The 55,899-nt window shown below is 44.4% G+C and overlaps 2 protein-coding genes across 2 annotated transcripts; one reads left to right on the top strand and one right to left on the bottom strand.

Annotated features, from left to right (window-relative positions):
* Window positions 1–1,961: 1,961 nt before the first annotated feature.
* LOC115787340 (proteinase-activated receptor 4) lies at window positions 1,962–8,781 on the bottom strand. The gene is made up of 2 exons (XM_030740011.1): window positions 8,521–8,781; window positions 1,962–3,478 (listed from the first exon to the last, which is right to left on the bottom strand). Exons 1-2 carry the CDS (start codon window positions 8,630–8,632, stop codon window positions 2,388–2,390), a joined length of 1,203 nt encoding a protein of 400 aa, XP_030595871.1. The 5' UTR covers window positions 8,633–8,781; the 3' UTR covers window positions 1,962–2,387.
* Window positions 8,782–10,860: 2,079 nt separating this feature from the next.
* Window positions 10,861–54,810, top strand: rnf130 (ring finger protein 130). The gene is made up of 9 exons (XM_030738568.1): window positions 10,861–11,445; window positions 11,592–11,876; window positions 42,580–42,771; window positions 48,314–48,564; window positions 49,594–49,665; window positions 51,091–51,167; window positions 51,340–51,436; window positions 52,783–52,969; window positions 53,262–54,810. The coding sequence occupies exons 2-9, from the start codon at window positions 11,621–11,623 to the stop codon at window positions 53,372–53,374; spliced, it is 1,245 nt and encodes a 414-aa protein (XP_030594428.1). The 5' UTR covers window positions 10,861–11,445; window positions 11,592–11,620; the 3' UTR covers window positions 53,375–54,810.
* Window positions 54,811–55,899: the final 1,089 nt, after the last annotated feature.

Raw genomic sequence — 55,899 nt, 5'->3', positions numbered from 1 at the left:
GTGGGTGAGGGTGGGGACGCATAAAGCGACTCTCTTTACGGTGCAGCCCCGATTCAACTGTCGGTCTCCCGAGATACTTAAACTCCTCCACCCGGGGCAGCAAGTCTTCCCTGACAGAATTACAAGTGTTTGGCTATATTGTTAGGTAATATCGTGGTTTTTACACAGGTAAATACCTTTTATTTAATACAAAAAGATCTGTAAAAATACACGTGATTCCATCTAAATTTAAAGCTAAAACAATCTTACTGTCCTGCGAAAATACAGAAATTTTCCATATTTTAATTATGGAAAATTTCTGTATTTTTCCAGCACCCCAGCTGCTGGAAAATTAGTTTTAGAATTAATATTAGTGTGCAGTTACATTCACATAAATGTACTAATTTGGTATTACTCGTCTTAAACCACGCCCACCTGCTGATGGTGTTGGACTAATATGGACTCACCAGACTGTACGCGTCAGCCTTTATGAGCCATGCATGCATACAGCACAGCTGTATTTAATATTTAGTAATGGTTAAACTCTCTGTCTTCCCCCTGACCTCTGTACCTTACAAACCGAGGCAGTGAAATAACAACACTGGCAGTCAGGGAGCGTCTGAGAGCGAGAGTTAGAGCATGTACAGTAATCAGGGGGGTGGTGATCAACCTCCCGGTGATCAGAATTTATTTTTTTTAAACCCACAGCAGCTCTCGCGGTGCGGACAGTGATGGTCGGTCGGAGCTGGCTCTTCACTGAGAGCCGTTTTTCATCAGGAGGGGCTACAAACACAAGAGCCCCGCCAGCGCACCATGAGAGCTGAAGGGCGAGACACCCGTACCTGTCAAGGCTCCCGTTTTGGCCGGGAAACTCCCGTATTGTACCCCTCTGTCCCGCCGTCTTCCCGTATTATTTTCCCGAGAATGGTCAGATGATTTTCAAATACTTTAATATAATAATTTTTTTAAAAAGTGTTCCTGTGCAGTAGCCTGGGTGGCAGTTCTTGCGAGGTTAGTGCTGCCGGCCGGAACAAACCCGGAATAACAACTGGACCTCGGCTGGGCTCAGTGTTGCCAACGAGTTTTTCCATAGTGAAATCCTCCGCTGTCGCCGTGTGTTCAGCTGTCTTCCTGCGTCCCTTCGTGCACTCTCGCCCAAACCTCACTTCACCTCCAACCCCCGAACCACTTAAACACCGAGTCTGCCCACCCGCTCCCTCCGCTCCCATCCTCGGTCCTCGCTTCGTCCTTTATCAGCCTTTGAGAGCCGACAGCGAGTTTTCTTACACAAGTTGGCAACAGTGGCCCAGATAAAGGAGGAGGGTTGAATATAGCTAACAGTCTCACTGTTTTCATTCAATTTATATTCTAACATTAAACAATACGGGAAAAAACTGATCTATGAAATGTGGGTCTAGGCAAAGCATTAAAGTTATTAAAGTTCATTTGTAGTTCTAAACATGTTTAGAGTTTCCCGTATTTTTAAATACAAAACTTGACCGGTATGGAGGGGGGGGTCGTATAAAAGGCCTGTCCAAAGCAAGCTGAATTTCAACCCCAGCCCGCCCCTGCTTTATACAACACGTTTGCATTCACACACATTCACACTCGGAGGATGCAGAGCAAAGTCCTTAATCACAACGAGAACAACGAGAGTCAAAGACGGCTTTACAGGTAAGTGCACACAGGTGAGCCACTTTACTGCTAAAGCTGATGGGACAATCTGCCGGAGAACCACAGCCGGGCCTAAATACACAGCTCCATCCCAAAGGTGGAGAGGAGCTCAGCCAGCCTATCGGACAGTTATGAAGGAGACTGCTGTTGTGAGTCGAAAGAAACTTTATTTTGTGATTATATTCTGAAAATGTAAAAATGAAGACAAAGAGAAGCAAGAACAGGAAACAGGTGTTATGAGTTTCTGAAACAATTCATTTTTTTACTCATTTTCATGTCATTTATTTTGTCAGGACATGACACCACAAACCTTTTCATTCAGGTTTCACACCAAAGCCCCTCCCTCTGGAAAATATCCCCACCTTTAAACGCAATAACTGATTTATATTTATTTATAAAATAATGAGGAATACACTCTAAAATACCCCAAAATTACTATTTGAAAGTACTTATAATTTAATTTGTGCCTCCTTTCCTGTTGCCATCATTAGGAACAGGTGAGTGTGTTTATGCAGGTAGAGGGACGAGTCAGAAGAATGACATCATGAGTACCAACGAATGACTGAAGCGTCTGCATGAGGGGGGGTCACACTGAAGCGTCACATTTTCTTTATGTTGGTTCAAATCTAAAGAAACTTGTGACATCAGCAACAGGACATCTGAGATCAATACAGCCTTCATATCAGCAGCTCTCTGTTTAAAGGAGCACTCCAACATTTTTGCTGGGCCAGCCGTCAGGTGACCGTTACTTTGTCCTTTTGAGAGCTGCACGGCATCTCAGATGTCCCCTGCTGGATGGACATGGACAGCAGGGTGACCTTTGACCTTGGGCCCGATGATGAAGCTGGCACGATGTTTCCCACAGAGTATGTTTTATCCCCAGAGCCACTGTGGCAGCACACTGCGCTCTTGGCCTTGTGCCTGAACTCTGTGGACACGTAGTAGAAGATGAAGGGGTCGATGCAGCTGTTGAAGGTGCTCACCGCCAAGCTCACCATGTAGGGCACATAGAGGTCCTCGCTGTCGCCGTCCAGCGAGCCGTCAGCGTAGGTGAGGAGGAGGAGGATGTTGCTAGGCAGCAGACACACTATGAAGACCAGCAGCACCAGCACCGTCACCCGGATAGCGTGAATGTAGCGTTTCCTCTCAGCCAGCAGCGTGCGCAGCACGGCGCTGTGGCAGTACAGGACGATGGCGAAGGGCAGCAGGAAGCAAATGGCAAACAGGGTGGCAAAATATGGCAGGAAGTAGTTCTCCTGCTCTTTCTCTGGGAGCGCGTCATGGCAGGTGGTGATCTGCAGTGTGCTCACATTGTAGGTCTGCTGTGACACAAGCAGCGGCAGCATGGCGGCTAGTACCACCGTCCACACCACCGCTGACATGCCCAGAGATACCCACTGGCTGCGCAGAGTTCTGGCACTAAACGGGTGGACCAAAGCAATGTATCGGTCCAGAGCCACAAAGGCCAGACACCACATAGAGCCGTACATGTTGCCATAAAAGATCGCCATAACGAGGCGGCAGAAGGGCTCGCCGAGCTCCCAGTGGTTCCCCTTGAAGTGGTAGACGATCCGAAATGGCAGCGCCATCAGCAGCAGGCAGTCGACCACCGTCAGATTGATGAGCAGCGCGATGGACGGCAGGGGTTTGGTCCGGAACACCAGAACCCAGAGAGCCAGCAGATTGGAGGGCAGACCGACCACAAAGGCGAGAAGGTAGAGGATGGGCAGGTACAGGTTGGTGGTTGGAGCCTGGATCTCCTTCAGTTGCTTCTCCTTCAGAGTCGTCCCATTACAGGTAGGCCGGAGCCGGAAGGTCCTCAGACCTGCAGGGACCACAGCACACATCAGCCTATAGCACCCAGACTACATTTCACCAGACATTAAAATTAGGGGTGGGACTTTAACGCGTTAATTTCGATTAATTAATTATGGGGAAATTAACGCGTTAAAAATTTTAACGCATTTTAATCGCACTTTGCACCGTGGAACGTTTCTCAGTGCGCGAGTTCCCGGCATACAGATTATATCGACGAACAATGTCCAAATTAGGGGCCGAACACCACAAAGGCCGGAAGTTCCATTTTATTTTATGTGGAAAACTTAAATCCAGCCTTCTCTGATGCTATAAATATAATTGTTCTTTTAGCCAAATACCACATTCATTGTAATAAATGGAAAGGTAATAAGCCCTCCTTTTCCTGTTTCATGAACGAATTTAAATTATATTATTCATCGATATGTAAGATCAAAAAATGGAAAACTGCTAGAATCATCTCACAACAGATAGCTGAAAATTTTCTGTTCTAAGTCTATATTTGTTTGGTTCTCTTCCTCAGTTTTATTATTCAATTCATTACTATTGCATACCCCCTAGCTTGTTATCCTCTATGAGAGTTTGTATTCTGAAGTTGTTTTATACTGTTATTGTATTGTTCTTGAACGCTGTTTAATAATAAAAAAAAACAAAAACAAAGGCCGGAAGTGAGCAGCTAGCCTTCATATCAGCTGCCGTCACCTCTGCGTAGCTCATGTCGCCTAGCAACCGTGAGTGCGAAGCACAGCTGTGTAAAAGCAGCTGTTAAACAGAGAACGAACTTTTTCTCCTTTTTGTGGTTTAATTTTAAGTCTTTAATTCAAAATAAGCTGTTAAAACAAGCATAACAACATCAAGGAATACAGCTGAGAGAATGATTAATTTCCAACTATAACAAGTGAGACATTAATGTTGAATAAAACTATCCAGTTATGATGCTTAACTTTAATTTCAGGAGTTTGCTTATCACAGGAGCACTTCCACCCTTCATTGGTCTGTGTAGTAGACTGGTGGGAAAATAAACAACATTTTGAAGTTTAAGCTTATGTATATTGATTCATTCATCAACTAAACTTAAATTAATATTTCTCATGTCAAATATTGAAATGCGATTATAATGCGATTAATTTCGATTAATTAATTACAAAGATTGTAATTAATTATATTAATTTTTTTAATCGAGTCCCACCCCTAATATATATATATATATATATATATATATATATATATATATATATATATATATATATATATATATATATATATATATATATTAGGGGTGGGACTCGATTAATTTTTTAATCGAGTCCCACCCCTAATTAAAATATATCTAAAGAAGAAAATTACATTTTCAAAAAGCAGATGTTTACAAGAGTAAAGATGAACACTAATTTCCACCACTGGCAATGAAATGCAGTTTGGTGCTGAACTCTTCCAGATTCATAAGGTAAAAGAGGGTAAAGCTAACAGTGGCTGTGGTTACTTCCTTCCTGCTGTGCCCTCTGAAACGTGACCTAATTGAACCGGAACGTGGGCTGAGCTCACGTGTGAATGCGTTCAGGCAGCTGCAGTATCTGACCTGCTGCACACGCGCCCGTCTTCTTAGGAGTGTGTCAGCTTTTTATGTGATGGTTGCAAAGTTAAATTCCCAAATCAGACATGAGAGTAGTTCGTCCATCGCCGGCTGTGCTCTGACAGACTCGGGGACACTTCCTGTGTGCGGGCGCTGAGCGTCTGCAGCACTCAGTAACTGCACACCACTGCAGCTACATTCATATAGCTGTACTAATGTGGTGTTACTCTGAGGATTTCACCTTTCATCTCTGAGGACATTTCAGTGTTTTTTAACTTGGACCATCATGAAGGTCGCTGCTTTGACCCTGACTCATTTCTGCTGCTGTAAATACAGTTTTATTTGTGTGAGAAGGAAACCAGCCGTCACTGAAGCTGACTGTATGACAGTAAACGTTATTCAGATTTTCTATCAGTGTTTCTGTTTTCATGTAAAGTTTCCTCCTGATTAGCAGAGACAAAGGAGCTCGTTTCACTTTGTCTGACCTTCTGATGGTGATGGCCCACTCCTCCATCAGACAGTACTCGTCAGCCTTTATGTTTGATAAATGCCAATAAAGTGTCAAACTGACAAACGTCTCCAACAAAGAACGCGCTTTTGTACTGCTGTGAACGTCACATCAAACAACCACAACTGACCAAACACATTTCTGATACTCAGCTTGAAAATGGGTCAGAGGTTACCATGGCTTCCTGTGTTGGGTTCCTCGTTATCTATGTTTGACTTCCTGAGGTGTTTTTATTGCTTATATCTGAAAACTTACCAATCAGGCTCGCCTCTGTTTGTACTCAGACACCAAAGATTTGGGTGATGTTTCAGCTAATGCACACTGAAAAGGCTCATCCCTCCTCTCATCAGAGAGAGTCCCGATCAAACATCTGTGGGAAAATTCAGTCAAAATGCCCCAAAGTGACAAACTGTCACGTTTCACTGTAGAGGTGGAGGACAGTTTGAGCTCCTCGTTATCGTAGTGAACATGGAGGGAAGTATACTCATGCATGTGACTTAGCATGGTTAATGGTGGGCAGAGCGAGAGATGCTGATGGTGCTGGCACTCTGGATGAAGCCGTTAAAGAAGCTGTGATGAACTTTGGTGAACCTGTGAATCCTTCCTATCAGAGCTGACTGCTCAGTCACTCCATGGCTGCTGAGTGACACGACCTGCTTCTCAAAGGATTGCGTTGGAGCGCATCACCTCCTCTACACTTCCTGTTTCAGGTAAAACTCAGCAGCTAACTGAGTTCCTGTTCAGCTGGAATTTCCTTCTCTCAGCAGCAGCTTGACTTCTTGCATGGTGAGCTCTGAGATTTTGTTAGTACTGTGTACAACTACACAGTTTACTGTGTTGGTAGTTTGCATGCACAAAGGGAGCCTGGTCTGTTTGCACAGTGATGGTGGGGATTATGAAAGCATGACACAAAGAGGGGTTAGTGGTTAGAAACTCGTTATTCTGCTGGTTTCAGTGCTGACTGCGATTTTAAACACCTGAAAGCTTCTCACAGCCTGATGAAGGAGACGCAGAGATCAGAGTGAGATTATTGTGACTGATTGAACAGGTGTGAGCAGGTGTGTGTCTGTGAGACTCAGCAGCGCGTCAGAACCAAGCGGAACGACATGTAGACGTTTCCTGCATCCCCACATGAATCCGTTCAGTCTGAGCTGCTGCAGCTTCACGGCTTCATTCAGAGGTTCAGCGACGAGCTGCTCGGTCCCAGCAGAGTCGGCATCACTCTGAGAACACGCTGGAAATAAGAGAATCCATGAAAACGCGGTGCTTCCAGCTGAACGTAACCTGCTCCCAACCAGGTGAGGTGTTCAGCATCAGTTACCATGGTGATTTGGCAGGTAAGAAGACAGGTTTTGGTGACACAGAAGACTGGACACAGCTCGCTGAGCCGTTTATCTGGCTTCATGGTACGGCCCTCAGGATCCCAGCAGCTGCTGCTCTGGTGTTTCAGTTCCACACGTTTCCACTGACCCTGGGTGTGAAGTCCAGGTTATAACGGCAGACTGTAAATTATCAATAAAGGGTTGGATGGATAATTCGGGCTTTCATACATCTCATCAGCAGGAAGGTCTCATGCTGTGCAGTGGACACTGGTCAAAGGTCTCAGCTGCTGAACTGAAATATTCTCTCCGTCCACTTATGAGAAATATTACTGTTGCAAACACTTCTTCATATTGTATAAAGATATAATCTCTCGGTTTAGACAGGCGTGTTGTTCCAGCAGGCAGACCCCTGCAGGAAGCAGCCTGCGGTGGAACATCTCATTTCATCCAAAGAACAGTTGTAGATCAGTGGTCAGGTTTTTACTGCAGAGATAAATAACTGAGTGCTTTAGTGATGATGTCATTCATCAGGCACACACTTCTGTTTACTCTGCACTGTAAATAAATCCGCTGCAGTTTATGCTTCCTGATGGCTGCGCGTGAGGGGCTTCGTCTGCATGTCCGAGTCATTTTTTCTGTATCAGGTTGTTATGATGCACTGTCACAATGTTTTTGTGGACCTGGAGCAGGGATGAACTAGACTGGCTTCAGCTGGACTGGCTCATCTGTTAGAAGGAGCTGGCTGATGCTAACAGGTGAGTTATACAGTTTTCATGTGAGGTCCAAATGTTGGAAAGGCCGGTCAAAAGTGGCTCATCTGAAAATACGGTGACAGAGTGGAGGTGTGAAACACAGAGGTCCCTGGATGGCTTTACAAAGTGCACTGTGTTCATTAATAATTCAGTTTTAAAGCAAATGCACAGCAGAAAGTGTTTCTTGGTGTCTTCATGCTGTTTGAAGCACAGAGTGAGATGATGAGTGTTACTGAGGTGCAGAAACGTGCTCTGTGTTCATGTAAGAAGACTTTATTTAAATCTCAGGGATTTGCTTCACATATTAAAGAATGTGTTAGTTCTCATCTCTTCAAATCAGAGGCCTGATTGCCCTCATGTGGAGGCTATTCTGTGCAGACGTGAGAGTACTGAGTGCACCCGAAGCTGTCTGAATGCTCGGAGTGCATGTCAGAGGAAGATAAAGACTAGTAAACCAGATGACTTGTCTGCCTCCGGCTGGTTAAAGTAAGCCTTCATGTTTTACTGCGTCTTGTCTGGTTTGAGGTATTTTGCAGCCACTCAGCAGCAGCAGCAGCATCAAAGTATCTTTGGTGAGACTCTGATGCATCAGAGTGAGTACGTGTGTGAATATTAGACAAGAACAATGTCATAGGATGAATGTGAGTGTAGTAGGAAGTGCAGAGCAGAGAGCCTCTGAGTGCTCTGTGTTAGAGTTGGTCTGAGACAGACTGAATACACTCCTGATTCATCAACACACCATCTGATCATTACTGACTGCCTCCCTGAAGTCTCTGTATGAACACAGGACATCCTGCCTCTGAACGTTCTCACATTCAGAAACCAGACAAAAACACCGTGATGAGGAAGGTGTCTCAGCCTGCCTATGTCTCACAGGAAGAAGAGAAGAAGACTTACGAATGGACATGATGGGACATTCATCTGTAGGTTGAGGAGGAGGAGGCGAGACGCTGCAGACGGGTGGCAGCAGGCAGCCGAAGAGTAGAAGAGTCCCAGCGAGCCACTTCATTCTTCTTCTTCTTCTCTCACTCCACAGCAGCAGCAGATGTTTGTGTTGGCTCCAACTCTTCAGCTTCCACTGCAGGATTATTACTGACAGTACTGCAGTATCAGCAGTGCTAGTACTAATATCAGTAGTAGTAGTCCTCTCTGTGGTCTGAAGCCTTCTGTCTGATCTCAGAGCTGCCGTGCAGACTCCCCTCCCATTCTGATGCAATCCAGATGTGTGTGTGTGTGTGTGTGTGTGTGTGTGTAGTATGTGTGTGTAGTATGTGTGCCTTTGTGAGGACCCTGTGGGTGCGATTGATTTCCTGTCCTATCTGCTGAGTTCAGGTTTGGTGTTTTTGTGTCTGGAACTTTGACACTTTATTAAATAGGAAGTGTGTTTTATTACTCGCCCTCACCTGAGCTGAGCCTGGGGACCAATCACAGTAAAACATAATAAATAACTGACCCGTGATGCGGTTACCTGCTCTGGTCTCACACAGACTTTGTAGAGCTGCGAGTTAACGACACTCAGGCTGCAGCGCTGCTGCTGTCCAGGAAAGTTCATAAGTGCAAAACTTCTTTCAGCTTCCTGTGCGGTCTGCAGCTGATGAGCAGGCTTCCTGTTGCGTCTGATGCAGAGTATATGAAAAGCTCTCAGATGCTACTTTCCCACCGCCGAGGTTCCGGAGCCGGAGCAAGTTCCCGTGCTGTTCTCAATGAACCGGCGAAACGCTTAAGAACGGGCCCGCGTTCCCACCGCGTTTCTGTGAACCGCTCCTTTACGTATGAGTGTGGGCGGGTCCTCGTCTGGACACGAAGCTGAAGCGCACAAACGTGGGAGAACACGCTCCCCTTTCTGTGCTGCAAATACGTTTTGGGGTCCAAACCAAACTACTGCAGCATCTGTGTGCAGCACAGAGGGAAACACAGACAGATTAGAGCAAGACGACAAGTACGCACTTTGTGTCCTTTTATCTGTGATATGAACTGATACAAAGCAGCAAGTTCAGCCTTAGAGCCCAACCTAATTCACAGCCGTGAAAATCGCTTCTCTTTTCTCCTGTAATACACATGTAATATGGTAGAAAACTGGATGTTGAGACGGCAGAGTCACGGCCTTCTGCCGCTTTCGGCACGGGTTCCTGGTTTCAGACCAGCTAGTTTGCGGGGCCGGAATTGAACCCGTTTTTCGGCCGAGCACCGAGTGTTTCGGCGGTGGAAAACCCGCCTAACGGTTCAATTCACGGCTCCGGCTCCGGAACCCTGTTGGTGGGAAAGAGGCTAGAGATGTCCTGCAGGTCCTCGGCTGCTCAGGCTCAGCCGACCTGCAGGATGCCCTGATGGCAGCAAACACACCTGGAATTAATCAGAAAACAGGAGTTCAAAGGATGTCATAATAAAAAATACTGAGTAAGAAAAAGATGATAAAACTGATTAAACTTAAAAGGTTCAAAAGTTACTTGCAGAAAAGTAAACTGGAATTTTAAAAAAGTGCCTTTAGCTGCAGGGAATCAGTGATTTCAGGCGTGCAGGTGGTGCTTTCCACAGGTGAGCTGAAGCTCGGTCACTCCGAGTCTTCATGGCGGGACAGACGCAGGAAGTGAGGAGACCATAAGACCAACCTCAGCTTAATTTACTGTATTTACCTGCACAGTTAAGAGTCTGTTTTGAAGGCAGATATTAATAATTTCAGATTAACTAACATCCCCCACAAACACTTTAGCAGTTACCATCAAACCATATTTGATACGGTCACATTGTTTGTAAGTAGGATTCTCCGTCCACCGTGAAGCCTCTCGTCACACTCAGTGTTTCAGCGTCGTTTCCTCTTCCGCACAGAGCTGTGATGGTCCTTAACCAACAGAGGAGCTCCGCTCTGTGCGGCTCTCCTCTCGGTGGGAACGGCTCCACCTGTGAGCAGCGGTCTCCTGATTCTGAGCAGTATTACCTGTTAGACTGAGACCACCTGTTTCAAAGTCTGAGCTCCACCCGTATTTACTGTCGGTGTCCGCCAGGGGTCGGTGCTGCCCGTGCAGCGCCTCCTCCTGCTCCTCACAGCTGCGCGTTCATGTTTCGCTCTTACTGCCGCGCTCCTAAACTATCGCTGATCGGTATTTTTATTGCTGAACTCTGAGGCGCTCAGACAGGTGCCCGGCCTCTCTGCAGGTATCGCGACAGCGGATCCAAATCTCAGCTACCTAAACATGAAGCCCCCGGGCCCTCAGTATGCGCCTGCGCAGTTCCCACTGATGTGAGAGACGGAGACGGGGCTCGAGCCTCCGCACCGTGCAGATTTCACCGGCAGCAAACCGGAAAAAAACACCGAGCGCAGACAGGATCCGGCTCACGACAGCCCAGCAAACATCCCGGGAGACCAGCGAGAGAGCAGGCGGAGGGAGCGCGCAGGTGGGCGGGTGGTCACCGGGAGCCCCGCCGGTCTGTCTGCCTGCACACATCAACATAAAGCGGGATGAAGCAGCGGCCAGTGCCGCGCTCTCTCCGCATCTAAACACCGAGTCACGGAACCGGAGGCGGCTGCACTCCGCTTCAGACGAGCCGTTATCGAACGGACCTGTGATTTATAATCCGGGCTTCACCCACCGCGCAGCTCCGGGGCTCAGCACCAGCTGTTGGCCTGGTGGTGATGCTCCATGCTCCTCACGCTGTCCGAGCTGCACCTGCCAGGCTGAACCCAGGGATTAACGGACCAGAGCTCACATCTGGAGACAAAGGATCATCTGGAGGACAAAACACCTGGAAGAATAGCATCTGGAGGATTCATGTAAACAAAGAGAGACAACATCTGGAGGATAAACCGAAGACTTCCAGTGACAGGTGAGCAACGTGGTCACTTTCACGGTCAGAAACATGAAAGAAGGTGATAAATTCAGTGTGTGGAGAACAGCTTCTGAAAGCTGAGCAAGCACAGAGGAGTTTTAGAGGACGACTCTGCTGCTGGTCTCACACTTTCTTTCTCTCAGTTTGGATGTGACCAGGCAACGACGTGAGGATGTGGACCCATCTCCCTGTCCCGCCGGTCCTGGTCCTGGTCCTGGTCCTGGTGCAGGCCCGCTCTGTGTCGGCAGCGCGCTCTGACAGGAACATGGTGGTCGAAGAGTCGGTGAGTGCCACGGTGAATGCCACGGTGCTGGATGGACGTGGAAACGCCGTCCACATGATGAGCAGTGATGATGGGAAGTATGGACAGGACTCCCCCAAAGTGGACACCAGGGGTATCGTCATCACACCTGCACCGCATCATGGAGGTACTGGCCTCACAACTCACACCTGAGCACACACACCTGAGGACACGTCTGTCACCTGGACATGTCCACATATTTCTGAGTTATACTGTCCAAAAGTCTTGAGCCGACCCTCGTTTTTTTATATTATTTTCAGGAAAATGGGAAATAAGTGCAGTGATTTATTAAAATGTGCAAACAAAAAAATACAGCATACAAGACATAAACAGTGTTAAAAGTTGGTTTATTTGGTGTGACCTCCTTTATCCTGAACCCTCTGAGGCAGCTCCCTCTAAGTTCTTTGAGCAGTCTTCAGGAACAGTTCTCCAGGCTCCTTGAAGGACATTCAAAGCTCTTCTTTGAATGCCAGGATGATCCCACCCTGCTTCAGTAATGCTGAGGTCTGGGCTCTAGGGAGGCCGATCCATGGCTGATGGTGTTTTTACTGCACTGCAGTGTGTTTGGGATCATTGTCATGCTGACCTGCTCTGTACCAAAACCTTCAAATGTGGATCCATCCCTCCATCAGACCTGTTCCACTGATGTTCAGTCCAGTTCTGGTGTAATGTGGCAGACCTCAGCCTGACCTCCCTTTTTCCCTTCCTTAAGAAAGGCTTCCTGACAGCCGCCCTTCCACTCAGACCATCTCTGATGAGGCTTCAGTGAACAGCAGATGGATCAGCTGAAGGTCCAGATGCAGCTCTCAGGTCCCGTGTCAGGTCTTTGCTGGATTTCTTCCTGTTTCTTAAGGACGTGACTTTCAGATCCTGATCACCTGCTGTAGAGAGTTTTTTAGGCTTCTTCTTCTGTCCTCCTCGTGTCCAGTTTCCTCAGATTTTCTAAGGACTCACAGCACAACATGCTGAGATATACTAAGTTTGCAGCTAACAGCTCTTTTCTGCTGACAGAGTTATCTTTGGCATTTTTCATACATTCAGAAATGGGAACAAATGATGTGTTTCTGTGACAGGCTGCTAATAACAAAGAGCCTAAAGATACAGTTTAAACTGGTTCTTTGCTAAGTTGTCTTTTATGTGTAGACACAACACTGGTTCATCCCTGAGTTAGGAGCGTTTTTATGCTTGAATGATTCACAGGTCAGAGGTCAGAGGCTAACAAACAAAAACGTTCCTCTGAAAATGGTCGGCTACAAGGATTCAACTGAAAATGAGAGGAAAAGCAGCTGATGTCCAAAGAAGAACTTTGAAAGATCTTCACAGAGCTGGAGAACTGTTGCTCGACCTTTTGAGGCAAAATATACAGAAGCGAGGAGTGGCTCAGGAGTTTGGTTCAATATTGTATTCTCTTTTACTCAGAAAAATCAGATATGATGAAATAATTAGATGGTATTCTGAAGGGGCAATGATAAAATAAGAATTTATTATGAAGTATCCTCAATGTATTGATCTTGCCTGGGTTCTGTTTGGGTCGGTTCTCCACCGCCTGACCTATTATTCTGCTGTCCTCATGGCTAAACACAGCGCTAAGCTAAAACTGATGCTAAACTAAAGACACTGTAAAGGTCAGGCTAAGGGCTGAGGATAGGTTTAACCGATAGGTAGTCTGCAGGCTCTGAGCCCAGGACAGCAGGAGGTGAACCCAGCGTATTGAGCCCTACTGGGAGATTTCGCTCATGTGGGCAATGACAGTGAGACCTGGACTGGTGTGACTGGGAGGAATGACCTGCATGATCTCAAGTAGTGTTTTAAGGGTACTCCCTTATCCTGCGGTTTGGGAGGAGCTATACTATATTGCCAAAAGTATTAGCTCGTCTGCCTCCACGCGCATATGAACTTGACATCTTATTCTTAATCCAGAAGGTTTAATATGATGTGGGCCCACCCTTTTATGGGAATTTCTGACCATTCTTCCAGAAGCACATCTGTGAGGTCAGACACTGATGTTGGAGAGAAGGCCTGGCTCACAGTCTCCACTCTAATTCATCCAAAGGTGTTCTATCAGGCTGAGGTCAGGACTCTGTGCAGGCCAGTCAAGTTCTTCCACACCACTCTTTGCGTGTGGATGCACATAAGGCCAGAGCTCACCACCGTGGGCTGCCTGAAGCACATTTCCACAGGTAGCCCCAGGTCCATCCATGCTCCTTGAATGTCTTCTTGGTTGGTAGGAACCGTGAGAGTGGCAGCCTGGCAGCTCCCATAGTTTCTTGTGTTTTTTCTTTTTTAGGGGGGGGTTTGTTATTTTTGTAGTTGTGGAGATGCTAAGCTGAGCAGTAAGAAGAAAGGTGGAGGGATTGCAGTGTTTGTGAAAGAAAAGTGGTGCAATCCAGGACTTGTTACTCTCCTAACATTGAACTTTTAGCTGTGAGTATGCGCCCATATTATTTACCACGGGAATTTTCCTCCTCTATATTGATCCGTCTTTACATACCACCATCAGCTGACGGGGCAGCAGCATGTGACAGCATACACGCCACTGTCGCGGACCCCCCCGGTGAGGAGACAGCCGGAGTGTCTCCACCAAGGCCCTGCAGGCCCTGATCGCATCAGTTCTGTGCTGCCCAGCTGTCTGTAATACTGCAGTATCTCTTCAGCCTGAGTCTGCTGCAGGAAAAGGTACCACTACTATGGATGACATCATGTTTTGTCCGGTCCCAAAGAAAGTCGCCCCTTCTGGCCTTAAGGATTTCAGACCAGTTGCCTTGACATCACATGTCATGAAGGTGCTGGAGAGACTGGTTCTGGCCCGGCTTAGCTTGCAGGTGAAACATGCTCTCGACCCTCTTCAGTTTGCTTACCAGCCTCGTGTGGGGGTGGATGATGCAGTTACTTACCTGTTGACTTTTCTACTGCCTTTAATACCATCAACGACCTCTGCTCAGTGAGAAGCTGCTCAGGCTGGTGTCACCACTTCTGCTCTCTCCTGGATTGCTATCTGTCAGAGAGGCCTCAGTTTGTATGGCTGGGGGGAACCCTGTCAGATGTGGTGGTTAGCAATACTGGGGCACCACAGGGAACAGTTCTGTCCCAGGGTTTCTGCGGGGTAGGTGTTAAATTTTACTGTTACTGACGCTCTTACTCAAAAATGTGTTACAATACTGACACCTACTGTTGTTTTTCTTTACTGCTTCTGGTGTGCACATGTGACGTCGTTACGTCATGACTTAGAGGAATGATGGCGCTCTGAGTGAGATTTGTTTCATACAGACTGTGTTTGGATTTTTGTAAATAAATTTGCTGGAAAGAGGCTGAAGAGACCCAGTGACTTATTTATCGCCATCTCTGCAACGCAAAGACCTCTGTGCAACGATGCATTCAACAGGTTATGGGCCCAGGAGACCGAGCAGAGGACTGTTTTTGAAGAAGAAAGCCACACGGATTGAGCGGGACTTCTGCAAGCTAAGTTACACCAGCTAGCTTAGAGATAAGTGAGTACATCCATGGAGTTGAATGCGATGTATTACGCGGGAGCTACTGAAGCTATAAGATTCATGAGATGGCAAACAGAGCTACAGGGCTAATGGTGTCACCACAACTTTTCTTCGATGGATCGGAAGACAAGTATGACTTGTGGGAAACAAGCTTCCTTGGCCATTTTCAAGTTAAAAGAGACTTTCTTGAAAGAGCCTACAAGTGATGTGGTGCGAGCACAAGATGATCAGAAAAATCGTCCCTTTAGAATTATAATCTGACATTTTTGACAAAATTGACTTATTGTCATATTATTATTCGTTGACCACTAAATCAACAATATGTATGAGATTTTTGTCAATTATAACCAACTTTTGTCATTTTATTTTATTCACAAAGCTAAAAGGTTCTATCTGCAAAATCAAGCTTTAACTTGGTATTATAAGGTTCTATTTTTTAATATCTCAAAACTGGTCAGAATGCAGATAGAACATTATAATTCTAAGGGGATGAAATGCCGATTGTTATGCTGAGCTAATAAGGCTAATAGGCAATAAAAGCCTGTCTTTAATAAGACATGAAGCAGCAGATAATGGCAGAAAAGCTTTGAAGACACTCAAAGAACACTATTCCAGCAGGAGCAAGCCAAGAATAATAAACTTGTATACATCTTTGACCAATCTAAGAATGTCTGACAATGAGACTGTCACTGACTATGTGATAAGGGCAGAGAACATCATTACAGCCCTGAAGGATGCTGGTGAAACCTTAAGTGATGGGCTGATTATAGCCATGATACTAAACGGCCTATCAGACTCATTCAAACTGCTGGCTGTACATGTGACTCAAAATGAAGATCAAGTTGCATTCACAGACATTAAAAGAAGATTAAGGGTTTATGAAGAAACTGAAAAAATGAGCAAAGCAGAGTGTAGAGATAATGTGATGAAAACTCATGTAAAACCAAACAAAAGTTCCAGCAAAGCCCCCGCCACCAGCAGAAAAGATGATTTTCCAACATGAAGTGCTAGAAATGTGGTCTAAAAGGACACAAGGCCAGAATGTGTTCCCAGAAGGTATGGTGCAACTACTGCAGAAGTAATACACTCAATGAATCTGTATGTAAGAAAAAGGAGGGATTGGAAAGTACCAGTATACAAAAGGCCCCTATAGTTTACATGTTGCTATATTTAGTTTGGCTGCTAGTTTGTGGAGAGTTGTGATTTCCCACAGTCCTGTGTTCCGTGAAGTAGTCTCGCATTTTGCACCGGGCGAAAGTCAGATCAGACAGATGTGAGACGGGGATGTTCTGTGCCACTCAGCGAGTTTCTGTTTATAAGAGATGTGTGTGTTTATGATGAAAAACCACACACACACACACACCTATGCACATAAATGAGCATCTTATGTCCCAGTGTACTCAGAGCTAGGTCTGCTCTTCTGTAACAACCAGGGCTAACTAATAAAGCCCATGTGTGCAGCTGCACTCCTGTCTCCTCTCTTGCTGTCTCCCACGGGTGGAATCAATAATATCAGCCACGCTCATCATCCTGGCCTTGAAGAGGTGTTCTGGCCGACACTCCAGGTTGAAGGTGGGATCAAACACGCCCAGCACCTTACAGTCCACTAAGCGTCCCCTTCAACCAGAAAAGTCTCAGAACAACAAGGGGAAGAAAACAACAGACTCTTCAAGGCCAAGCACACAAAAGAGCGCAAGCCACCAGACAATGTATAGAAGAAAGGCATTATGGTAGATGCAGGTGCAACATCTCACATAATCAACGACATCCAGAAGTTTATAAGCTTCGACAGCACATTTCAGCCTGAGAGCCACTCTGTGGAACTAGCAGATGGGACGAGGTGCACCGGGATGGCACAGCAAAGAGGGACAGCGATGATCTACCTTCTAGACAACCAGGGACGACAGCACAGAGCACAGCTGCACTCTACATGCCATCGTACCCACAAGAGATATTCTCAGTTGCCAGAGCAGCAAATGGAGGAGTGACTATCACCAACCAGGGGATCTGTCACGTGATGGACAAAGATGGACTCGGGTTTGACATATACGAGAGTGGTAACCTGTATTATTTACCCATAGTTGAGGCTGTGACAGATGAATGTAAAGTATGCCATGACTTGCAGACCTGGCATGAGATTTTGGGCCACTGCAATTATGAGGATGTGCAAAAGCTTCAAAGGGTAGTTAAAGGTATGGAGATAAAAGGAAGCACAACCAAACGAGAACAGTTATGTGAAGTGTGTACAAAAGAGAAATTCACACAGACCAGAAACAGAGAACCAGACAAAAAGGCTGACAGACCTTTACAACTAGTCCACACTGATCTAACAGGTCCTATGCCAACACCCAGCATAGAAGGGTATAGATATGCACAATCATTTACAGATGATTATTCTGGCATCATCATGGTCTATTTTCTGAAGTCTAAGACTGATACACTTCAAGCCACTGAGAAATATTTGGCAGACATAGCACCTTATGGGGAGGAAAATGTATCCGTTCAGATAATGGTACTGAAAGAATACAGAGCTATGTTAACCAAAAATAAGGTAAGACACGAGACCTCAGCACCTTATTCACCACACCAAAATGGAACAGCAGAGAGAGGATGGAGAACACTCCATGAAATGAGCAGATGTCTGCTACTAGAAAGCAAGTTACCAGGTAAATTTTGGAACAGGCTGCAGCCTGTGTGAGAAACAGGTGCTACAACAGACGCACAGTAAGACTGTTTACAGGGAAACAACCAAATGTGTCCAAGCTGCAGAAATTTGGGTCACAGTGTTTTGCTTATAAGCAGGAAAAGGACAAGCTTGACTTTAGATGTGAACCAGGAGTTTTTATTGGTTATGATAAAAACAGCCCAGCATATCTAATGTACTATCCAAACACTGAAAAGATACAGAAACATAGACCAGTGAAATTCACAACTAAGGCAACAAAAGAGAGAGAGAGACACAGACTGACCCAAACATAGAGTATGTTCAAGAGGAACTGTATACCAGAACCTCTGACACAGATGAAAAAGAGGATGAAAATGTTAAAAACATACCTGATGAAAGTGATGTTTCTGAGGTTGTACCTGAACAGACTGTAACCAGAAGGAACCCACCAAGAAACAGAAAGAAACCAGCACATCTACAGGACTAGGAGACGGAGGATGCCGGAGACATGAGTATAGACTCTTGTTACAAAGCAGTGTGTGGTATTCCTCAGACCAATAAGGAAGCCATTGCATCACCTAATTCAAGGCAGTGGAGAGAGGCCATGAGTGAGGAGATGCAGTCTCTGAGAGAAAACAAGACTTTCATGCTCACCCAGCTGCCACAAGGTAAAAAGACAGTGGGGGGGTGAATGGGTTTTTGCACTTAAAAATGAGGTTCATGGATCTGATAAATACAAGGCAATGGTTACAATCAAAAACAAGGCATTGACTATGAAGAGACATTTTCACCAACAGCTGACATGACGAGTGTAAGAGTGGTCGTGCAAAAGGCAGCACAAGAAAATTTAATCCTGCACCAGATGGATGTTAAAACTGCATATTTGCATGCACCTATTGATCATGTAATTTACATAAAACAGAAAGAAGGTTTTGAGGAGAAGTCTAAAACAGGAGAAAAACTAGTTTGCAGCTGCAGAAGTCCTTGTACGGTCTAAAACATTCTGACAGAAACTGGAACGCTTTACTGCATGCATACTTCTGTGAGAATGGTTACAAAATGAAAGATCTAGGAAAACTGAGGCATTTTCTAGGAATAGTTTTTGACCAAACAGGAAAAGAAATTAAACCCAGGGAAACTCCATGTGAACCAAAGCTAGAATACTCAAAGGATGCAGATAAAATGGAAGATCCAAGGAAGTACAGAGAGGCAGTGGGAAGTTTAATATACTTGTACACGGCCTGATATAAGCTTTGTGGTCAGCAAACTTTCCCAGCACTTTACTGAACCATCAATAGAACACTGGAGTACAGTGAAGCATGTTTTGCGATATCTTAAAGGCACAGCAGAAAAAGAGTTGAGTTTTAAAGGAAACGACTCACAAAATCTGGGACTAAAAGTTTTCTGTGATGCTGATTGGGCATCAGATGCAACAGATAGAAGGAGCACAACAGGGTATTGTTTATATGTTTAAATGATGAAAGCTCATTGATCTATTGGAAGACAAGGAAACAAACAGTGGCACTGTCTACCTGCGAGGCAGAGTACATATCATTAGCTTCAGCTATTCAAGAATGTCTCTACTTGGAGCAACTTCTAAGAGGTATAGACAGTTACCAGTATGCACAAACAGAAGTGTATGAAGATAATCAAGGCATTATTGGCAAAAATGCAAACTTATTGATATTAAGTATCATTTTATAAGAGAAATTGTGAACAATGGAGAAATAGTGCTGGAATATTGTCCTACTGATCAAATGTTTGCAGACTTGATGACAAAACCTGCTACTAAGTTGAAACTGAAAAAATTTGCTCAGGACATGTTTGGCACATAAACGTGCAGAGATATTTTCATTTCTGATGAGGTAGGAAGGCAAACCTTATGTTCTGTATATTTTCAAGATAACCCAGTGAGTTACGAGCGAGTGGGGGTGTTAAATTTTACTGTTACTGACGCTCTTACTCAAAAATGTGTTACAATACTGACACCTACTGTTGTTTTTCTTTGCTGCTTCTGGTGTGCACATGTGACGTCGTTACGTCATGACTTGCGTGGTATAGAGCAGAGGTCCCCAACCCCCGGGCCGTGGACCAGTACCGGGCCGTGGGACATTTGGTACCGGGCCGCACATAAAGAATAAATAACTTAAATTATTTCCGTTTTACTTGTTATCTGCGCCTAAACTATATTTTATTTTGAAAAATGGGCGGATTCGCTCCGTTACTTCCCTCCATGACTTCCTCTTGACGTGTCAAGACATTTCTGCTCACATGATACGTCACCGCTAAAATTAAACCCAGAAGCTTCAGGCCTGTCTAACGAAATCGGTTGGTTGACCTACATAACGCTTCTTTTTTGAGTGCTCAACAAGAGTAGAAAAGCGCTATGTAAGAACTAGTCCATTTACCATTTTTATTTATCAACACCGGGGATAGCAGTGAGGTAGACCCAGCCATCAAACTGACTCTCCAGCGCTTGACACCGCGGCTCTGCAGCCACGCTCCATGTGAAATCGGCCGAACCCAGTCAAACCAGAAGCCAGCAAAAATGAGTATCAGAGCAACAAGCTCAGGGGGCTTACACTGATTCAGTGTTATGGTGAGTTGTATTTTTCATGCGCTTTATACAGTAAAAATCACCTAAGTCGAAGTCGCACAAATCGGGTTTTCGCTCTAGTTGGATGGCATCTGCAGGTCCTGATTTTTCCTAACATTAATTCCAATAAAATCATCACATAAATCCGTCGGATATTCACCTACCTCGGATGAAAAATCTGGTCCCATTGTAATAAATTTCCAGTTAAATGTGATCGCATAAACTGGATGAGTTTAGCGCTAAAACCCTCCTCAGCTCCTGTCCGCCCACTTCCATGCATCGGCTCGTTCGTGCACAACTACACACACACTAACAACACCTGGAAATTGTTTTAGTGTTTATATCAGTTCATTTCACCGGGGACAATCGTGGCAAGTGTAAGCTACAAACTTGCACTTACGAGTAAAATTTCAGATTATAAAATTTGCAGAAGCAAATTCATAGATGAAGCAGAAGCCATTGCAGCGAAATTCGATAATAGACCCCAAACTGGGCCATTTGAATCCGACTGAGGTGATTTCTACTGTATTTGTTTTTGCGGTGTATCTTATTTTGAAGGCATGTTTTACCATGGCTCTAACAGCTGACCAGGGAGCGCTGTGGGCAGAGAGCCTGTTATTCATGTTGAGGTGGGATGTTACGAGAACGCTGCTGATAGAGTTGCATACGAATACAAAGTGGATTCACGTTTTTTATTATTATACGTAGAAAATATCACACTTGGTTATGGTCGTGTCATTTATTTTGACGTATTTATTCGCCACACCTTAAAAGCCGGTCCGTGGAAATATTTTCTAACACTAAACCGGTCCGCGGCTCAAAAAAGGTTGGGGACCACTGGTATAGAGGAATGATGGCTATGGAGCTAAATTGGGGCCATAAAGTTTGTTCGAAAAAAATTTTTGAAACTAAAAAATTATTTTGAACCCGAAAAAAAATTTAAACAGGAAAAAAAAAGTTTTGAAACAGAAAAAAAAGTTTGAAAATGAAAAAAAGTTTTGCAACTGAAAAAAAAAAAAGATGTGAAACTAAAAAAAAAAAACAAATTCAAAACTACTTTTCAGATTCAAGGGTTTTTTGGGGTTTTTTTGCACTTTCAGATTTTTTTTCGCAGTTTCAATTTTTTTTTTTTTTTTTGAGTTCAAACTTTTGGCCCTGTTTTGGCGTGGGGGGGGCGGAACCTCAGACGACGGGGGTGTGGAATCATGACTGACAGCTCAGCACAGTGGCTGAACAACATAGTCCCAGCTGTTGCATTCAGGGACCGTGGGAACTGGAAATGTCTCTAATGCATCATCGATATTCTGTATGTGATTGGTTTTGAAAGATAACATGCTTCACCGATACAAGCAGCTTATATGAATACATGACTTGAATCTCACAGGAAAAAATTTTGACAGATTTGCACAGCGTTTTAAGTCCATGTTGGAGATTTCCCATGCTCTCAATACAGCGGTCCTGGACCCAGGACCACTGTATGTATGTGTTTGTGTGTGTGTGTGTGTGTGTGTGTGTGTGTGTGTGTGTGTGTGTGTGTGTGTGTGTGTGCGTGTATGTGTGTGTCTATGGATGAGAGTGAGAGTGTGATGTTTATTGTAATGGTGTGTATGGGTGTGATATTTGTTGTCTTTTGTATGCCTGTGGGGTGTGTGTTTGCAGTGTGGGTGGTGGGTGCCTGGGGGTGTGGCCACTCAGGCCCTGGACCTGCCTTCCCTGCACTGCGGTTGGGTGTAGGGAACTGGGGTGTCTAGTGAGCCAGCAGTTAGCTGGCTCTCTTACTCCAGGGGGTAGTCCTCTACCTCCCGGTCATATTTATCCTGACCCTTCCCCTCCTCCCACTCAGTTAAACATCACATTACACACACGTAGGTTTTTGGGGGAGGGGGGCTCGTGCTCCAGTGAGTATGGCCACCTCCTCGGCTCTGCTCACTGTGTTGCTTGATGTCCTACTCCTCCTTTTTAATTGCGTCAGTTAGTTTACAACACATCACAGTACATATAGGGCCTTGGGGGGCAGGTGTGTCACACATGGTTAGTGGGTGGCGCTGCTGAGGTGGCGCCACTTGTCTGCTCACTGCTGCCTGCTCCTCAATTTTATTTACATTTTAGACATTGAGGGCCTTGGGGGGGGCAGTGTGGATGGGCACTGTTATTCAGTGCTCATATTACATCTGTCCCTCCAATTATAATAGCACCATAGCTTTCACACAGTCATAAACATTCTTCTCATGACATACACTCACATCACCCCCCCACATGTTGGGTGGGAGGAGGGGGTGGGCGGGTCTACTCACAACCCAGTTTCTTGCACCCTGCCTGGGGTGGGGACTGGCTAGTTGTTCAGGGCTGGGTTGGCTGCTTCCCTGGGTTGTCTGAGTGCTGCCGGTTGTCAGGCGGTTCTCAGCGCTTGGGGGCCCCGGGGCCCACATGCTCGGCTCGTGCTGGGGGTGCCGGCCTGCGGGGGGGTGGGCTGCTCATTGCTTCTGGCTCTCTGGACTCTTGCCCCTTGGCCATGGGGGCTCCGTCTAGGGTCTCCCTCCTTCCTCCTCTGGGGTGTGCACTCGATTGCCATCAGGATGTGTGGCTTCAGGTCTTCTGAGCTCCTAGTGGGCTGTGGATGGCCTGGGTCCCCTGGGTCCTTCCCTATTTGCCTCTGGATTACGCGGGGCATGGTTGCAGTTTCTTATCCTCATTGAGTACATTCCATGACAGAGGCGCATACACACATTACTCAAACAGCAAGATTGTGTGTATGCGTGTATATGTATATGCATTTGTATAGACATGTGAATGTGTGTATGTACGTATATCTTTGAGTATTTTTCTTTCCTTTCTCCCCTTTGTCCCCCCCCCCCTCATTTTTTTGTTTGTTTGCTTTGTTTTTTTTGTTTGCTTCTTTTTTTTCCCCCTCTTCTCTATCCCTTTCCTTATTGCCTGTCAGGCCTGGCATAAATAACTAAATAAAAAATAAAATTACAAACATTAACAAGAATAGCCTTCTTTAGGTCCAAAGATAATAACTTCAGTTTTGTTTTTGTTCAGCTGAAGAAAGTTTTGGCACATCCACATATTGATTTGTTCTAAGCATCTGTTCAGTGCTTGGATAGGTTCAGAGTCACCTGGTGATGACGTGATATAGAGCTGTTTATCATCTGCATAGTTATGATAACGAATCCTATTACTTGTTATAATCTGAGCTAGTGGGAGCATGTAGATATTAAATAGAATAGAAGGGGTCCCAGGATTGAACCTTGGGGTACTCCACATGTGACTCCTGTCCGCTCTGAGAAGAAGTTGCCTATTGACACAAAGAAGTTCCTGTTCTTTAGGTAGGATTTGAACCAGTTAAGTGCTGTGTCTGAGAGTCCGACCCACTTCTCCAGTCGCTTTCTCTCAGACGTGAGTGCAGACGCGCTGAGAGAAGGTGGAAGAAGGATAAGCTCCATGTCTCCTTAGAGATCCTGCGTAACTGTTTATTGAAATACCAGAAAGCAGTAAAATATGCAAAGTCTGCTTATTTCTCTAACATTGTTTCAAGTAACAGTCACAGGCCTCATTTTCTTTTTAGTGTTTTTAATTCACTCACTGATCCTCGCTGTAATGTAAACCAAGCGAAGGTCTGTCCTGCACTGTGCGAAAACTTTAAGAAATTTTTTGTGGAAAAAATTTCTGCCCTCAGGCCTTCATCACCTCAGGCTGAAACAGACTCATCTGCACCTCCTCCCAGCAGAGCTGTCTTTGAGCAGTTTGAGCCTGTCACACTCTCCACACTAAAGGAGGTGATTCACAATATGAGACCTGTAAACTCTCCCACAGACTGTGTTCCGTCTCGCCTTTTTAAAGAGGCTTTTGATTCAGTGGGACCAACTATCCTCGCTCTGATTAACAGTGCGCTTGCATCTGGTTGTGTTCCAGCTGCCTTTAAACATGCAGTTGTACAGCCTCTAATCAAGAAGAAGAACCTTGACCCTGATGTTCTTTCAAATTACAGACCAATTTCTAAATTACCATTTTTATCCAAGGTTCTTGAAAAAGTTGTTTTTAAGCAACTTCAAGCATTTTTAAGTGAACATGGAATGTGGGAAAAGTTTCAGTCAGGTTTTAGAATGCGTCACAGCACAGAGACGGCTCTTTTAAGAGTTTTTAACGATCTGCTTTTAACTGTGGACTCTGGTAGTCCTGCAGTTTTAGTACTTCTAGACCTGTCAGCTGCCTTTGACACTGTGGACCACGAGATCCTTCTATCCCGCCTAGAACATGAAATTGGCATTAAAGGCACGGTTCTGACTTGGTTCAGATCTTATCTTACTGATAGAAGTTTCTCTGTCCATCTAGGAAACTGTTTTTCTACCACAGCAAAGCTTTCTTGTGGAGTGCCTCAGGGGTCCATTCTGGGCCCAATTCTTTTCTCATTGTATATGTTGCCTCTAGGGTCGATTTTTAGGAAACATAATATTTGTTTCCACTGTTTTGCTGACGACATCCAGGTGTATATGCCCATCAAACTGAACAGCAGAGATCCATGGGAACCCCTGCTGAACTGTCTAAGTGACATCAAGTCCTGGATGAGAAACAATTTCTTAAATCTTAATGAAAGCAAAACCGAGGTCATATGCTTTGGTAAATTTGACCCCTCAAGCTACTCCTCTGGCACTCCGAGTCATTTGGCTCCTCACTGTCGTGATGCTGTGAAAAATCTGGGTGTCATTTTAGATAGTAGTTTTAAAATGGAGAAGCAAGTAAGTGCTGTTACCAAAATCAGTTTTTACCAACTCAGAGTCATTGCCAAGGTAAAACCTTATCTCCCACAGCAGGACCTGGAAAAAGTTATTCATGCTTTTATTACTTCCCGCCTGGACTACTGTAATTCTCTGTACTTTGGCATAGATCAATCATCTGTGCGCCGCCTGCAGGTAGTCCAGAATGCGGCAGCTCGTCTTTTAACCGGTTTAAAAAAGCATGAACACATTACCCCAGTCCTGTCATCCCTTCACTGGCTCCCTGTCCGTTTTAGAATCGATTTTAAGATTTTATTGCTTACTTTTAAAGCCTTAAACGGACTGGCACCTTTGTATCTGTCTGAGCTGCTTCACTGTCACACCCCTGTAAGAGCTCTGAGGTCATCGAACCAGCTGCTCTTACAGAGGCCTAAAACTAGACTAAAACAGAGAGGTGATCGAGCTTTTGCAGCAGCAGCACCAAAGCTATGGAACGATCTACCTCTCCATATCCGCACAGCTCAGACGATACACACATTTAAATCTCTATTAAAAACACATTTCTTTTCCTTGGCATTTGGCTGCAGTACTACCTCCTTTTAGATGATTGTTTTATGGTATTTTATGGTACTTGTTTTAAACGTTTTAATTTTTAATTTTCTTATGTTATTTATTGTTCTTAATGTTTTTATTTATTTACTTTTATTTTATTATTTTATTTATTTATTTATATATTTTTATTTTTATTTAGTATAGTCCTTGGGGTTACAGATCTTGTACAGCACTTTGGTCAACGTCGTTGTTTTAAATGTGCTTTATAAATAAACTTGACTTGACTTGACTTGACTTTAGTAATATATCATGGTCAACAGTATCAAATGCTGTGCTAAGGTCCAGTAGAACCAGCACTTTGGTTCTTCCGCAGTCTGTGTTTGTGTGGATATCGTTGAACACTTTGACGAGGGCAGTCTGAGTGCTGTGGTGAGCACGGAAACTGGACTGAAAAACATCAAAGCGGTTTGTCATTGTTAAGAAGCTATTTAACTGTTGAAATACAGCTTTTTCAATTATTTTGCTGATGAATGGTTAGAGATTGGTCTGTAATTTTGCAATAGTGATTTATCCAGATTGTTCTTTTTTAACAGTGGCATCTCTCGTGAGGTTAGTGTAGACAGCAGGAACAAACCCAGAAAAACAACTGGACCTCGGTTGGGCTCAGTGTTGCCAACTTAGCGGATTTTCAAACCCCCATAGTGACCTTTTTTTTTTTCTCCAAAATGCAACTAGCAACAGTGAAATCCTCCGCTGTCACAGTGTTCTGTGTACATAAAGCCTTCTAACTGTGTCCCTTCGTACACTTTGGCATCGCCCAGACCTCGCTTCGACTCCACCCTCCAACCCCCGAACCTGACTTAAACACCGAGCCTGCCCACCCGCTCCCTCCGCTCCCATCCCCGGACCTCACTTTGGCCTTTATCAACCTTTGAGACAGCCGACAGCGAGTTTTCTTATGCAAGTTGTCAACCGTGGCCCAGATAAAGGAGAAGGGTTGAACATAGCTAGCAGTCTCACCCCACATAAGTGTTTTTGTTAAATTTGATATTCTAACATTGAACAATACGGGCCAGAATTGATCTATGTAAAGTGGGTCTAGGCAAAGCATTAAAGTTATTAAGTTATTTCATAAACTTTTATTTGTAGTTCTAAACATATTTATGGTGTTTTTTTCCACACTATTTGTCTCTCCAAAGATGTTTTTCCTCTCTCTTACAGCCTCGATTGCAACTACATGCAAATGACCAATTTTGCAAATTAGGCAATGACATCATATAGTAACTTCTATTTTCAGCAGTGGAGAATTTCACATATTTTTAAATACAAAACTTGACAGGTATGAAAATGTGGTAGTAAACACATGGAAGATGGATACGTCATTCAAAAATTTTTAATCAGGTTTGCTGCTGACGTAACTTTTAACGGTCCATTTTTCCAACCATAAAAAAATATATAGTACTTTTTCTTCCCTGTAAAACAAAGTTGGCACAGTTTCACCAGTAGCCACATGACTAAACATGCCCGCCGGAGATAGACAGGAAGACGTCTCACTCTGTTTAAAAAAAAAAATGTCTTTTAAGCATGCTGTTGTACAGCCCCTCTTAAAAAGGAAGAATTTAGATCCATCTGTCCTTGGTAATTTTCGGCCCATTTCTAAGCTCCCTTTTTTATCAAAGGTCTTGGAGAGAGTTGTTTTTAACCAACTACAAGCCTTTTTAGCAGAATTTGACATTTATGAAAAATTTCAGTCTGGTTTTAAGTCCCACCATAGTACTGAAACTGCCCTTTTAAGAGTTCTTAATGATCTTCTCATAGCTGTCGATTCAGGAAGCCCTGCTATATTAATCCTTTTAGATCTAACAGCAGCTTTTGATACTGTCAACCATTCGATTCTTCTGTCTCGCCTTGAACAGTGTGTGGGTATTAGAGGCTCAGCACTTGATTGGTTTAAATCCTATTTGACTAACAGAAGTTTTTCTGTGAGTATGGGGGAATATTCTTCTTCTGTAGCCTGTCTTTCCTGTGGTGTGCCTCAAGGATCTATCTTGGGCCCATTACTGTTTTCTTTATATATCCTACCCCTAGGGTTAATTTTTAGGAAATATAACTTGTCTTTTCATTGTTTTGCTGATGATATTCAGATCTATTTTCCAATGAAATCTAATGCTCCAAATTCATTGCAGATTTTGTTAAACTGTCTTTCTGACCTGAAAAATTGGCTAAACATGAATTTTCTGTATCTTAATGAAAGCAAAACTGAGATTCTTTTGTTCGATTGTGCTGACCAGTTGAGGACCTCTGTTGCCTCTCTTGGACACTTAGGGTCATACATCCATCAATCTGTCAAAAATCTTGGTGTGATCATTGATGGCTCCTTTAACTTTGACAAACAAATTAGTTCTGTGGTGAAGACTAGTTTTTTCCAACTGAGATTGTTGGCCTAAGTAAAGCCCTATCTTTCTTATAAGGATTTTGAAAGAGTCATACACATTTTTATCATGTCTAGACTGGACTACTGTAATTCTTTATATGTAGGTTTATCTCAGTCATCTCTTCGTCGGCTCCAAATGGTCCAGAATGCTGCTGCTCGACTTTTAACAGGGACCAGAAAGCGTGGGCATATTACTCCAGTTTTAGCCTCACTTCATTGGCTTCCTGTTAATTTTAGAATTAATTTTAAGATTTTATTGATTGTTTTTAAGATTTTATCTGGGCAGGCACCTCTGTACTTGTCTGATCTTATTCATGTTCATACTCCTGTCAGAACATTAAGGTCTGCCAATCAGATGATCCTAAAAATTCCAAGGTCTAGACTTAAAAACAGAGGTGATCGAGCTTTTTCAGTTGTGGCGCCGAGTCTCTGGAATGCCTTGCCATCTCATATTAGATCAGCTCAGACTGTTGCTACATTTAAATCTTTGCTAAAGACGCATTTTTATGGTCTGGCTTTTAATTCGAGCAAATCTTGACATTTTGTATTTATTTAGTTATTATATTTTTGTCTGGATTTTTGTTTGTGTGTTGATGTTTTGTATTTCATGTATTGCCTGTGAAGCACTTTGGTCCATTCTGGTTTTTAAATGTGCTATATAAATAAATTTGACATTGACATTGACATTTGACATTGACAAATTGTCTCGAACCTTGGATCATCTAGCATACCATGTTCTTTCACCATTAGCTGCCATGACATGCTGCCAAACATGCCACTGAATGCTACTGCGCATGTGTGAAGCTCACCAGAAATAGACGGACAGGAAGACATCTCACTCCTTTAAAAAAAAAAATCAGTAATAAAAAACGACTATTATTGACAATTAAATTCGTCATCAACTATTTTTATTGTCGATTATTGTCGACAATGTCGACTAATCGTTGCAGCCCTAATAGCGAGTGCCATCTACTATGTTGTTGTTGTTTGCTATGGGGCAGCATCAGTGCCAGAGATGCCAGCAGGATCAACAAACTGATTCGTAAGGCTGGAACCATCATAGGGCAGAAATTGGAGGCATTAGAGTCAGTAAGGGACAGGAGCTCAGTGAACAAACTGGTCTCCATCATGGACAACCCACCTCACCCACTCCACTCCACACTGCTGAGGCAGCAGAGCTCCTTCTCCTTCAGACTGATTCAACCATAAAGAACGCTTCAGGAAATCATTCCTACCATTCTCTATGAAACTGTATAATAACTCTTTTCTCTGTGACAGGTGAACACACCTGTCAGGACATAAGATCCCACACACAAATTTCAGTATTATATTTTCCTGTAGCTGTCTTTCAGATATTGTTTATTAATGCACAATGTCAGTCTTACTATTACTCTTCTTTACCTACATTTATATATCTTATTTATTTTGTTTTTAATCACTTTTGTATACAGTCATGACCGAAAATGTTGGCACTCCTGAAATTTTTACAGGAAATGAAGTATTTCTCTCAGAAAATTATTGCAATCACACATCTTTTGTTATGCACATGTTTATTTCCTTTGTGAGTATTGGAACAACACAAAAACAGACAAAAAAAGCCAAAATTCATATAATTCTACGCAAAACTCCAAAAATGGGCTGGACAAAATTACTGGCACCCTCAACTTAATATTTGGTTGCACACCCTTTGGAAAAAATAACTGAAATCAGCCGCTTCCTGTACCCATCAACAAGCTTCTTCCACCTCTCAACTGGAATTTTGGTCAACTCTTCTTCTGCAAACCGCTCCAGGTCTCTTATATTTGAAGGGTGCCTTCTCTCCACAGGTGTTCAATGTGATTTAGATCCGGACTCATTGCTGGCCACTTCAGAACTCTGCAGCACTTTGTTTTCATCCATTTCTTTGTGCTTTTTGAAGCATGTTTGGGGTCATTGTCCTGCTGGAAGACCCATGACCTTGGACGAAAACCCAGCCTTTTGACACTGGGCCCTACATTGCGACCCAGAATCCTTTGGTAATCTTCAGATTTCACGATGCCTTGCACACAGTCAAGGAATCTAGTGCCAGAGGCAGCAAAACAATCCCAAAACATCTTTGAACTTCCACCATATTCGACTGTAGGTACTGTGTTCTTTTCTTTGTAGGCCTCGTTCTGTTTTTGGTAAACAGTAGAATGACATGCTTTACCAAAAAGCTCTATCTTGGTCTCATCTGTCCACAAGACATTGTACTAGAAGGATTTTGTCAAACTGCAGTCTAGCTTTTTTATGTCTCTGTGTCAGCAGTGGGTCCTCCTGGGTCTCCTGCCATAGTGTTTCTTTTCATTCAAATGGCGCCGGTGAGGTCAGCAGCCGTCGTACCTGCTCCTATGCTTTGTTTGTATATATTAGGTTTAGCTCTAATTTTGGACTTTATAATTCCGCCTGCTCTGTGTCATATCACGTATGACAGACAGACTCTTTTTAATATCAGAATACAGCACTCTGGCTGTATTCTGACACCTTTTTCTCCTGACCCGACTTGGCCTCGGGAGATACTGCGTTTCCAGTGGGCCAGCTCAAACAAAGGACCCAGGTCACGGACAAGGCCCCGAGGGAAAAGAGCCGGCGTAAGAGAGAGGCTGAGGCGCAGAGCGCACCAAACGCCACTGCCGAGCATCCTGTTGGCTAATGTCCAGTCACTGGATAACAAGCTGGACGAACTCAGGGCCAGGATACAGTTTCAGAGGGACATAAGGGACTGCAACATCATCTGTCTCACGGAGACATGGCTGACTCCCCTCATACCGGACCACGCCGTACAGCCGTCGGAGTTCTTCAGTGTTCATCGCACGGACAGAACGAGTGAGTCTGGAAAATCAAGAGGAGGAGGTGTGTGCCTAATGATTAATAACAACTGGTGTGACAGTAGGAATGTTGTCCTTCTGAAACAATCATGTTCCCCTAACCTGGAGCTCCTAACCCTGAAATGCCGTCCCCACTACCTGCCCCGCGAGTTTACGTCGGTCATCTTCAGCGCCGTCTATATTCCACCTCAGGCGGACACAAACACTGCACTATCCGAGCTACATGAGGCTATTTCCACCTATCAGGCTAACCAGCGTGATGCGGCTCTCATCGTAGCCGGGGACTTTAACAGTGCAAACTTGAAAAAGCTGATACCGGAGTTGATTCAACACATCGACTGCCCCACCAGAGGAGAGAGGACCCTAGACCACTGCTACTCTCCATTCAAAGAAGGCTACAAAGCAAAGCCTCTTCCGCCTTTTGGGAAGTCTGACCACACCGCTGTCCTTCTCATGCCGAAATACAAACAACGGCTCAGGCAGGAACCCCCTGCTGTGAGAGAAGTGACACGGTGGTCTGATCAAACAGAGGCCGCTCTGCAGGGTGCGTTGGATTCAACCGACTGGGACATGTTTCGCAGCAGCGCGGGTGGAGACATCGAGGAGTTTACGGAAACTGTTGTGGGATTTATTGGGAAAGTTGTTGATGACACTTCACTTAGGAGGACCATCAGGACTTTTCCCAACCAGAAGCCGTGGGTGGATAAATCTGTCCGCGACGCCCTGAGGTCCCGCACCGTTGCCTACAACTCCGGCCTCGCCTCTGGGAACATGGAGGACTACAAGGTTGCATCATACAATGTCCGCAGAGCGGTGAAAGAGGCAAAACATCGCTACGGCCGCAGACTGGAACAGCAACTACAACAGTCTGACCCCAGGGGACTGTGGCAGGGACTACGCACCATCACGGACTACAAAGCACCACACACACACCCGGTGAGTGCCGACGCTTCTCTGGCTGATGAACTCAACATCTTCTTTGCGCGCTTTGAGTCGGGAAGCCGACAGCCCGCTGCGCTCCCGGCCGGAGGGGCGGAGACACTCACTGTGACGGAGCGCGACGTGAGGAGGGCGTTTAGACGTGTAAACACCAGGAAAGCGGCTGGACCAGACGGTATTAGTGGACGTGTCCTTAAGACCTGCGCTGACCAGCTGGCACCTGTGTTTACACTGATATTCAACCTCTCACTGAAACTGTGTGTGATTCCCACCTGCTTTAAAAAGTCCATCATAGTCCCTGTCCCAAAGAAACCACACCCCAGCAGCCCCAATGACTTCAGGCCCATAGCACTCACCTCTGTGGTGATGAAGTGTTTTGAAAGACTCATCAAGACATTCATCACCTCCTCACTGCCCACCACCCTCGACCCACTACAGTTTGCATACCGGCCAGACAGATCCACAGATGACGCCATATCCTTCCTCCTCCACAAGACCCTTTCACACATAGACACTGGTAAGGGGAACTATGTGAGAGTGCTGTTTGTAGATTACAGCTCAGCATTCAACACCATAGTTCCCTCCAGGCTGGCTTCTAAGCTGCTGGACCTGGGCCTGGGCCCATCCCTGTGCAGGTGGGTTCACAGCTTCCTGACCAGCAGACCACAGGTGGTACGAGTGGGTCACCTCACCTCATCCTCCCTCACCCTCAACACTGGATCCCCCCAAGGCTGTGTGCTCAGCCCTCTGCTGTACTCACTGTACACCCATGACTGCGAGGCCACGTCAGAGTCCAACGTCATCATCAAGTTTGCTGACGACACTGCTGTTGTGGGACTAATCTCTCACAATGAGGAGACAGCCTACAGGAGAGAGGTCTCCCGCCTGGAGAACTGGTGCCAGGAGAACCACCTCCTGCTCAACGTCAGCAAAACAAAGGAACTGATCGTGGACTTCAGCAGGAAGCAGCAGAGGGACTACCATCCACTTGTCATCAGTGGTGCTGAGGTGGAAAGAGTGGACACCTTCAAATACCTGGGAGTGACCATCTCACAGGACCTGTCCTGGACTCATCACATAAACATCACTGTGAAGAAGGCCAGACAGCGTCTCTACCTCCTCAGGCGGCTGAGAGACTTCAAGCTCCCACTCAAGGTGCTCAGGAACTTTTACACCTGCACCATCGAGAGCATCATGCGTGGGAGCATCACCACCTGGATGGGAAACTGCACCAAGCAGGACTTCATGGCCCTAAAAAGGGTGGTTCGTTCAGCTGAACAGACCATCAGAACCACCCTCCCCAACCTGCAGGACATTTACACCAAGCAGTGCAGGCTGAGGGCCATGAAGATCCTAAAACAGCCCAGCCACCCTGGACACTCTCTCTTCTCCCTGCTCCCATCAGGCCGGCGTTACCGCTGCCTGAGGACTAAGACTGAAAGGTTGAAGAAGAGTTTTTACCCACAAGCCATCCGTCTGCTCAACTCTGAGCCCTAACTGGACCATTATTGCACAGTGTAAATATTATAATTTATAAAAGTGTGTATAGTGTATAGTATATAGAGTATAGTGTATAGTGTGAATTACTTTTTTTTATTTTTATTCTTCTTATTTATATGTGTGTGTATATAAGGTTGCAGGTACAAAATACATTTCACTGTGCATTGTACTGTGTATAACTGTGCATGTGACAAATAAACACTATCTTATCTTATCTTATCTTATCTAATGTCGATGGATAGTTTGCGCTGACACTGATGCTCCCTGAGCCTGCAGGACAGCTTGAATTTCTTTGGAACTTGACTGGGGCTGCTTATCCACCATCTGGAGTATCCTGTGTTGCAACCTTTCATCAATTTTTCTCTTCCGTCCATGTCCAGGGAGGTTAGCTACAGAGCCGTGGGCTGTAAACTTCTTGATTATGTTGTGCACTGTGGACAAAAGAACATCGGGATCTCTGCAGATGGACGTGTTAGCTTGAGATTGTTGATATTTTTCCACAATTTGCAGGTCAGTCTGTCACCTGAAGATGGCACTAGCTATGCTAGTTTTGGACCCCAAAACTAGCATAGCTAGTGCCATCGCCCACTCTAGAATATGTAGGCCTTGGAGTAAACTTTTTTCTCCAGACTTTTCAGTCGTAAGGTCACATGGAGAAATTTCACCAGCACATGGTTCTGTTTTGTAAGGGGTAATTGGTCTCATTAGGAGCTTGCTTGTGTTTAACGGGGCTGATGGCTTCAGCAATCTCAGTTATCCCTCAGGTACTGTTGAGGATGTGGGATTTTCAGCATTTGGTGTCCTCCCTGAAGTTGGATGTGACATCATCTCAGCTGTATGGTGAGAATTTCCCCAAAATCTGCTGGCTCTCCATCACTGGAGAGACCCCACAGTGTTCATGTGACAGCTTGAATTTCTTTGGAACTTGACTGGGGATGCTTATCCACCATCTACAGTATCCTGTGTTGCAACCTTTCATCAATTTTTCTCTTCCGTCCATGTCCAGGGAGGTTAGCTACAGAGCCGTGGGCTGTAAACTTCTTGATTATGTTGTGCACCAGTGACGTGCGGTGAGGGTCGTGACTGGTGAGGCACTGACGTCATCACATCAGATTTACAAACATATAGCTTATTCACCATTTGATTGGCAACAGTTGTTTTGTTTAACATTAACATAGTCTGAAGCAAACCTTTTAGCTCTGGTGTTGGTCTTCCTTTAATTATTATCTTCTGCTTCGATTGAAAGTCCAGTTTAGAAAATTCTTTCAGTTGAGTTATGTAATCTTCCATGTTGAACATAAGGCCAAGCAACAGGAAAAACTAACTGGCCTTGCTAACTGTTTATGGTAGCTTGCCGCCGAGGAGTCGTAGAGTCCCTGGGATCACCAGCGCCCCCTACCATGAGGCACGAGAACTGCGTGCCTCACCTAGTGTCTCTTCGCAGCAGTTTCATGATCGCTCAACACAAGAATGCATTACACACACATACAGTTGTTAATGAAAAAAACAAAAAATAAACTGTGCATTATATACACCAGCTAAAATATGGAAATTTAGTTCATATAGTAAAAGTGCAGTGAGACCGGAAAGTAATCCGGTCTCACTGCATAGCATGCCAGCACAGTTAGTAGTCATTGGCAATGACTATACTGAGCCGCACCACGGATTGCGCAATCCGTGGTGCGGCTCGCCGGGCTGGTGCCTCACCGTTCGTCTCTTAGTATTTGACCGGCAAATGCGAAAATTCAGCGATTTTGAAAAAACTAATCTAAAAATGGTGTAGTTAAATGGAAAAGAACTTTAAAATACAAATCACTGAATGAATATAACCATTTAATTTATTTTTTAATTTTATATTTCCACGATGACAGGTGAGGCCGTGCCTCACCTGCCTCCCCTGACTGCACGTCACTGTTGTGCACTGTGGACAAAGGAACATCGGGATCTCTGCAGATGGACGTGTTAGCTTGAGATTGTTGATATTTTTCCACAATTTTGGTTCTCAAGTCCTCAGACAGTTCTCTTCTCCTCTTTCTGGTCTCCATGTTTAGTGTGGCACACACAGACACACAATGCAATTTTATCTGGTTTCAGGTGTGATTTTTATATTGCCCACACCTGTTATCAATCATCAGAATCAGAATCAGAATACTTTATTGATCCCAAAGGGAAATTACTATTGTTACAGCTGCAACCGTTTCATTTAAACGAGTAAACCTAAAACACAATAACATACACTAAAGGCATAAAAGTATAAAGACTAAAGAGATATTTTGACTATATACACATCTAAATCTATACACATATGAGAATTGTGAGTGCAAAAATTTTTAAATAGGTGTCATTATATATATATGCACAGTCCTTTTTTGTACAATGTATAAGTGTATGTACAATGTACAATGTATATAGTGTATGTACAATGTATATGGAAATTTAAACAATTTTATGTACAATTGAATACTGATAAATGAATGACACTGATGAACCACAATGTCACCTATTAAGGGAGGAGTTATAGAGTCTGATGGCCACAGGTAGAAATGACCTCCTGTGGCGCTCTGTGGTTGCATTTTGGTGGGATGAGTCTTGCACTGAATGTGCTCCTGTGTCCCATCACTGTGTTGTAGAGTGGTTGGGAGCCATTGTTCATAATGGCCTGCAGCTTAGACAGCATCCTCCTCTCCGACACTGCCATAAGCGAATCCAGCTCCACTCCCACCACATCACCGGCTTTGTGGATCAGTTTATTGAGTCTGTTGGCGTCTGCCGCCCTCAGTCTGCTGCCCCAGCATGCAACAGCATAGAGGATGGCACTCGCCACCACAGACTCATAGAAGATCCTGAGCATAGTCCGGCAGATGTTGAAGGACCTCAGGCGTCTCAGAAAATAGAGACGACTTTGGCCCTTCCTGTATAGGGCATCAGTGTTCTTAGCCCAGTCCAGTTTGTTGTCAGTGTGTACTCCCAGATATTTGTAGTCCTCTACGGTGTCCACACTGACCCCCCCGATGGACATAGGGGCCACCGGTGCCTTGTCTTTCCTCAAGTCCACCACCAGTTCCTTTGTCTTTGTCACGTTGAGCTCTAGATGGTTCCGCTTGCACCATGTGACAAAGTCCTTCACTGTCCTGCTGTACTCATCCTCATCACCCCTGCTGATACATCCAACTATTGCAGAGTCATCAGAAAACTTTTGAAGATGGCAGGTCTCTGAGCAGTAGCTGAAGTCTGTGGTGTAGAGGGTGAAGAGGAAGGGAGAGAGGACAGTCCCTTGTGGGGCTCCAGTGTTGCTAACTACTCTGTCAGACACACAGTGCTGCAGGCGTACATACTGTGGTCTGCCAGTCAGGTAGTCAACAATCCAGGACACAAGGGGGACATCTACCTGCATCGCTGTCAGCTTATCACCCAGAAGAGCAGGCTGAATGGTGTTGAATGCACTTGAGAAGTCAAAGAACATGACCCTCACAGTGCTGGCCGGCTTATCCAGGTGAGCGTAGACTCGGTTTATCAGGTAGATAATGGCGTCCTCAACTCCCAGGCGGGGCTGGTAGGCGAACTGGAGGGGGTCCAGAAATGACTGGACCATGGGCCGGAGCTGATCCAGGACGAGCCTCTCCATGGTCTTCATTATGTGGGAAGTCAGTGCCACTGGCCTGTAATCCTTGACGTCACTGGGTCGCGTCATCTTCGGGACCGGAACGATGCAAGATGTCTTCCACATCACAGGGACCCTCTGAAGATCCAGGCTCATAGTGAAGACATGGTGCAGTACTCCACAAAGCTGGGTGGCACAGGCTTTAAGCACCCTGGGGGAGACCCCGTCAGGGCCTGCAGCCTTGTTTTTGTGGAGTCTCTTAAGTTGTCTTCTCACCTGGTCAGCAGTGAGACTAACTGTAGAGGTGGCAGGTGGGGGAGGGGTGGAGACGTCAAGAGGGCCATCACAGGAAGGAAGCAGGCTATTGTGAAGTGTGGGGGTGGGTGGGGGTGGAGTGGACTTCTGGAGACCGGCAGCAGAGCTGTCTGGACGAGGGATGACAGAGCCTGCAGTGTCAAACCTGTTAAAGAACAGATTTAGCTCATTGGCCCTGTCCACACTGCCCTCCATTCCCCTGTTGTTACTCACCACAGGTGAGTTTAAATGAGTACCAAATGCTTGAAACAAGGGGTTTTTGTCAACATTTCTGTCTGGCCCATTTTGTGAGTTTAGCATGAAATTATATGGATTTTGGCTTTTTTCCCTCATTTTTCTGTGTTTTTCCAATACACACAATGGAAATAAACATGTGCATAACAAAACATCTGTGATGGCAATCATTTTCTGGGAGAAATACTTAATTTTCTAGAAAATCTTCAGGGGTGCCAACATTTTCAGCCATGACTGTATGTATAGTTTTGCACTCTGTGCCTGTGGCACTTCTACTGTCACTTGTTATTTATTGTACTAGTTTCTTGCTGCTGTAACATAATAATTTCCCTTGCGGGTTCAATAAAGTTTCTACCTTCATACATACACACACTGTCCTCCTCCAGGTGTTTTTGGTCTGCTCCTATTTCTATCTCAGGGCCACTCTTTGCAGCGATGTTGACGGCATGCACAGCACATGTCCAATCCATCTACATAGGCGCATCAGAACTTCTTGTGTGTTGGATTTCATGGAAGTTCTTCAGTGTAGTTCAGCATTGGAAGTGTTATTTGGCCAAAAGGCAGCAGTTCTGGAAGACTTCCAGTTTGTAGCTGATGGTCATTTTCCATGAATCTCCATCATACAGTAGAGTGCTTAGGACATTGCTTTAGAAGAGCCTGATCTTGGCTGCAGTGCTGTTGTTCTTTGCTCTCCAAGCACTTCTCTGTGCTGCAAAAGGCCTACCTGGCTTAGGAAATTCTTGCCCTGATTTCCTGTTCATGCTCCTTTTAGATCCCAAATAAGTGAAGTATTCAACATCCTGTACTTCTTCCCCATTGATGGTGTTGGCTGCTTTCATCCTGCTATTCATTCTGAGGTGCTTGATCTTTTTGGCACTGATCTTCATCCCAATCTGCTCTGCTGTACTTGCCACGATGTTGGTCTTGGCCTGCATATCTTGATGTTGGTGTGAGAACAGCGCCACATCGTCCACAAAATCCAGGTCTTCTGGGCATAAGGCATGAGCAGTGGATTCCTTTTCTTCCTTCTGCAACCGTCATCTTCATGGTCCAGTCCATTCCTAGGATGAAGAAAGGATGCATCCTTGCTTCATGCTGCTATTGATGTGGCATGCCTCTGTCAGTTCCATGATGCAAATTAATTTTGATGTAAAGTCTTGGTACAGCATCTTCACAATGTTCACCATTGTGAATTTCCAGGCCCCGTGAGAGCGACCCATTCTTTCACAAATGTTTGTAGGTGCAGTCTGCATACCTAGGTGGTATGGGTTTATACACCAAGCTGTGCTGGCCTGTGGCCACATCGTGGGCCTGGCTGTGGCAGGGGAAAGATCACTGTGGCTCAATCTCTCCAGCCTGCCTGACCAGCTTAAGCAGGTCATTATGGATTCCCCATATAATCCATCATGGGCTAGGGGGTTGTTTGGGGTAACCGCTCTGCACCAGGCTAGCAATCTGACGAAAGCTAAGTCACTCCATGCCAGCCACCACTGACCTGCCCGGGCGATAAAAAGGCAAAATATAGGTTTCAATGGTCCTTCTTACAGCAGACATCTCACCAGCAGGGTCAGCAGAGACAATGGATTACAGCAAAAATTCTTTTGCTGTTTCTGCCACACCTGCTGCTACATTGAGCTGTCCATCCCACCCTCCACAGGGAAAGCAGCAGCGACTGATGTAGGAACTGTGGTGGCTGGCAGAGACTCAGCAGGCAGCACTCATTCCCTGTCCTCACGTTCCAGTCTAAACTGTGTACTGTCCAACAACATTGTCCACATTCACAGTCAAGGAGGAGCACAAGTTCCCTCTGTGCTCCCTGTTTTATTATCCTCCCTTCAACACCTTGTGGGGTCAGTTCAGAGAGAGAAGTGTGTGTGGTTTCAAACAAAGTAAGCACTTCACATGGCTTTTACAATAAAAACACCACTGTCGCAGCCAGGCATAAAGCCAAGGGCACAGTGTGTTCAAAAAAGGAAAAACAAAAATATTGGAACGTGCAGGTCAGTCTGTCACCTGAAGATGGCACTAGCTATGCTAGTTTTGGACCCCAAAACTAGCATAGCTAGTGCCATCGCCCACTCTAGAATATGTAGGCCTTGGAGTAAACTTTTTTTCTCCAGACTTTTCAGTCGTAAGGTCACATGGAGAAATTTCACCAGCACATGGTTCTGTTTTGTAAGGGGTAATTGGTCTCATTAGGAGCTTGCTTGTGTTTAACGGGGCTGATGGCTTCAGCAATCTCAGTTATCCCTCAGGTACTGTTGAGGATGTGGGATTTTCAGCATTTGGTGTCCTCCCTGAAGTTGGATGTGACGTCATCTCAGCTGTATGGTGAGAATTTCCCCAAAATCTGCTGGCTCTCCATCACTGGAGAGACCCCACAGTGTTCATGTGACATGGTGGGGGGGCTGTTTTTGAAGAGAGGGCCATAAATGGCACCTGGGCCCTAGAGTTGACAGCAGTTTATCTGCCTTTGACGTATTTTTTGCCACTCCTGAAAAAACCATCAGGGAGGCACTCGTTCTGTGACGGTATACAGGCTAGCTCACACCTGATTATGTGGAGCAGCAAGCACGTCCTGCCATTATGTGCAACACACGTTCCCAATATGTTGAATACTACGGTGGATTTACTCTCCAGAGGGAATCTACTTTACGGGGAGTGTAGACTCAGTCACTGACTAATCCACGAGCAAAGTTCGGTCAGGCGTCCATAGATCTATTCGCATCATGTGAAAACAAGCAGCGTCCTCTTTTTTTTGTTTTTTTTTTGTGAAGAAATGAGAGCGTGCCATTAGGCAAGGATGCACTAGTGCAGCAGCAGATGGGGTGGATGGAGTAGATGTGTGTGTGTGTGTGTGTGTGTGTGTGTGTCTGTCTGTGGTTTTCATGGATGCAGCAGACGGAGTGGATGTGTCGATGGTGTGTGTGTGCGTGTGTGTGTGTGTGTGTAGTTTTCATGGATGCAGCAGACGGAGTGGATGTGTCGATGGTGTGTGTGTGTGTGTGTGTGTGTGTAGTTTTCATGGATGCAGCAGACGGAGTGGATGTGTCGATGGTGTGTGTGTGTGTGTGTGTGTGTGTGTGTGTGTGTGTGTGTGTGTAGTTTTCATGGATGCAGCAGACGGAATGGATGTGTCGATGGTGTGTGTGTGTGTGTGTGTGTGTGTGTGTGTGTGTGTGTGTGTGTGTGTGTGTAGTTTTCATGGATGCAGCAGATGGGGTGGATGGTGTTTGTCATGTTGAGACACTGCAGAGGTTTTCTGGCCGTTGAAGGTCGGAGAGTCTCTGCTCTGAAGTGTCAGATTACAGTCAGGCGGTCCAAGGACACTGCAGCTACTGGATGGAGCTCTGGCTCTGAAGTGTGCGCACCATCGCACAAACTCTCCCCGACACACTGACCGGAGCGCTCAGCTTTATGTCATCGTCTCGGGTAAACCCACTCAGTATTTATCTGAGAGGCGGTGAAGTATAAAAGGAAAGGAAGTAAACTCAATAAAACCTGAGCTGAGAGCTGAACTTCAGGATCACATGAGTTCAAACTTCAAAGTAAAGGTGCTGTAGGTTCCTCTGGTTCTATTAAAATGAATGAGCTGTATTTTGAAATGTCATCTTATGTCCTGTTCATGAAGTCATAAATGTGAGTCAGTGTATACAATCTGCAGACTGTCACTCTAACATCAGCAGATGAGGGTAACTCCATTCCTCATTGGTCAGCTGATGTAAACCAGCCTCTAATGTAGTCTGTCCCATGAGGACTGGACTAAATGTCCTCACACAGGCTGTCAGCTGAGCCTCCTCAGCAGGTAGATGTTCACATTTCATTCATGTGAGGACTTGTAGCCATGAAGGAGGCACCGCTCACAATCACATGATTATCTACATCTTACAGCCTGAAACCCTCATTAAAAGCCTGGGACACGTCCACAAACTGCATGTCTCGTAAAGGTTAAACTGTTTGTCACCATCATCATTAGGTGGACAGAAGAATCTCAGTGAGCAGGCAAACATCACCACTTCCTGTCAGGACTTTCAGGTTTGAATCAGGATGTTATTCATGTCAAGTAACTGAAACAGGAAGTACTTCATGTAATTGATTAAAGAACGGATTGATTATTTATCATGATTGTCACTGATTTTTTTTTTAAATAAATAACTATTAATGAACGGTGTGAAAAGAGAATAAAACTGTCTTCTTCACAGGTGAAGCGAGGATGTTTTCAGGTGTTTGTCTGAACTGACTGATTGGAACCCGGTGCCACTTCTGGTTCTGGTTTCTTTTGAGAACCAGCTCAGATTTTAGCAGGTCTCAAAAGAAACCAGAGCCAGAAGTGGCACCGGGTTCCAATCAGGCAGTGCCCTCCCACAGACACTGATGTCAGCGTTCCTGCAGTTTTGTGGCACTGTGCGATCTTTATTTGGTGATACTGACGGGAACTGGTTTGAGATGTTCTCCAGTAAAGCAGAACCAGCAGAGGAGGAAGTGGAGATCTGGGTCTGATCTGAGTCAGCAGCCTTTCCTGTTGTTGTTTTGTTTTTGTGCAGACCGTTGAGAGCAGCTTCTGAATCGGCTCCCACATTCATGAACATCTGAAGTTATGGATGCATAATTTGTTAAACTGTCTGAAAAAACGAGCTCAGGGGTTTATAATGTGTTGCTTAGTTCAGTTCTTCTGTATTTATTGATGATCATGAAGATGCGAGGGCTCACACGGACACACAGAGCTGCAACCATCTTTTATTTTCTTATTGATTATTATCTTGATTAATTGCTTTTCAGTTTTGTCTTCAACAGAGGTCAGCCAACCTTTTTATTGCTCATCATTGTTTGACCTGGAAAAATTAACTGATCTTAACTAAATCTACATTATTGATTGATCAGTTAAACAGCTGATCACAGTTTCAATAGCAGTTCACTGACTTTTGTTTCATCTCCTCAGTGGTGGACCGGCAGGGATGTGACCCCAACACTCACTTCCTGGTTCCCCCCCGGAGCATCTACTGGGTGGCGCTGATGCAAAGAGGCAACTGCACTTTTAAGGAGAAGATCCTGAAGGCGGCTGCATACAACGCCACGGCCGTTCTCATCTACAACAACTCCACTGAGGACACCGTCAAGATGGGACACGAAGGTCAGAGTGCTCACCAGACACAACACAACAGTTCACCTTCATTCATATGAACTAATCAGAGACGAGTGCTTCACAAATAAACGCAGTTCTCACCTGAACAGGTGAATATGCAGCAAAGCATCTTTGCCTGAGTGTTAGCTACAGATTACATGAAAAGATGGATGTAGACACCAAGACACCACCCACTGGTTTGTGAAGCATTGCCACATTGGTTTTTTTATCCTCCTGTGCAAAATAAAGCTGGAGGATATTTTCATCATAATGTCCATCTGTCTGTGAGGTTTCTCCTTTCCAGTCTACAGACTCCAAACCACAGGACCACAAATTCTGGCATAGGTGTTCTTTCAAAGATGTGCAGCACGATATTCATAGTCCTGGATGTTTAATACCTTTGTACACTTTGGCTGTATTTATCTGAAGTGGAGAGTAAACAACATGGAGGATTTCAGGCTGCTAATGCTATGATAATATATGCTAATGATATGCAGCCTCTTTCTCATGCGTGACTGGCTTAGCTTAATCATGTGATCATATTGTGCTGTGTGATTGGCTATACCTACTTGAGCATTATTGAGAAATGGAGAAAGTGGGAAGAGATAATGGAAGTAATTAAACACTTAGCTTCAAATAAGGCTCCGGGTTTAGATGGCTTTACATCAGAATTTTATGAAGCATTTCTCCAATAACCATCTGCTTTGCTTTTAAAGCCATATAATGAATCATTGGAGAGAAAAATGCTGCCACCCTCTCTATTGGAAGCTCTTATAGCTCTTATATTGAAGAAAGATAAAGAACCCTCGGAATGTAAGAGTTATTGACCTATAAGTTTAACTTCATATGATAGTAAAATATTAACAAAAATTTTAGCCAGTCATCTAAATTGAATTGTTAGTTCACTGATTCATTTAGACCAGGTCCTGTACATCAGCCGACAGCATCAGAAGGTTTATAGATATTATGTGGGCAGTTAAGGATAGTCAGAAGCCTTTGGTAGTGTTATCACTGGACTCAGAAAAGGCATTTGATAGGGTTGAATGGCGGTATTTGTTTTTGGCTTTGGAATGTTTTGGTTTTGTCAATATTTTTATAAACTGGGTTCGACTTATTTATGCTTGTCCAAAGGCCTCTGTCCTTACAAATGGAATAATTGGACCATCCTTTGAGCTTAAAAGAGGTACAACACAGGGAGATCCTCACTTTTTGCTCTACCTCTGGAACCACTGGCAGCTGCTATTTGCTAAGAGGTTAACTTCTTAGGAATCCCTATAGGAAGCACTTGTCATAAACCTATGTTATATGATGATGACATCCTTCTCTTTGTGTCAGATCCGGTTAATGCCCTCCCCACTCTATCTCTAATTAAGACATTCTCAGATATTTCAGGTCATAAGGTCAATTGGACAAAATCAGAAACTCTCCCACTCACGGCCTATTGTCCTAAGAATTTATTTACTGATGGTATGTTTTTATGGCCTATGGTATTAAATATCTTGGAATAACTTTCCCACCCCAACTGACCGATTTGATTAATTTTGAACCACTGTTGGAAAAAAGGGTGGATGTAGAATGCTGGAATCAGTTATATCATAACTTTGTGGAGGAAGGTAAATGTTATAAAAATGATTTGTGCTCCTAAATTTAATTACTTAATACAGTCTTTACCAATATATATATTCCTATAACATACTTTAAGCAGTTCAATAAACTGTGTAACTTATTTATATGGCATTAAAAAAAAGTCTAGATTAAACATATGAAAATTGCAGCGACCCGTAGATAAGGGGGGGCTTAGGGCTCCCCAGCTTACTTTATTATCATTGTGCTTTTTCTCTGAGGCACTTTATGTTTTGTCCCCCCCCCCCCAAAGAGCCCTGTCCTGGCTTTCCATTGAGATGACAGCAAACTCACCACTTCCATTGACCACCTGTTTATCAACTAACCTCGCACCTCATAATCAGTCGCATCCCGTTCTCTCTCACATGAAGGGGCTGTGGGAAAAAATATCCCAGATTTTTAAATTTAACCCATATCATAACAAATTGGCCTGTTTATGGCATAACCCAAAAAATCTGTACAGGCAAAATCCCCTTCTTTTGGAAAAAAGCAAGCTAGGTGACTTATAGATAGACTTATTGATACTTATAGACTTATCCAGTTGTTAAGTGATGACGTAGAATTCCATTTCAGGGTCCAAATTGTCACATGATCAATATGTCGCAGTGCTGTGTCCCTGGTTGTTTTAACCGATCCGACTTGAGAAAAACACACTCAGCTGTGATTTTACTGATGAGAAAGAGAAGCAGAAATAGCTGCAGTTCATGAGGTATGTTACAATTATCTTTAATAGTGACCAGTCATTGGTTATACCATTGCTGTTTATTTAGCAGTATTTGGACCTGGAAACGACATCAGACTTAAAGATGATGATGTGAACACCTTGTAAGTTTGCATTATGTCAGGCCTATTGTATGATATAAATAGAAGAACATTATGGTAAATGGACTAGTTCTTATATAGCGCTTTTCTACTCAGTCTGAGCACTCAAAGCGCTTATACAACACGTTTTACATTCACCCATGCACTCCCATTCATACAAGCACTTCCATGTTTACTAAGCTAAGTGCTTTTAATTAGCTAACATTCACACACCGACAGGACGGTCGGAGAGCAACTTGGGGTTAAGTATCTTGCCCAAGGATACATTGGCACGTAGCCTGGAGTAGCCAGGAATCGAACCGCTGACCTTCCAATCAGTAGGTGACCTGCTCTACCTACTGAGCTACAGCCACCCCCATGTATATGAAGTATACAGACTTGTACAGAGTGGAGTACTTTCTGTTTCCATGGAGAAGTTTGTGTGTGTTCTAGGATGTTACCACCAAGTTTCATTTCAGAAATGTTAAAGATAATCATAGCATGCTAACAATAGCATTAGCATTAGCAACCAGTTGTACAGACCCCCCCCCCCCCCCGGTCGTATGATCATGCTGGCCTGTGAAATCTTTCAGGCTAGAACCCTGTAACCATTAGCATTATTTAATAACTTAGTCCTCCACCAACATGCTCACATCTGGCTCCCAAAAAGACAACGTGGTGGCAACCAAAACACTGAAGTCCAGGTGTTAGAGGGTGATCCATGGTGGCTACAGCCATCTTCTAATGAAATAAAGTTACTGCTGTTTGAAGTTATGGACCACAGTTGCACACGAAGTGGATCCTTTATTATTAAAAGTCCTGCAGAGTGATGTCTGGCTGCGTGCTGGGATTGCTGATCTTTGTGTATCTGAGATAGTATTGATTTATTGATCACAGACTGGACTCTCATCAGAGGGATGTTTCTGTTCATGCTGTGATCATTAAAGTCAAAAGAACATCTGCAACTGGTTTCCGCTGGAGCTCTGGTCTGTTTGTGTCATTCAGAGAAGTTCAGGTGAGTACTGACTGCAGGAGGGAGGAGGAGGAGGGGTTATGGATGGAGGTGTGTGTGAGCAGTGACGATCGATGTCGCCTAAATTTAGACAGATGTATCATTCGAGGCTGAGGTCACTGTGACCTCACACTGTGTGTGTGTGTGTGTGTGTGTGTGTGTGTGTGTGTGTGTGTGTGTGTGTGTGTGTGTGTGTGTGTGTGAGAGTGAGGAAGGGAACGAGGTGATGATGGTGATGAAGAATGTCAGACAGCTCAAAGAAACTGACAAAAAAAAATAAACAATATAAAAGTTGATGCACAGACATCAAAGCTGACGGTCCAATCAGCATCTCGGACATGAAAGAGAAACAGGAAGTATGTCACAAATCAATCCAAACAAAAATAAATAAATAACATGATGCAGGACTCCCGTGTTTGGGTCAGTTTGCAGCCCAATGATGATGCTGTGCGTGGGTTGAATGCTGATTGGTTCAAGCTGTTAGTTTAGAACAGGGAAGAAAATTCAGTTGATGCACCAGCATGTGATGAGCTTCAGACAACATGCTTCTAGAAATGTACAACTAATCCTAAGAGTAACATTTTGACCTCTTAATATCTGCAAGGTCATTTCACTCTGTTCATACCCCACTCTGCATTATTAACTATTATTAGTAAGTAAGTAAGTAAAACTTTATTTATATAGCACCTCTTGAGGCAGCTGCCACAAAGTGCTTCACAACAGTAAAACAAAGTACAAAGAGAAAACATTAAGCAATGCAATATTAAAAGATGAGTTTTTAACTGTCCTTTAAAAGATGCCACCGAATCCACCGCTCTCAGGGAGCCTGGGAGAGAATTCCACAGACGGGGCGTCTTGAGGGATGTATAGCCAGGAGACCCTGGTCACATGATCTCAATGATCTGATGGGAGTATATGGATGCAGGAGTTCACTGATGTAAGAAGGTGCTTGTCCATGGAGTGCTCTAAAAGTAAGAACTAAAATTTTAAACTGGATTCTGAATTTCACGGGAGCCAATGAAGCTTGATCAGAAGGGGGCTGGGTAATATGAGATTACTTAGAGGATTTCATAGAAGCCTTGCCGCTGCATTTTGAACAACTTTTAAACGTTCTAAAGAGGCTTTTGCTAAGACAGTTAACAAGGCATTACAATAGTCCAGACGGGAAGATATGAATGCATGAATGACAATCTCAAGTTCCGAGTGTGACACAATGGGACTCAATTTGGCAACGTTCCTTAGGTGGTAGAAACAAGAATGAACCAAAGACTTGACGTGAGTGTCCAAAGTGAAGGCAGAATCAAATGTGACCCCCAAGGTTCCTAATGGAGGACTTAGCAAATTTTGCGAGGGTACCTAAGTATTCCGGTATATTGGGCACAATCTATCTGGGGCACAGATAAGTATTTCCGTTTTATCCTCATTTAGTTGGAGAAAATTGTCTGCCAACCATGTTTTAATAGAGTCTAAGCACAAAGTTAGCACCTGTAGCCTAGAAACATGTTCGTGCTTAAAGGAGATATTAACCCCTGTCTCTCTCCCCTCAGCCCCAACCGGTCGCAGCAGATGACCCCCCCTCCCTGAGCCTGGTTCTGCTGGAGGTTTCTTCCTGTTAAAGGGAGTTTTTCCTTCCCACTGTCACCAAGTGCTGCTCATAGGGGGTCGTTTGGACTGTTGGGTTTTCTCTGTATTATTGTAGGGTCTTTACCCACAATACAAAGCGCCTTGAGGCGACAGTTTGTTGTGATTTGGTGCAAATTGAATTGAATTGAATTGAATTGAATTGAATTGAATTGAATTGAATTGAATTGAATTGAATTGAATTGAATTAATTGAATTGAATTGAACTGAACTGAATTGGTGACCTCCAGGTACACTCAGGGTTTAGTTAATATCGAGCATGTTTTAAAGAATGGAAACTTTTAATGGAAAAACTGCGAGGAAAACACACAAGTAACAGATTTCCACACACTTTCCACTCATTTTTAACAGGAACAAACTTCCAGCAGAACCAGGCTCAGGGAGGGGCAGTCATCTGCTGAGACCAGCTGGGGGTGAGGGGAGCCTGGTCCTGGTCCTGGTCCTGATCCTGTCCTGTCCGGGCTCTCTTTGCAGGTACTGGTGATATTGTGGCAGTGATGATCACGGAGGCGTATGGTAAAGAGATCCTGGCCCACCTAGAGCGGAACATGACGGTCCTGGTCTCTGTGGTGGTGGGTCAACGTGGGCCCACCAAAAACATCAACCGAGGGTCACTGGTCTTCGTCTCTATCTCCTTCATCATCCTCATGATCATCTCGTCTGCCTGGCTCATCTTCTACTTCATCCAGAAGATCCGCTACACGAGTGCTCGTGACCGCAGCCAGGTAACACGTTAACACTGCATTCAGGTATCTGTCTCCACCACCATCCTCGTTACATCAGTGATATCAGATGATGTGAATGTTGTGCTGGTACCTCCTCCTACCTCCTTCTTCTGTGAGCACTCCGAGTTTCCAGGATTTCTGCTGTGGTTCTGCTCCTGACCGGAGTCACAAACTCAGTCGGATAAACAGACTGTTCAGCTCTTCGTGTATTGATCACATTAATTTCTCTCAGGCAGGCTGAAAAAAAACAAAAAAAAAACAACCTCCATCAGACATTTCCTGCTGACACTTTGTGATCCTTCCTTCCACAAATTGTTTCACCTCACCAATATTTCCTGTAATGACTGATCGATCAGCTCTCTGAGGGGTGAACTTTCTTCTGCTGCATCCTTCCTGCTGTTGGTTCATGACCTCCCCTGAGATTCAGCTCATCTTCTGCTGCCCTAATGTTCTATCTGAACATTTCTTCATATGATTCATTGATCCTTTGGTGACAGAAGGCATCCACACAGCAGCTCCAAACCGTGCTGTTGCCTCCAGCATCTGTCTTTTCCCAACCTGAGACGTGCTGGAGTGTTTGTGCTTGTTAGGGGTGGCTGTAGCTCAAGAGGTAGAGCAGGTCACCTACTGATCAGAAGGTCAGGGGTTTGAGCAGTGATTCCCTCCATGGAGTGCTTCCATTCTCCTTCAGGAGAATCTGTTATTCCGTTACCCTTGACCTCCTCTGCACCTCCTCCAGGTGTTTCCACTACAGTCCTGAACTTGCTCCGTCTGTGTATAGTTTGTCTCATTAAAGGACACCCCGCAGAAGTGATTCTGGAGCATTTCTAGCTTCATGTCTAAGAAGCAGCTTCAACCGGCCTATGAAAGTCATTCACATCAAGCAGTGTGCTCAGTAAGGAGATGAAAATCAAATCAGCAGACATTTGGGTATTTTTAGTGTATTCAGATTGTTGACTGACTCAAATTAAAGTAGAAATCCTGGAAATATTTTTGGCCCTCTAACACTCTGTCCTCTCCCTCTGTCAGCATCGTCTTGGCGATGCAGCAAAGAAAGCCATTGGAAAGCTGAAGACAAGGACGGTGAAAAAAGGAGACAAGGTAAGCACACCTGTTGGTGGTTTCTTCTTCAGGTGCAGCACAGGAACTGCTAAGAAGGAAGAGCAGCTCTTTGTAAGCTCTGCAGCAGTTCTCATACCGGGGGTACTGTAGGATCCACAAGGTTAAATGTACATGACCTTTCAGACAGGAAGTGATTGCATCCAAGGGTCTTTGAGATAAGATGGGGCCTGATTATTCAAGACCTTGTATGTGAGGAGAAGAATTTTAAATTCTATTCTAGATTTAACAGGGAGCCAATGAAGAGAAGCCAATATGGGAGAAATCTGCTCTCTTTCTAGTCCCTGTCAGTACTCTAGCTGCAGCATTTTGGATCAGCTGAAGGCTTTTCAGGGAGCTTTTAGGACAGTCTGATAATAACGAATTACAATAGTCCAGCCTAGAAGTAATAAATGCATGAATTAGCTTTTCAGCATCACTCTGAGAAAGGATGTTTCTAATTTGAGAAATATTGTGCAAATGCAAAAAAGCGGTCCTACATATTTGTTTAATATGTGCATTGAAGGACATATCCTGGTCAAAAATGATTCCTAGACTTCTCACAGTGTTACTGGAGGCCAAAGTAATGTCATCCAGAGTAAGTATCTGGTTAGACACCATGTTTCTAAGATTTGTGGGGCCGAGAACAAGAACTTCAGTTTGATCTGAATTTAGAAGCAGGAAATTAGAGGTCATCCAGGCCTTAATATCTTTAAGACATTCCTGCAGTTTAACTAATTGATGTGTGTCATCTGGCTTCATTGATAGGTAAAGCTGAGTATCATCTGCATAACAATGAAAATTGATGCAATGCTTTCTAATAATACTGCCTAAGAGAAGCATGTATAATGTAAATAGAATGGATGAACCAGGTGAGGAATTTATGACAGCACTGTCTGAGATGAAAGGAGTGAGATCGCTTTACTTTGGTACGTTTTAATTTATGTCTGTTTTTAGATTTGACAAGGCCAGCACTGCTCTTCCTGATGTATGCCACTGCTTTAAATGCAGCATGTGAACTGGTTTCCTCATATAGACGCTGTTGGCTTCAGTTAGTCACATATGTGAAACCAAATGAAGCACAATGTCAAACATCTGAAAGCGTCACTGATGTTCAGGCTGAAGATAAAAACACGATGATGTCGCACAAAGGTTAGAGATCACAGAATGGCAAAGGTGAAGCATAAATCTGTCCCCGTGAGTTGCTGAGGAAGACTTTAACTGTCATATACCAGATTAGACCTATGACCCACTATCAGAAACCCACAGACACCCAAAATGAAAACCATGTTTTTCACGGTAAAGCTGTGACTTTAACATGTTTCCTCTGTTATTTGTTTTTGTGTGTGTGTGTGTGTGTGTGTGTGTGTGTGTGTGTGTGTGTGTGTGTGTGTGTGTGTGTGTATGTGTGTGTGTGTGTGTGTGTAGGAAACGGACTCAAACCATTGTGCGGTGTGTATTGAAGTGTACCAGCTGAACGATGTGGTTCGAATCTTGCCCTGCAAGTGAGTGTGATCTTGTTGCCACATGCTATTAGCCCAGTTTCAGTCCAGTATCAGAGCAGCTCTGTAATTAAAAATGTTTTATGAACTCCTCCTTGTCCTGGCTGACGTGTCTCACATCCTGGTGATAACATGTAATGTGTTGTTTTTCGGTAACACGCCTGTGTCTATGCAGACATGTCTTTCATAAAGTGTGTGTGGACCCCTGGCTGAAGGAACACTGCACCTGTCCCATGTGCAAACTCAACATCCTCAAAGCTCTCGGCATCACGGTGAGTCACTGCTGACATTATCAACACTGGCAGACCAGATGCATAAAATAGGGATTTGTGACTAAAACTGTGTGCACACAAAGGAAGAGACAGTCACATATGGTCAAATCTGTTATTAATCCGAATCACCATAAAATTATTCACACAAAGCTGATTTGCTCTCCAGCAGTAGCCATAACTCGCTGTAGGTGGGCAGTTAGCCTTCCCAAGGGGCCACATGAGAAGCTGGGACTGTTGTAGAGCATCGCACCAATGAGCTGAACTGTAATTAATTTTATCTCTTCATAAACTGCTGCTGTAAGAGTAAATGTTACAGTCAGGCAATGAAAATGTGAAAGAGTCACAGAAAAACATTCCCAAAACAAGATGTACGTGTTTCTGCTGAATGTCAAAGACTGCTTACTTTAAACAAAGTGCTGTTGTTATTCTGATCGTACTTTAATGACTTCATGTGCAGTTTTCAGCTCTGCTGTCGATGACAGTCAGCTGATCTGAGACAGATCCAGCATCCATCAAGTTCTTGCTAAATTCGCTGCTCCTCAGTTATTTATATTTGAAATCTTCTGAAACACAGATACTCTTTGGGTACGGTGCTACAAAACAGGGGGACAGATTTTTGACTTTTGATTTTTTTTTGACTTTTCAAAGATTTTGTGAAATACTGTACATTGATGTTTAAAGTCAGCTGTTGCGCCTTCCTTATTTATTGGTAAATTCTTCTGAAACTTGGTGTGGGTATTCATTGGGCCACGGTCTACACAATCTTCAGGCAGATTTTCATTTTTTCTTTAACACCTTCCACAGAGTAAGGGGGAGGTCTTGCCCATCACTGGAACTGAGGTCATCAAGGTAGTTAAAGTCTTCAGTGGCAGTTCTTTAAGGCAGTTGTGGGCCTGGCTTGGTTGATGCGCCTCTGCAACATCACATGAAAGTTGGTGATAGTACCTCAGACTGGGGTGGTGGTCCCCTCTTTAAGAAAGATGACCAGAGGGGGTCCTCTAGTTTCAGAGGAATCACACTCAGCCTCCATAGGAAGGTCTCTGTCAGGGAACTTGAGAAGAGAGTTCATCCACTACTCGAACCTCAGATTCAAGAAGTGATTTTAGTCCTGGGTGTGGAACTCTGGACAAGTTCTTTATCAACTTAGGGATATTTGAGAGTGTGTGGTAGCTTTTCCAGCCAGTCTGAGTGTTCTGTGAACTTGGAGAAGGTGTTTGACCGCATCCCTCGGTGTCCTGTGGTGGTGCTTCGGGAGTACGGGGGTATCTGGCCTTTGGTGCTGCGCAGTAAATGAACCCTGAATGATACCTGGGCGTGATGTCTCTGTCCCCTCTGTCCGTCCTCAGACCAGTCTTCCCTGTGTGGACAGCGTCGTGTTGGATGTGGAACGTCTAGGTGTCAGCCAGGCATCCGGCAGCCAGAGGGCACCCCTTAGTGGCAGCAGCCAGCCATCCATCAGCCTGGAGCCACTCAGCCCCCCCCACACTGAGGCCACGCCCAGAACACCTGCTGATATCACCATTGCTGTAACCAGTAAGAACACGGCCCAACTTGATAAGTGGCATCACAGCAGAGTGAAAACGAGAGAAAGAACATCAGCAATTTAGTGTTACTGCAAATAAATGCTCCAGGCAACTTTACCCAAGTAAAAGACAACTTTATATTGATGTAGAGCAACTTGTAACAACTGTACATTATAACAAACCAAGTTTACATTAACTGAGCAACTTTACCCTGCATGTGTCTGCCGTGTGTCTGTATCTGCCGCTCAGCAAATGAACCCTGAAGCTGCTTAACGTGTTCCGATGTTCTTCTGTCACTCTAGGCGGCGGTCGCTTCTTCAACAGGAACTCCATGTCCCCTCGCAGCGTCGTCTGTGAGATGGAGCTTCCAGACATACAGGCTTCACTTGACCTCTACGATGACAACAAGTCCTGAGGCTGGTTGTCATGGTTACAGTCCTCCAGCAACAACACCAATCGAGCTGCTGATAGATGGATGACCTTTTATGGACACAGGAAGCCTTCACAGAGTGTTTCCTGTTGGGGGGATCTGATCTTATCTTAACCATCATTTATTCTAACAGACTTTCTACAGACTGAACAGATCCGGGTCTGGATCTGGGTCTTTATCCTGGTCTGGATCCCAGTCTCAGACTTGTGATTCTCATTTTTTTTTTCCCAGTAGTGTGAAACCAGAAGAAGTTTCAAACTAACAATCCTGACAGCAGCTGAACCAGAACCAAACCAGAGCACCTGAACCCAGAGTTCCCTCAGTGTTTCTGTGTTCAGTCATAACTCTGGGAATTTTAAACCTGACATCCTGATTGGTTGACTGATCATTGCCAGGTTCCTGCACCCTCTAAAGACCTGGATCCGGACCAAAACTCCTTGTCTGTAAATACTGAATGACCTGGTTATTCCTCTGTATCACTGGACAGAACAAGAACCAGAGGAAGTTCTGCACCTGGACCTGGACCGAGATCCTCTGGAGTAAACAACTTTAACGTTAACTCCCTGTAGCAAAAATAAATAAATACAAAAAAATCCAGTTTGTCTGTAGATCAAAGAAACATTACATTAAAGGACCAGTCCACCACTTCAGGAACCCTACTCATGGAACATGGCAAAATGAAATGGGTGTGGCATCCCTCAGGGAACCATTCTGGGTCCCCTGACCTTTAGATTTAAAGAACAAAGCAGCATTTTCAGAAACCTCACACTCCCCTCTCAGAGATGGATAAAGAGAAGGACTTCAGTTTAATCACACGCCAGCCCATGATGTTAGCATAGCTTAGCACAAAGACTAAGGTGAGGGGAAACTGTTAGCCTACCTTAGCACAGAGTAAAACCAATGTGGACACTGAACATCTCTTAGATGTTACATTAGGAAGTGTTTGATACTGTATAACAAAAAATTAAGCTAGAACATATACTAGATACATATACTGTGTAGTCACAGGTACAGGTATATTAGCCATTTTGATAAACAGGAAAAGGCCACTGAGATGCTAACAGATACTAATAGTGGTTAACACGTCTCTGTGCAGTAAAGACTGGAGGGGGTCCTGAAGTGATGGACTACTCCATTAACATGTATTAAAGAGCTTCTGAATTACTCAGCGTGTTATAATAATAATCAGCATATAAACAGCATTATACAATCTATAACCTGACTGATTGATCAGTATTATCTCTGAAGTGACCTGAAGGCGTGCAGGACGCTCAGCTGCCACCTGTCTCTCTGTCCTCGTCTCTGTGTCTCGTAGTGGTTATGGTGGTGGTGGTGATGAAGGAGGACGTGTGATGCTTTCAGTTTACTGTGTCTGTACTGCCTCAGCATTAAGTGTCATTAAAGTGTCTTCAACATGCAAAGTTTCTACATTTTTTCCAACTGAAACAACCTGAAGAACATGCAGAGTGAATGGATGAATATTTTATTTTGACGTCTGGGTGATTTAACACAGGACGAGTCAGCACCTCAGCTAACAGCAGAACATTTGTTATAGAAGACGGACACAGCCACCTTGGCTCTTTTGGGATGATCACTGCCATGTGTATTTGGAACCAGATGTGATCATATTTGTAGGTTTTCAACTAATCCTACCTGCATCCTGGGAACAGCTAAGATACTGTGCAGGACCCTCAAGCTCCCAGGCCTCTGGCAGAGAGGACCTGAGCTTGGAGGACAAAAACCACCTACAGAGTGAGCTGGGATATTTTTATTTAAGTGGGCTTTTGCTTCACCCCTGCTAATCAAATAAAAATATCATTACTAAATCAATTGCGATTTATTTTAACCTAATTATCTATACCAGGGATCCTCAAATCCAGGCCTCGAGGGCCGGTGTCCTGCAGGTTTTAGATGTGTCCCTGATCCAACACACCTGAATCAAATGGCTGAATTACCTCCTCAGTATGCAGTCAGGTTCTCCAGAGTCCTGCTAATGACTTCTATATGTGACTCAGGTGTGTTGAAGCAGAGACACATCTAAAATCTGCAGGACACCGGCCCTCGAGGCCTGGATTTGAGGATCCCTGATCTATACTGTGATAATGCTGATTTTTAATTACCAATCCTGAGATGAACTGAGAGTGAGTACAGGGTAGCCAGCCAATGTAATCCTCTCCAGGCTGTGCTGGTAATAATCCAAAATAAGGAAAATTATATTCCAAAAGAACTCTTCAACAGCTGCTTAAAGTAATCCACATAAAGTAGGTAGTAATCCCATAGAGGATCCTTTAGTCCCTTTTTAGGATCTATCCAACCAGGCAAAATAGATGTAGAAGAAAAACCAAAAAATTATAATTCAATTAAGTCCACAGTTGGTGGAAAATTGTTAGTTTTCTATTACAATTTAAATAAATACAGTAAACTTGGCTTCATGCGTTAATGTGCCAGTGATGTGATACTAATGCTGTAAACATCACAATCTGGAAGGCTCAGAAATGTTCAGTATTTGC

Source organism: Archocentrus centrarchus, chromosome 10 (genome assembly GCF_007364275.1).
Source record: "Archocentrus centrarchus isolate MPI-CPG fArcCen1 chromosome 10, fArcCen1, whole genome shotgun sequence".
In the NCBI taxonomy this organism is placed as follows: domain Eukaryota; kingdom Metazoa; phylum Chordata; class Actinopteri; order Cichliformes; family Cichlidae; genus Archocentrus; species Archocentrus centrarchus.
Note: the sequence above shows the minus strand (reverse complement) of the source record. Positions and strands in the feature narration are given on the sequence as shown.

What these genes read in the sequence shown, in the direction of transcription:
- LOC115787340 (XM_030740011.1), bottom strand. Translation starts at nt 8,632, where the DNA reads ATGAAGTGGCTCGCTGGGACTCTTCTACTCTTCGGCTGCCTGCTGCCA. An exon ending in ATGTCCCATCATGTCCATTC is followed by an intron (nt 3,479 to 8,520) that starts GTAAGTCTTCTT and finishes TGGTCCCTGCAG; the next exon opens with GTCTGAGGACCTTCCGGCTC.
- rnf130 (XM_030738568.1), top strand. Translation starts at nt 11,621, where the DNA reads ATGTGGACCCATCTCCCTGTCCCGCCGGTCCTGGTCCTGGTCCTGGTC. An exon ending in ACCTGCACCGCATCATGGAG is followed by an intron (nt 11,877 to 42,579) that starts GTACTGGCCTCA and finishes TCATCTCCTCAG; the next exon opens with TGGTGGACCGGCAGGGATGT. An exon ending in CGGTGAAAAAAGGAGACAAG is followed by an intron (nt 49,666 to 51,090) that starts GTAAGCACACCT and finishes GTGTGTGTGTAG; the next exon opens with GAAACGGACTCAAACCATTG.